The 59858-nt window shown below is 45.5% G+C and overlaps 3 protein-coding genes across 4 annotated transcripts; 1 reads left to right on the forward strand and 2 right to left on the reverse strand.

The window, feature by feature from the left end:
- Positions 1–226: 226 nt before the first annotated feature.
- EMC3 (ER membrane protein complex subunit 3) lies at positions 227–5445 on the forward strand. The gene is made up of 8 exons (XM_009907643.2): positions 227–453; positions 672–729; positions 1463–1556; positions 1823–1927; positions 2678–2759; positions 2911–2990; positions 3544–3626; positions 5206–5445. The coding sequence occupies exons 1-8, from the start codon at positions 299–301 to the stop codon at positions 5332–5334; spliced, it is 786 nt and encodes a 261-aa protein (XP_009905945.2). The 5' UTR covers positions 227–298; the 3' UTR covers positions 5335–5445.
- Positions 5446–7479: 2034 nt separating this feature from the next.
- Positions 7480–52414, reverse strand: USP4 (ubiquitin specific peptidase 4). Of its 2 annotated transcripts, XM_054166982.1 has the most exons (22): positions 52302–52414; positions 52052–52179; positions 51646–51776; positions 47020–47146; positions 45750–45895; positions 45484–45545; positions 35347–35490; positions 34581–34698; positions 33267–33440; positions 30933–31091; positions 27908–28132; positions 27451–27534; positions 26614–26708; positions 15752–15943; positions 14923–15011; positions 13820–14035; positions 13668–13738; positions 13086–13201; positions 12229–12378; positions 11448–11551; positions 10114–10202; positions 7480–10002 (listed from the first exon to the last, which is right to left on the reverse strand). In XM_054166982.1, exons 1-22 carry the CDS (start codon positions 52403–52405, stop codon positions 9901–9903), a joined length of 2826 nt encoding a protein of 941 aa, XP_054022957.1. In that variant the 5' UTR covers positions 52406–52414; the 3' UTR covers positions 7480–9900. The 2 variants fall into 2 exon arrangements, 1 of the variants encoding a protein (XP_054022957.1); XR_008462537.1 differs by lacking the exons at positions 7480–10002; positions 10114–10202; positions 11448–11551; ... (3 more) ...; positions 13820–14035; positions 14923–15011 and adding an exon at positions 19865–19996 and having other exon boundaries at positions 15836–15943.
- Positions 52415–56425: 4011 nt separating this feature from the next.
- Positions 56426–57410, reverse strand: GPX1 (glutathione peroxidase 1). The gene is made up of 2 exons (XM_009907670.2): positions 57159–57410; positions 56426–57049 (listed from the first exon to the last, which is right to left on the reverse strand). The coding sequence occupies exons 1-2, from the start codon at positions 57387–57389 to the stop codon at positions 56687–56689; spliced, it is 594 nt and encodes a 197-aa protein (XP_009905972.2). The 5' UTR covers positions 57390–57410; the 3' UTR covers positions 56426–56686.
- Between the last annotated feature and the right edge of the window lie 2448 nt (positions 57411–59858).

Genomic DNA, 59858 nt, shown 5'->3' on the forward strand with positions numbered 1-59858 from the left:
GTTCGCTCGTCCGCCGAGGGGCCCTCACCTGGGTTGTATGAGACACGGGAGCCTCAGCCGACGGCCTTCTCCTTCAAGCCGCTGCCGCCTCGGCGGAGCAGGGGAAGGGGCCCAGAAGCAGACCCGCCGTAGAGCCCACCGTGAGGCGACAGCGGCGCCGCTCGAGCTTCCCGCCACTGGCGCGCAGGGACGTGCTTCCGCCGCCGGCGGAAGGGCTGGGCCCGGAAGCGGAAGTGTAGCCGGGGCCTGAGGCGGCCCGGTGGCGGCCGGAGCCGGGGCCGGGAGTGGTACCGCCACGATGAGCGAGCCCGAGCTGCTGCTGGACTCCAACATCCGCCTATGGGTGGTGCTGCCCATCGTCTTCATCACCTTCTTCGTGGGCATGATCCGGCACTACGTCTCCATCCTCCTTCAGAGCGACAAGAGGCTCACACAGGAGCAGGTGTCCGACAGGTCAGGTCCGCCAACGGCCCCCTCAGCTCAGGCCTCCCTCAGCCCGAGCCCCGCCTCGGCTCGGGCTCCCGCCACGGCCGTGGAGCCGCCGCCTCTCCTCTACCTTCCCCTCGGCCCTCTCCCGGCTGGGCTCGCTCCCGCCCGCCGGCCGGGGTGGGCAGGGGCAGGCCCGCTCCCGCCGGAGGCCGTGCCGCTAACGCGACGTTTCTCTTTTCCAGCCAAGTGCTGATTCGGAGCAGAGTCCTTCGGGAGAATGGAAAATACATTCCAAAGCAGGTACGGGGCTGCGCGAATTGCTTTATGCTTTTCGAAGAGGAACAAGCACAAAGCAAGTTGGAGTGTGGACTGGTGTAGCGAGAGGCGTGCTCAGCTGTCGGGCAGTCTGCACCAGCGCCTCACGGGGTCAGACAGCCTGACTGGGTCTCCCGCGGCCCAGAACAATTGTCTAGAAGTGAACTCGGTAGCAGATGCTTAGGAAACCTGGATACAGGACCACTGTACATGTTTATTCCCTGATGTTATCTTGCACCACTTGGTGTTTTACCCACATAGTATGATGAAATCTGAGTTCAAACCATCGTGTTTAGTGTCTGTGAACAAATACACAGGGATTGAATGAGAGCTTGGGATGAGGAGGTAATCATACGATGTCAGCTGTAATGTTTGCTAAAAATCAGTTGCCTGTATTGGCTTAGTTGCTGCCAAATCTGTGTATCATAAAATCCAGAAGTCAGCTGGGAGTCTCGCTGGCATCTTGCTGGCATCAGCAAACTCTTTGCACAAAGTGCCAGAAGCAGTTTAATCAGTGTGGATTCTGCTTCAGAGAATTCTTAAGAGCTATTTTAAGCATTTTAGAAAGCCCAGAAGCTGCTTCTCAGGATCCAGGGAAACAGAACAGTGAGGAGCTTCAGAGCAGATGGTCACTGAAGTACCTCCAAGTAAGCATGTGTTGCAGAAACTTTTGTCCTCTCATTTCTTACGGTGTTGTCTTTGGCTGTTTTTGTTTCAGTCTTTCCTGACCCGGAAATATTTTTTTAATAACCCAGAGGATGGATTTTTTAAGAAAACAAAAAGAAAGGTAGTGCCTCCTTCACCAATGACAGGTATGTTAAGGTACCAGAAATGCAGACAGGGTGGGGGAAGAAATTTTCTGCCAAAGTAGGACAATGAATCGACTTCAAAACCAGCTCAGTGAATGTGAGTAGGGGGCGGGATGTCACAGCTTGATAGTGGGGAGGAGAGAGGAGTGAGGTAGTGCAGTAGGACTGTTACTGCTCATTCAGTTGCTTATTTAAAACAGCTACTGAAGTAATCTTGTTTCCTTTTATTGTCATACACTGCTACTTCACATCAAATCTATGATTTGCAGATCCTACCATGTTGACAGATATGATGAAAGGGAATGTAACCAATGTTCTGCCTATGATCCTCATCGGTGGTTGGATCAACATGACATTTTCAGGGTTTGTCACAAGTAAGTGTCTAGAATAACACAGCCCCCCAGGTCTGGCCATGTTTTTGCTGATGACCTCGAGGGTCTGGGCTGCATTAGAGATTGCCCCTCTGCCTGGGAGCAGTCAAGGGGGAAGCAGCCTGAATTTGGCTTGTGGCACTGCTGCTGTGCACGCTGAACTGCAGCGATTTGCTTGCCCCAGAGCAAAGGAGAGAAGATTGTTTTCAGAATAACAGCCCCAGTTACAGAGAAAATGGCTGATATATTTAGGAACAACTGTAGTGGAGAAACCAATAACTAAATGTATGGAAACCACATCGACTTCAAGTTGATACAGGGGATTTTCCTCTGAACTTGTCCAGAGAGTTGGTTTCTGGGTAATGCGGAGTGCACACAGCAAAAATGCTTCCTTAAACTCACAGGTCTGTTTTTTGCTGGGATTTTTTGGTTGGTTGGGCTTTGTTTGTTTGTTTGTGTGTGTGTTTTGTTTCATTTATGTTTCCTTAACAAAAGACATCCCCCTTTGCAGTCACTGAAACAACACCCATGATGGTTTGGCCACCTGATTAAGGTTTCAAAAAGTCTTTCCCTGTTCCAGTAAATACAGACCTACAGCTTCTACCTAACTACAAAGACTGTTAACTTGTCCTTGTATGTGTTGCATGCAGACCACATTAGATTTGATAGAATTACCTACTGGCTTTGCCATTTGCTTTGCAATTAGGTAGTTGTCACCTTGTGAAACTGGGCTTTTTTTCCATTACCCTGCAGCGAAGGTCCCCTTTCCTCTGACGCTGCGTTTTAAACCAATGCTGCAGCAGGGAATCGAACTGCTCACCTTGGATGCGTCCTGGTAAGCCTCTGTCTTCAGCAAGCAAGGTCCAATGTTCACTTGGAAATTTTTGAATGTGTTAATAACCCTTGAAGGGTCTGTGGGTGCTTGTGACATGACATCACCAGGCAGCTGTGAACTGAAATCAGCCATGCTTGTTCTGATTTATCAGGGTGAGCTCTGCTTCCTGGTACTTCTTGAATGTGTTTGGACTCAGAAGCATTTATACTCTCATCCTGGGCCAAGATAATGGTAAGACACTGTCATCTCGGTAAAAGAGCTGGCTTCTCCTTCTATGGACTGACTTCTGAGGGAAGCTGGGGAAGGATTTCTCAATCTTTAAAGCCTCCTCACTTCTGTGTGGTTACTCCCCCCTGGCCAAGTTTGACATCACCTGCAGCAAGTACCTCAATCTGCACCAGCCCTTGGCTAGCTGATTGTAAACCTGCATGATGATTAACCAATGCTTTCCTTCCCCTCACCTTGCCATGCAGAAATAATTGCTCTCAGGGTTGCTTTTATTTCTGGCAAGTACAATTGGGTACTAAATGTGGGTCAGGAGAGGTAAGGTGGGGGAGGTAGTGGGAATGCAGAAAATGGGATTTTCCTCAATTTGTCTGCATACTATATGTAAATTTAGCTAAGATGCAGGGGATAGGAACAAGCTGTTTTGTGAGTAGTCTTTCTGGTACATTAGTATTGCACTGTGGGTGTTTCTGCAACGTTATGGCCTGTGGCACTGTGCTCTAAGAAATGCTGTTTAAATGACACAGAAAAATATAAACCTCTCATTTCTCTTTTCCAGCTGCAGATCAGTCTAGGGTGATGCAAGAACAAATGACAGGGGCAGCAATGGCCATGCCAGCAGACACTAACAAAGCATTTAAGGTACAGTATTTCTACCTGCAGTCCTGGTGGCTGTAAACTTACAGGATTGCAGGCTGTCTGTAACTCTGCCTCTCCTTGTGTCAAGTCTGGGAATTGCTCTGGATTCCTGGTCCTAAAATTAGAGCTGACAACTAATGAAAGAGTTGGAATTTGCCCTGGGCCTGGCAGAGCCCTAATATCCTGAAGTAAACTTGGTTAGTTAGTTATTCCTGATGCAGAAGCTGAATTCCTGAGCCATCTTCTCCATTTGCAGAGGAAGACTTTTTTTCTTTGACATCTAGTTCCCAAGCAGAACCTTGCTCCCAAAAAGTTGTGTTAAAAATGCAGGTAAGCACAAGTCCAGCAGGCACATGAGGGAACTTAGGTAAGAAAATCAAGTAAGAAAGTTAGCTCAATGGAAGATCTCTCAGAGTGTGACTGTCTTGAAGTTCTTCTAAGCAGTCTCCACAGGCATTTTCACAACGCTTGTTTATTGCATGAAGGGAAGGTCCTCATTTCAGATTGTATGTATGATAGCAGAGATTACCCAGAGACACTGTGCTGCCTGGGCAGTCAAGACTCACTAACCTTTCTGCTTAAAAAGAGGCTTAGCCAGGGAAGAGGGTGGCTGCAGTTTACAGCTGGAGCAGTGACTGTTGTCACAAACTGCCAGTGCTGAGGTGCAATTCCAACCAGTACCATATGCTCTCCTGGCTCGTGTCCTGCTTCCTTTGCACTACTTCCTGTCCCAAGCAGTTTTGCTGTTCAGTCCTGTAGGAACCTAAACTCACTCCAAAGATGATGCAAGGGCTGGAACACCTCTGCTATGAGGATAGGCTGAGGGAGCGGAGCTGGGGTTGTTCAGCCTAGAGAAGACTTTGGGGAGACCTTAGAGCTGCCTTCCACTACCTGAAGGGATCCTACAGGAAGGCTGGAGAGGATCTTTTCATAAGGGTGTCTTGCAATGGACAGGACAAGGGGGAATGGTTTTAAGCTGGGGGAAGAGTAGGTTTAAGCTGGGTTTTAGAAAGAAGTTCCTCAGTACAAGGGTGGTGGGAATCTGAAATAGGCTGACCACAGAGGTTGTGGATGTCTCCTCCCCTACAGTGTTCAAGGCCAGGTTAGGAGAGGCCTTGAGCAGCTGAATCTAGTTGGTGTCCCTGCCCACAGCAGGAAGGTTGGAGTAGATGATGGCTGAGGTGTAGTGAGGCACATCAGGGCGCTGGTTAGTTGCAAACTCTTTGATCTAACTTTTTATCGCATCTCTTGAGTTGAAGAAGTAACCAAGCACAAAGCACCTGACACACACACATCCCTCTAACAGAACTGAGGTGTCTCTAGAGACAGCTGATGTAGAATAAACAGACTGTTCGAGGTTAGAGAGTTTGCAGAGAGTAGACAATGTCATTTTTCTGATGTCTATGATACTGACCAACTAATACCCAGTGAAGGGTCTAACACTGACTTCAGAGTTGGCAGGATTGCCAGGTATTTCATAGAACTTGGGGCTTGGTTTCCAAAGCAAGCACTGCTTTGTGTCGCTCCTGTCCAGTTAACACTGTGTTGCTTCCCTTTCTCTGCCTCTTTATCCTCACTGCAGACGGAATGGGAAGCTTTAGAACTGACTGATCATCAGTGGGCCTTAGAAGATGTAGAAGAGGAGCTTATGGCAAAAGACCTCCATTTTGAAGGCATGTTTAAGGAAGAACTTCAGACCTCCATCTTCTGAATCTGAGAATAAGCTTTTGTCTCATCTTGTAAAAGTAATTTGAAATCTGTTAAAACTATATAATGTATTTTGGCAAGGCTGAGAATAAAAGACAGACACTGTTCAGAGCTGCAGTTCCTACCTTTTTTGATTTGAGCCCTAGGGCCAAGGATATTGTGTTTCAACAAAAGGCTCTTGGTGTGAATCTCTGTTGTTTCTCTTCCTGGGAAACATGCTGGAGAAAAGACCTAAAAGTTCTAGTCCTAGTACACAGAGCAAGCTTTCCTAAGGAACTTGAAACTCCATGAGACTGAAAATGTACAAGTAGTGTCTCTGTTTCTGGTTTTATCCTTCAAAAAAAAAAGTATTTATGTTTGAACAACTAAGATAACATCACCATGTTAGCAATTCAGAACTGACTTAGTGACAAAGTATCTTAAGAGATTCCATTTCTGAAAGGGGTGGTTGTCCTTCCTCTTCATACTTGTTTTCCTGTTGGAAGCTTTATCAGAACATAAAAGCAAGAGGGAGATACTCACCACTTGCCCATGACACAACATGGGACAACTTACCTTCCTCTCACATCCAAGCCTGCACAAAGGCTCTCCAGTGCTGCCACATCTCATCTGCTTTCTTCTCTGCTCAACCTGCTGGTGGACACGCCAATAGTCATGGGGGCAATGTCTGCCCCACTCTGTGCTGCTGCTTTTCCTGGTCAAAGCAATCTCGGAGGTCTCTGCACAACAGCCAGCCAGATATGACATGTTGATGTGGAGACAGTAGTCACACAGACTGTTTCCCATTTAAAACTTCCCAAGTCCATGTGTATAAGTACCTCAGACTGCCCCCAGAGCCTCTCCTGCCTGCCACTCAGCAAGATGTACAAGCCAGCAAGGGTTCCTTGCTGTTCCCTGTAGTCCCCATTTAGGTGACAGGTAGGGAAAATAAATACTTTGGTTCAAGACTCCTGCTGACCATCTTCTTTGCACTGTAGAGAAGAGGGAACAACTCTTCCTGGCTGGTCCTGCAGGAGCTCCTCAGGTTTCTTCTCCAGGGAAAACAGCCCTAAGCTGGGAAGATGCTTCTTCCATACTCTGTGGCTGTTATTTCCCTCCTTTATTCTCAGCCCTTCCTGGGTGGGGTGAAATTGCACACCCTTCAAAGCAGGAGGTGACTCAGAACAGAAGAGCCTGTTCTCTGCTACTGCCAAAAGCATCTCCCCTCTGAAGAGGAGTCTTAGAGATGTCCGCCTCAGAGACCTCTTCCCTGCATGCTAACAGCACGTGCTTCCCTGCATGCTAACAGCGTGAAGCACAACTTGCGCTTCAGGTTATTTTTACCTCTCTCACAATGGGGAATTTAATTTTACTTCATGCCTTTGCTGTTCCTGTAGAAGCTGTTCCTGCCAGCCTGTGTGGTCACAAATACCCAAACACCTCCCCCACTGAAAAGCTGCTCCTTCGCTCTCCCTTCTTCCCATGATACCTGCTCTTCTACCTTAAGGTTCTTCTAACCCTCTTTAAAGCTCCGTCTAAGATCAAACTGTTCCACTATTACACCATAATCACAACATGAAGACTTCAAGCATTCTTACTGGGGTTTCACAGCCTGCCTTGACCTCCAAGACTTTGACAATCCTCCAGATTCCCTGCTCATACACCAAAGCTGAATGAACACAAGCTTCCTCGGTCTTCTCTAGCCCGCTCTCATATACACTCTCAGGTTGCCTTGAGCAGGAAATTGCAGCAACTGCAGGACAACTATTTCAGTGGTACAGCCACAAGCAGCCCTGATAGCCCTGCAGAAAATGGACAGAATGCAGGCCAGGACCCACCCTAAGATCCACAGAGGAAGCAGAATAATGAGGAAGCCATAGGTAAAGCTGCCCAGTGCCACAGAAAGGCAGGGACAGGCTTTGCTACAGCAGCCAGTATCAGCAACTCATCTCTGCAGCAGATTAAAAGGCAACCCTGGAGCAAGCACAAAGCCTCAGACGTACAGAGCAGGGCAGGCAACAGCTGCTTCTCTCTCAAATCCCTACAGACAGTGCAGGGAGGGCTTGGCCCTCTCCCAGCCAGAAGAACTCCTGGAGCACCAGGAATTCCCACAACCAGGAGTCTCAAGTCATGTAATGAAAGCAGAAAACACACCAAAACCCAGTTTCAGTGCAAACCACTCTTTAATTTTCCTCTTTGTACAACAGAGCCAGCCACTTACAAAGTGCTAGTCTAAAAAACAGGTCTGATTTTACAGTACACACACACACCAGCTCAAGCCCATCAGCTCAGAGGCAGCACAGAAAGTAAGAGCTGGGCCACTTTTTCTGCAGTACAGCCAAGTCTGTTCAGCATCTGAGTATTAGAGATTTAGCCCCACTGCTGTGTTTCTCAGTGCCAGCACAGGAAGTGTGGGGGGAGGAAACAAATCTATTTCAGGTTGACTTTTCTTTTAAACCTGTCTTTTACTCCCTCCTACCTTTCCTTTCCTCCCTATTTTGGAATGCCCACATGATTTTCTTCCCGAGTAAAACAAACTTAATGCAAAATGCTGATCAGAATAATTCAGTGCAGTGCTACAGCTTAAAAACTGCTTTTTGGATGCTCCCCTCAGTAACAAGGTAAAAATCAGAAACACAGTATTAAGAGTTTAAAAAATCCCAAACAGCCCCAAAACAGCAGAAGCATTTAAGCAATTCTGATCTCAAAATTCCTATTTCAATGCCTAAAAAGCAAAACTCTGCAGGAGAGGATCACAGCACTAGTGTGACAGCTAGAAGCAGCCCTCCCTCCTCTTCCTCCAAGCACCTCCCAGTGCCCTGGTGAAGGAGCTGGGTGGTGCTGCCCACCCTTCCCACTGCTCAGAGTAGAAGACAGCAAGTAGATGGCTGGGATTTTGCTCAGCTGCAGCACAGCAGAGGTGCAGGGACAGGCACACAAGCATTTGTTACAGAGCTTGTCGCCAAGCACTGTGGAAAGGGACCCAGAGCTGGCATATTTGGAGTTAAATTGATGACTGTTGCCACACTGACCATCAGACGGGGACATGGTCAACAATGAAGCCACAGGGACTGTACAAAGAGAACTGAGTGGCTGTAAGCAATACATTTTGGAGGGAAGAAAAGTGGGGCAGTAGCCTGTCTTAGTTTTTTGTTGCCAATGCACCTGGCCCCAGCCCTCCTGTTTGGTTCATCACCTCGATCTAGATCTTTCCCTTAAAAAGATTAAGGCTCTAGATTTTTTCCCACTTCTCACACAGATGACCAGTTCTCTACTGAGGACTGACCTGATCTAGTGCTCACAGGAGTCCTCATCCAAGAAGAAAGCTGGACTTAATTAAGTCTTACAAGGAACACAGAAAGTAAAGGAGGAGATAGAGAAAAGCCTTTGCCAGTTGTGCAGAAAGGATGAAGCAGAACTACCGAACAGCTAAGGCAAAGAAAGACTTTGAAGAGGACTGTCACACCTGCTGCCTCACAGATGACAAGGTTGGGGATGTAAAGGGCAGTGCTCAAGGGAGGGAAAAGGCTGAAAGAGTAGTCAAAAAAGCAGTCACAAGAGAAAAGGCTGAAAACTCAAAAGCCCATTGCATTGGGCTGCCATCATTACAGGTTACAGCTCTGGGGATGCAGTCCTGATTTTTGCCCAAGAAAAAGCTCTAAGGAGTTACATAAATGAGGAAAAAAAGGGTAAAAATGCTGCCACTGCACAAACCATAGGAGAAATGATGGAGGCAGAAAAAGTGCTTACAGGGCAGCCTGGAAGTGAGAAGTACAGGAGATGGATGGAGAGGACAAGAAATTGCCAACCTATGAATGGTATTTTCTCTGCAGAAGAATGGGAGCCAGAGCAGCTGTGTCCCGCACTGCTGTGTGGATCAGCCTGTACATGTGCCACACCACAGGCAGGTATGATTCACTGCTAGTGAAGTCTCCTACATTAGAGAATTCAGCATTCACACGAGAAAGGCTGAGTCAGAACTGCCCAGGAAAGCCTCAGTGAAAGGATAAAAGGGAAACGCTTGCTGCTTAGCAAGGGGACCAAGGTAGCACGGCAGAGACTTCAACAGACAGGCCTCATGTACAAAGATTTGCAGTGAGCTTCCAGAAAGGGTGCAGCAAGCCTCCCTGACACAGGCAGGGCCCAACAGCAACACTGGGGGGTTGGTAGGAAGCCCCCTGCCGATTCACAGAATCATACCCATCAGAGTCCTCCACAGGTGTCTGCAAGGCTCAGCTGTGACCTGGCCTCTAGCTCAGGCTGTACTCTCCCAATCTCAGCTAAAACCCTCAGACCAAACCCCACAGCCCCAGCCCAGCTCAGCCCCGACCCTGCCTCTAGCCACACAGCTCAACCAGGTTTTCGAATGAACTTTATTGAAGCTCCAACATGTTATTTTGGCCTCTAGGATCCCAAGTGTCAGCATCTATTCCTGTCTCTCCAGTGCTATTCTGCAACCTCCAGCACTGAATCTTCCAGCGCTAGATTTTCTGCTTTGAATCCTACAAAGTGAAGAAAAATTTTCTGATGCCTCAGGCATGGCTTTAGAAGAACAACCGCTGAGACGGTGGCCAGGTGCTGGCGGCGGTGTTTAGTTGGTATCCATGCCGTCACACTCTTCTTGGGAAGGAGACGGGGCAGTACGCTCCTCACTGTTTCGGCGCTGATAGAACAGCACGTACGCAGCTTTTGTCTACCAAACAAAGAGAAAACCACCTGAAACCACCCACACAGCTTGGCTGGAAGTGTGACACCCAAAGCAGGGAACCACACTTTCAGCATTAGCCTCAGGCCAAATACTCACCACTATTTGGTCTTCTGAAGCCACTGATACGCTGCTGTCATCAAAGCAGTACCACTTGTCATTGACTTTGTTCTTTGCGTAGGCAGCGTCTGTCAGGAGAGGTAACCACAGCTCAGCTCTCCAGGGAAGACACACAGGTAACACCACGCCAGCTGTGCTGCACTAGTGATGCTCAAGACTCAAACTGAGCACATGGAGGGCAGGAGCTAACCTTTTGACATTAACCACTCCAAATTTTGTTCACCAACATACACAGCTTCCAGAACATACAAGGTGGTCCAGCTTGTCCCACGTACCAGACATACCAAGAGGTATGTCAGATAGCCAAGACACAGGATAAAAAAAATAATTAGGAAAAACATTACAGTCTTTTGTTCCCTCCCCTGGAGCCACAGCTTTCCCAAACACACAGTTTAGGACTCAGCATTTTCACAGGGAAGAGAAGTTTTCGGCTGCTGACGGAGTTGCAAACGAAGTGAGCCTTCTATGAGTTCTCCTTGCTAGGCAGCATGGCTGCAGGGTGCTGATCTTCAGCAAAGAGATTCATCATCAGCAACAGAGCAGCAGATGAGCCCAGTATCAATTTTCCCTGGATGGGAACTGGGAAACTCTCCCCTGAGCAGGGACACCTTTCAGTGCCAAGAAATCATTACTTGTTTAGCTTAAATAAGCAAGTTTTAAATAAAATGACTGTCTTTGGCTGCTATGTCATACTCATGGGTTAAAGCAGCAAGTTTGTAGTCAAGCTGCATACAATCAGAAAGGTGCTTGTACCCACAACTTCCTTTGCTCACTCTGCTCCTTTATGAGTTTTCCAGAGGAGTTCTTGGACCAGCTACAGCTAAGGTCTTTACCTCCCTTTGGAGTTCACACCAAACCGCTGCTGGTGTCGTTAAGGGGGTTGAGTGCCTCTGTGACAGACGGATCTCATCTACTGCTTGTGAGCTTCCTCACTCAAGAATGAAGTTGGACTAAAGTCCTGAAAAGTCTCTTCCAACTAACACTTCTGTGACTATGACCTCCAGTCTCAAAGCTTGCCTCCACTCATAAATTCCTAATTCTACATACTCTAATGACTACCAACCAAGGTCCCACAGGCATCAGTCAGACCTTGGGCAACTGCAAGCTACAAAAACTGCCCAGCTGCTCTGCAAGTCCTAACAGGAAGGACGTTACCTTCCAACATGGTGTTCACCTGCATACACAACACAGGTAAGGTTCACACTGGACACCCTTGGTAAGGGCTGCTGCAGGTCTCCCAACACACAGCGCCCTCCAATGTGCCCTCTGCTTACATTTCCTTGCACAAACAGGACACAGAAGCAGTTACTCACAGTGGCCTCCTCCCATGCCTCCATAGTGATTGGAAACCGCAATGAGGTCATACACATATGAGCCTGCTCTTGGGTCACAGACAAACTCGGACATGTTTAAACCCCTGGAAGGAAATCCACGAGGATTAGAGGCCCAGTAACCAGCACCTTCTAAAAACTTGTGCATGATACCAGTGAAAGTCTGCAGGCAGGCAGCACTGGTGGAAAAGCACTGCACTCTGCTGCTCAGTGGCCAGCTGTTATTACTCTCAAGACCAGATGTGTTACCTCTCCCACACAGGCAAGTCCTGGCAAACACAAGTGCTGCCAAAAGATTTAGAGGGAAGGGTTGAGTAAGAGAGTATCCCTGTGCAGGCATGAAAAGTGACACAGGCTTAGTAAGGAATATGTTTCATCCTGCAGAGGGTGCTGACAAGCAGAAACAGAGGAAGGAGGTTTTCATCTTGTGCAATCCTCAGTACTACACATGCAGCTCTGCCCAAAGAATTTGCTCAATTTGCTCTAGAAGTTCTCTTGGTTCGGCAGAATCACATGGGTTTAACCCAATTTCAGAAGAAACAGTACCTGCTAATAACTAGTGTTATTTGAGACACACAGAACTGATTAAGAGCAACAAACAAAACCCACCAACTCCACTCACACTCACTGTCTTACAGTTCAAACCCAGAAACAGAGCTGTTCCAGTTACAACTTTAAAAAGTGCACCCAACAGTAATACCAAAAGTAGATTTCTCTTGACCAGCTTCTTCAAGCTCTTCCAAGCTTGAGAGAAGAATCCTACCTGATAGGGAATTCCACAACAGTGTCAAGTTTATCCCTCCAGTATCTGCTGTATGAGAAACGCTTTAAATGCACAACCAAAATCCGGGGCAAAGACCACAAGTCAAACTTCTTTGTGGCCTGTTGATGTTTCTTACAGTTAGGGCAGTACCTGATGAAGAGAGTAACAAACAAGGAAGTGAGCAACAATGATGAAGAAAAGCTTCTGGCCTTCCATTAAGCAATGCCTCTGTAGCACAGTACAGGCCCTGCCTTACAGAAGGCATTCTGGTTGTAAAATATGCAGGTGAGCACACTTCCTCTGAGGTTTCCAAACTGCAACTTGCTTCCACTTTATAGCCAAAATGTTCCATAGCATCTAATCAGAAATTAATAATAATCATCTACTGCACTACAGATTTTCTAACACAGCTAACAACCACCTCTGGTCACACAGCAATCATATCTTACTCATTTAGGATCTGTTGTACCTAGACCCCCTCCAAACTAGGGATTTTTTGGTAGAGTTAGGAGGCAGTCTAAGGTAGCCATATGCTTTCACTCTTTTTTTTAGCACACCTGCTTCCTCCAAAACTGTTTGGAGAGAGAAATATGCTGGGGGGTTAAAACCAGCCTGATCTTTGGAAGCTACATGCCCACTGCCACTTTCATTCTTTTAAATAAAGGCAGGAAACTCACATTTTCTGTTAACCCACATCTGCAGCCTGTTGAGTCAACAACTAACAGAACTGACAGACTTCAGGCTGCAGATTAAGACAAAAGGACAGACCTGGGAAATCATCAGAATCCTAGGACAAACGACGTGAACTCCAACAGTTACAGCGTTTGACAACAAACGTGGCAGGCAGGGGCTCTTACCATGGGTCATGTTCTCCAAGTGTTTCCATAGTTGTGAAGAGCTCTATACAGTCTCTCAGGGCCACCACAGCCGCCTTCTTTTGGGTTTGCAACATGCTTTCATGTTTTTCAAATGCCTAGTGAAGGAGATGCATGGCTTTATTATGTCCCACATCCTTGACATCACAAAAAGGGTCATGCTCACCTCCATCATGCTGCCCGTTTCTACCCCCTCCTTCCCCACCTCGACAATCATCTCATGCTTCCAGCCACTCCTCTCTTGTGTTAGAGAGTCAGTAACAGAAAGGACATTTGTCCTTACTTTCTACTTGGGTTTAGAAATTTAGTTTCAGGTTTCTTTGGAGTTTTGTTTGGGGATTTGTTTGTTGAGTAGACGAAGAACTAGACTACTCAGCTTTGAAATTAAAGCATCTGTTTTTCAGAACACATTGGAAACAGATGAGCAACTGCTGATCTACAGATCTTATTCATAACAGACTGAGTAAATACATCTCACCCTGGTGACTCCAGCACCATTTGCTGTGATCTTTTAAGTACCATGAAAGTCTACAAAGATTACTTATAAAAAATACACATCACAACCTGTGCCTCCTGTACATCAAAAAGTAGCCTCCGTGTGTTGGAATCCCAGTCGACGGCAAGAGCAGAGAAAGCTACAAGAAAGAAGAAATGTTTATGGCAAAGGTGCAAGGAGAAGGAAGGAAAAAACAAATTAAAAGTAAGAAAATAATTACCATTCAGTTTTAGGACTTTTCCTTCTACAATGGAGCTTATCTCAGAAGTCCCAGAGGAATTCACCAGGCTAAAGGTAAAATGTTGCTTCTTGCAAGGCTGCATCTCTCTTACTGACTCAATCTGCATACAACCCTCAGAGTGGCAGGGATCAACTTCAGTCACCTTTTCCCTGCCTTCCTGCACACCATCCTGATGCTCCATCTCTTCAATGTCACCTTGAAAAATTTAAAAGAAGCACAATAACAGAGAGCTTCAGAGAAAGTCTAGACTGATGCCTCACATGGACAGCTGTTTGCATGAGCCTGTAATGACACACAGCGATTGCTCAGAAAGTAACGAAAAGGCATGCAGGAAAAACCAATCTGTGCCCGCTAACTGTTACAGCTGAAGGCGGAGTTTCACCAGGTAATGTGCAGGGTTTTATCAGACATGACAGAGATGTTAACAATCACACCAAGAGAGAATCAGCAGGGTTGCAGTTGGGAATCTGTAAGCCTCCAGGAACATCACTCCCATTCTTTGGGGAAAATGGGCAGACCTTCCCCCCATTTAAAATCTCCAATTTCACTTGCTCCAGTTGTTACTCTCACAGCAGCACAAGTGAATCATTTCCAAGAGGAAAGCGAAATATGCACTTGCCATCAGCACTAAAAGCCTCCTTGAAGCATCCAACCTAGGAATGTGATGCTAAGGTGCATGAACAGAAAAACACCCTTTTCGCTTTATTTCCCCAGAACTTGTTTTTGTGACCCACCAGGCCAGTTTCCAATGCCAAAAAGGCGTATTAGGAAAGGAGATGCCTCTGGATGGAAGCACCTGAACATCTAACAGGGAAACAAGAATTTCAAAACTAATCAAGACAAATGCACACCACACCCTGCTCTACTGCTGCTACTTAGGCACTTCTGATTTCCTTTCCCTGATCTCCCTTGGAAAGGAAATGGTTCACTAGAATTCTCACCACACCATGCAGTAGTGTAACTTCGTGACTGTGAAAGAACAATCTGCTAGACCTTAAGCCAAATACACATGGCACAAATCAAATGCTAATAAAAAGCTTTAAGTGCTGAAAAGCTTCCAGCAGATTTCGAGAGGACTTTACCTTCAACCACACCACTGGAGCCATTGCAGGTTCCTTTGTCTTGGCAGGGTGTAGAGGATTCTTCTGCCAAAGGGAGTTTCACATAGCGGCTAGCAAGAGGGGAGATGTTTATCACACAGTCATACTGCAGCCATACACCAACACGACAGCGCTCCGCACCATCAGCAGCTCTTTCTGTCCCAACTCCCTCAGCAAACCACAGCCCATCCTGCACAGCACCAGCTACAGGCCAGGAGCTCTCCGAATGAGACAAACAACAACAATTTGTCAAGTCTCTGTTTTTCTGCGCTCGTTCCAGGTTTCATTGCCAGCAGATATAAAATGCAAAAATAAATAATGGTGGTCCCACCTGAGAGCCCTGAAAACACAGCCTGAGTTTGGTTCTGCTGCACAACACCAAGCACACTGCTTCCCCCATGACTGCCACTTACCACACAGCCCGCTTTTGCGGAGCCCCAAAAGCCAAGACCTTGGTATGTCTCTCGGGCCTCTCGACACTTCATGCAACAAATCCTGGCTTACACTGGGGGATGCACCCTCAGGTGGGGTTTGGGGTCTTTCTGGGTTTACTTTGGTTCCTTCCTTGTCACTATGTTTCCTTTTGTGCACACTCACTGTTCTCTATTTAAACTCTCCACTACTTTTGCAATCAGTTTGTCTGAGTCGTTATTTCTGCGCGTGGTGGGGAGGGGGTTTGCCCCAACCCATTACACCCACACGACGCAGAAGTTCCTCCTGCTCACAAGGATGCAGCAATCCCACTACAGTAAATCTGAGTAAGCAGCCACTGGGACTTTGCATAGACTACAGAGGTACAGACACAACTCACCTGATCTGCTCCAAAACCACACTGTACAAGTGCTCCACGGTGAGTTTGTGTTTGGGCACAGATATCAAGAGTGGTTGACCGAAGAGGACAGTGCCTGCGGTGTTGCTGTATTGCCTCACTGTCTTTTCCCGGAAGTAAACACAGAGAGTCACATCCTCTGAGCCATCCTCTCTTGTCTTGCGAACTTCATACCTGTTTGAAAGACAGGTGTTTCCACAGGTTATTTCCACTGCCAAGAAGCACAGCAGCTAGAACCATTATGAGCTCAGTCCAACAAGTCTCTCCACCAGGTCCTCAGAAGGACAAAAAGGGTTGTACTCTGTCTTCACGCTACAGAGTGGTTTTCTGAACGTGTCCCATGGCTCACAATGTACCATCTGCCAAGCTAAGGAAAAGCAAAATGGCACAGGATACATCCCTACTGCCACTCACCTCTCAAGATACTACCCTGACAACTATGTGTTGCTTCAATCAGATCACAGCATCAGTGAAAAATTACTAAACACACTTTGAAATCCCTCTGACAGCGTTTGTTTCCTCTGGAGAAAAATTCTCTTGATACCTTGGGTCTTGGATTCTCCCAACCTCCTGTACAGTTAATAGCCATCACTCTTATCAGCCAATGTTTCAGAAAACCAAGAGTTTGGAAACATCTGCTTCACAGAAATATCCAAAGACAGTAAAAAAAAGAAACCACATTCTGGAAAAAAAGAAATCAAACAGCTCTGGAGAACAGTGAGGAGAATGAGACAGCTTGTGCTACTGGATGAAACAGCAAATGAGGTATTTGCAGATGTCAGAGTCCAACACGACTACATTGTTTGCTCCAGGACTATTCATTACAGAAGATTCATTTTCAGGAATATCAAGTCACACTGCTCTGTAATTTGGTGAGCCAACTGTCCCAGACTTATCTTAAAACTGAAAGATTTTTTTCAAAAGATGCCACTATGCATAACAATGAGGACCACAAACTTCTCTTGCATGAGAAAGACACTGCCCTTCTCTCAAGGGCCATGAAACTTTTCATCATTCCTGTGTTCAAAATGCCCTTGCAGAGCAGGAAAGAAAACCAATTTCAGAATTGCATTTCTCCTCCATCTTACTTAAGCCAAAAGGGACTCCAGCTTGGGATTTGCACTGAATCAGTAGCATACATGAGAAAAATTATCCTTCCAAAATCCCAGCCCAGCCCACCAAGAATGTGAGAGAACAGTTAGCATAACACAGTCCAATGCAAATGGCTGTTGAGGTTTTCTAAGCTGTCAGTGCTATTCAGCTGGACATCAGCACTGGCTACAGTCCACACCTTCAAGTTTCCTGAGAAACAGCACCACAGAGAGGTGAATTATTTCACTTCACACTGCATAAATAACCAATGACCACATGCAGTTACAGAATAACATCTACACTTATCTCTAGGTCACATAAGACCCCTTTTAGCTGGCCTCATACAACACAGATCAGTTCATGACATGCACGTGTTCCTCCACATTCTTTGACAGTCTCTCAGACCACCTGCCCTGTGCTCTGCCAGCAGCAGTTAATGCAACCCCACTGTGGTGGTGAGAGAAAGTTCAGTTCTCCCCCCCACATAAAGAAACCACAGCTAACTCAGTCGGAGAAGCAGTAAATGGATAAGCTATATTTACAAGCAGGATGAGATGCAGTGAATATATACACAATATACAGTGTTTACAATATATACAGAAATATACAGCAAAGAACATAAACACTGAAAACCTTTCCCTCCTCCAAGGAGTGGGGTTCTCCCCCCAACTATACCCCTTTCTGCCCCCTCCTCCCTTTTTTCCCAAAAAGGGTTAGAGAGAGAAAAGGTAATTATTAAGGAGGAAATTCTGTTAGCTCAAAGCACATGCAAGAATTAGTTTCTTGTCTGGTTAGCTCAGTTAGTTCAAGGTCAGCTCCGTCCAGCACAGAGGAAAGACAGCAGCTGCTCAGGCAGACTGGAACAGAGAGACAGACTGAACTGACTGAGATTCAAACTGAAGTAAAGCTAAAATTTAAAGTTGCATTCTACCAATCTACCAATGAAATTCGTTTAGACTTATCTTTGTTTTCATTATTACACCAAAACATTCAGCCAGAGTGCTCCAGTAACTGTCTGTTTCTTACAGGCACAGCCTCAAATGGTCACACCCATTTACACTCCACCTGTAGTCCTGCCTATGCGACGGAACAGATAGGACAGAAAGAAAAAGCTTAGCACTACTCTCACACAAGTGAAAAAAGCTCAGTACTATTCATGCACAAATGTCATTCATCACTAACAGCCAGCATGTTGCACCCCCTGTAAGACTGCAAAAGAATGTCTCACACACTGCTCACTGAGATATAACCAATTTGTGCCCCTCTACTCACTCCACCTCAGAACAGCTTTTGCATGCTAGTATTAGAGGAAGACATCGCAAAATGAAGAGGTCTCGTTTTCTGAATCCCTTGAGCACCAGCCATCCCCCATTACCAAAAAACAAACCCCAAACCACACACACAAAACCCCACAAACAACAAAATAGAACCAAGCAAAGAACAAAAAGAACCACAAAACAAAATTCAATTAAAACCAAAAGATAAAATACTTTTTGGTCTAAGGAAGGCTACAGAGCCAATACTGCAATTCCGCATCTTACAACTTCACCAAAAATAACAGAAAATAAAGATGATGCTACACCAGACAACATAGTTTTAGAAGTCAGAGTCATTAGCTCAGCTGCTTCCACACTGCTGAATACTGGCTGGTTGCCTTTACAATTCACAACACTGAAATTTGTCTGAAACTTGGTAAGCAAAAGGCTAGGACTTGACCAGTCTTCATCAGCGTCACGAAGGCTTCAGGTGTGTGCTTGTAATTCAGAGAGGAGGCAGTGAACAATGAATTAGGTAGCTTTTGTTCCCTTGCAAACTAAATTTGAACAAGTGCACAGGAGCACGAGCAGCTACAGAAAGACAAGGCAAAGCTATGTGAAAGGGCACTGAAAGCAAAACCTACTCTGAGATAAAGACCAAGCTAATAGCCTTGTTGTACATTATTGAAACTTTCCCTCCCAAGTGCTGGGATGAATGGTCTTAATTCCAGCTCAAAAACACTGTGCAGATCACAAGCCAGTCTACAGCAACAACCAAGAAAAGAAGTACATTTTCTAAGAGAACAGAAGGGTAAAAAAAAAAAATGCTATTGCAGAAGCTGACAAACAGATCCACTTGAACAGGATTAGTACTGCACACCAACCCACAGATGCTGCTGTCAAATTATCATCGGTGCAGACGCTGACAGTAAGAACGGAGGACTGCAAAAGACCTGGGTGAAAATGCTGCACACATTCTGATCTCTTGTAAAAAGTGGAAATATTCCTGATCTGTTTGCTTACCAGAACACAAACAAGCAAACTAGGAGATGGGAAACTGCAAATAAAACTTTTTCACGTTAACAGCTCTTTTGCCCTACAGAAGCTGGTCATGGGAATTCACCAGTCTTACAGAGCAGCAAGATTGAAATGGATGAGGGAATTCAATCAGCAAGATTTTTAGAGAGCTTAAAAAAAACAGAAGCTCATTTTAGCAGGAGCACAAGCCCTCATTTCAAACAAGAAAACACAAGTTTCAGCAAGTGAGAAGAAACTTCCTCATCAGTCTGCTACAAGGTCTTATGCATCTCAAACATTCCCTACGAAACTACTGGACTAGCTAGTTTGCTAACCTAACTCACTCAGGAACTGTTGTAGTCACATCAACAAAGCTGACATTCCTGCAGCCAGTCATGGTTTTTCAAAACCATGAACTCATCTAAGTGTAAGACACAGCATGCTGTAAGAGAAGGCAGAAAACACAGTACATAGGGCAAACTAAACGTATTTTTCTCAGATACGCACACTTTTATAGGTTAAAGGTGACCTGCAAATCAATTTGTGAAACTTTTATCAAGGTAAACAATACATATTATATTTTATGCCCCATTAGCCAGGCTAAGAGAACAGGGGTATCTAGTTTATCCATCAAAAGCTTTTTCTTCTTAGGCCTTAAGAACTAAGAAGAAATACTAAGAGTGATACCCTTGAAATGGGCTGTGGAATTTGTTTTTCAAGTAGTACTTACCTGACCCCTTGTAGGCCGGCTCCAAGCTCCAGCAGGATCCCTGAATGATGTGATATCACCTATATGGTGCATGTGTGGGTGTTACATTGGAGCGGGAGCCGGAGGTCCTAGTGGGGCTGGACTTCACAGAACCTAAGAAAGAGAAATAGTAAGCATTTTGGTTATGTGCTGAATGCTGTCCTCTGCTTAGCCTGGAGAATGAGAGCATTCAGCACAAACACTGAACCAACGTTGCCAAATTGATTTGCAGACCACCTTTACATAAGGACCTTCTGATCAGCTTGCCACAGATCTCCCTGTCCTTTCACAGAAACAACATGCCTCGAGGGAAACGTTTACAACACTGTGAGAAGCAGGCTTAGTCCCGCTGTTCTTTGGCTGCACATCGTGCTAGAGACCTTGTTCAAGCCTTATCCCAAATTCTTCTATTTCTGTAAGCATCAAACCTCTGACACTAAAAATTCACAAATGCTGTATCAGGACTGCACTAGTTCCCAAGCCTGTCCTGATGAGGAAGAGATGAGTGCAAAGCTTTGTGAAAGAACAGGCTTGGGAGAATTCCAGCCCCAAATTCCCCTCCCCTTTCAGGTGACCTGGAGAAGAAAAGGTATAGTTCTATCCTGTTACACAAAAAGGAGCCAGGTTCATTTTGGGATGCATCTGAGTTACTTAAAACTCACATAAATACCAAGAAGCCCGGGAACATTCACATTTCTTCTTTTTGAAGGTTTACTGTGACAGGGCACAACTGGAAAGAAAAGAACCAATGAGCCAGAAACCAAGCTGCTGACAGGGACAATATATCTTAGCTATCCAGGGCAAATTTTATTATTTTTTCCAAATGGCTGTCCAATCAGCTTAAATTCCAAACACCTCCCAAGAGCCAGCATCACCCACCACTTTAGTGGGACATGAAAATTCACAACACATGTCTTTAGATGTCACAGTATCACAGTATAACTAAGGTTGGAAGAGACCCAAAGGATCATCAAGTCCAACCTGTCCCAACAGACCTCCAAGGTGTCCTGCAAAAATCACAGAAGGCTGAACATGTCTTCCCTCCTGATGATGAAAGCAAGAAAATAGTATCACTTTTCCGATCACTGAAATCAAGTTCAATACTGTATCCATCTTGTGTACTGCACTTTCATCAACAGTACAGCCTGAGCTACAGTATCTGTGCCCACAGACTGTGTCCTCTGTCAAGCAAATGTGAGAGAAACAATAAAGCACATTCCAGCTACACTACTCCTACTGCCACATAGTCTGGGAGTTTCTGCTCACTGGCATTTACAGCTAGAGAGAGCATTTAATGGAAATCAATATTCTGCTCAGCAACCAACCAATACAGAGGCCTAAATCTAAAGCTGAGACTTAACAGACATCGGTGTCAAAGGCAAGACAACCATACAAGAAGTACAAGTGGGTTTGAGTTTGGGGTCTGTTTGGGTTTTTTGTTTGTTTAAATCACATCCCTGATGGAGCAGAGATCTCCTACAGACAGTATTAGAGCCTTCCTTGAACTTTGAGGTGAGACTTGTGTTGCTAGCTGGCTCGCACAGAGTCCTCTAAAACCACAAGTATGTCAAACCAACAGGGGCACTGCTGTCACAGGCACACCTAGGTTTGGCTGCAGCTTCCAGCAAACAAGCCTGAAGAAACACTGCAAGAGACTGACCATTTGAATTTTTCAGTCCTGAGACAACTTAAGCTGATGCTAAGAAACGTCCAAAGGTAAGAACTGCCAGTTTCAGGTAACACAAGATGCCAAAGCTTCAGAATCAATGAACTAACTGATTTCTGTTACAGAAGATACCCAGGTGATCACAGGCAGGAAATCTGCTGGACTCTCAGCAAAGTCCTGTTTAGAAGGAAGCAGTGAGATCAAGGAACGAACAAACAATTTGAGGGCAGCTGCTCATGAAATCAGAGCCCAGGGGCTTTGTAGCTCCCCCTGTCACTGAACAGGCATTCTTTGCATTCTCAGGCTTTAGCAACCAACCACAGACAATCACTAACACAACCTTTATTAGCTTCTGCCAGTGGAAGGGAGGAGTACTTTTAAAGTGAGAAAACTGTCACACCAATAAAATGATTTAAGTTCTAGCATGAGGCATGGAAGGCTGATGTCTTCAGTTTAGCACGGCTTCCCTCATAACGCTTGCAGTGTAACTATCAAGAAAGAACAAATGAAAAGACTGTGAACATCCTCAAGTTCAAAGACGAGGCAGCAAAATCCTTCAGGAAAACAGCTCAAAAAATCAACAGGACCCACTGGCAGCTTTGCAATTTTCAAATGCACATTTGGGAGATGTGCAGATGAGAAAACTATTTCTGAATATGCTGTACTGATCCAGCTTTAGTTTTAATTGCTTACGTCTTTGCACTTTGTTTTCTAACCAGTGGAAGAGCCTTTGCATGTACCTCCAGTCACTTATAACAAATAATGAGATGTACACATGACAATTTACCAACAAGGAAGTCTCGTCACTAGGCATTACTGGTGAAGTAAGAACAAATGAGCAATACATAAAAGGGGCTGAATCAATAAAATGTGAATTAGGAAAGAGTTCAAACATGTGAGACAGTGAGTATCATGCTAAATTAAATACAAGAGATACGAATTCCAGTAAACAGCCCTCACTAAATACAATTAACTGATGGTGTCTTCAGTCGTACCCTAGGTTGTGTATTACATGACAACTTTAAATACATCTAAGTTAACATTTTGTACCTAAAAAACATCCTACAAAAGGCACCATGACTACTAAACACCCAGCTCCTGTTTGTTTTACCACCTGGTAACTGACATTTCTCACTTAGCTTTGCTGCACTGCGAGCACACCATCCTGACAAGAGGCAGCTGTCCTATTTGATTTGTAATATAAGTAATGCTATTAAAAACCTCATATTCTCTCTCTTTTTTTTTTTTTTAAAGAATAGAATAGAATTAACCAAGTTGGAAAAGACCTACAAGATCATCAAGTCCAACCCAACACCATCTAATCAAATAAACCATGGCACCAAGTGCCTAATCCAGGCCTCTCAAACACCTCCAGTGATGGCGACTCCACCACCTCCCCGGGCAGCACATTCCAATGGCCAATCTCTCTTTCTGAGAAGAACTTCTTCCTAACATCCAGCCTAAACCTCCCCTGGCACAGCTTGAGACTGTGTCCTCCTGTTCTGTTGGTGGTTGCCTGGCAAAAGAGACCAATCCCCACCTGGCTACAACCTCCCTTCATCTTTTCTGTAGCTTCTGTTCTCCTAGAGTTAAAACTGGTATGGTTTAGTCTTAGTACACAAAGCAATTCACACAAATCTCAGTAAAAATTACATTTGCACACACGGCAGGCAAGCAGCTTCCAGGCAGCTTCTTCCTTTCTCACAAACCAACTGCTATCTTGTCAACCCAACTTAAAGCTTTAGAAAGCCTACTTGGAAGTTTATTTTGTGGCAATATCCAGCATAAATGTAGTGCAAATAAACTTTCGATCAGTTAGCACCATTTATTGAATCTGATTTAGGTCGTTATTGACTTCAGCTGTGACTTAGGGGTGAAAATACTGTCACTGTAAAACATCACAGTTACACTGTCTAATAAAAGGCAGCTGTTCCCCTTCATCAATCAATACAAAGATACTTTTCTTTCCAGAACAGAAGAGAGAAACATTACTCAATGTAACCACTGACAGATCCCACAACTACATCAGCAGTCAGAACAAGCAGATCTTTTCCAAGCAGAACATTTTTGCAGATTATGCAGGCACAGGGAGACAACCTTCCCAGTCATAAGATGCAAGTATTTTCCTGTCACTTCCATCAAGATTTGGCCTTAATGTAAAACTGAAAGGACAAAATGCTTTAGTGAGCACCGACGTCTTCATTGACTCTGGGAACATGAGCAGTTTCTCAACTGCACAGTATTTCAGTTCCATGTTTTTAGTATCAACTGGAAGTTTATTCTTTAAAGACAAAAGATTCTGAAGTGCTCAAATTATTTTTTAGAAATGTTTTCTATTCCTCCATTTAACAAATAGCAAACTATCTGCCTAGAATCTAAGGAGGTAAATTATTTCCTGGAGTATCAGAAACTCTTGAAGCTACCAGCAGCAGCAATCTTAACATACGACCACAAGCTTGTCACATTCTCCAGCATGCATCACACAGCATCTTCAGGAAGCCCTCATCTGTTATCTGTTGATAACTTCTGCCAGAAATGTACCAGCTTCAGGAGCACTTGAGGAGCTTCAGTTTAATCTGCCCCTGCCCCATCCTTGAGCCACTCTCATACACATACCAGGGCAGCTGCATGCAGAGTAACACTACACTCCACCCCAGATAATAGAACTTGTTTTAACACTGCCCTGTATCCTGACCAAAGTTATTATCTAGCTCCACAGTTAAATCAACCCAGCCAAGGCACAGGAACAAATGCTGAGCGCAACTCAACCAGTGCTGAGGATGAGACAAGCTATGTTTTCATGCCCAAACCATAAAAAAGCAGGAAACTAGTTAGGCTAAAAGGAACAAGTTAACCAGAGAGCACAGGAAGAGTCAACAGGGCTGCTCCTGCTCTAGTTTGGGAGAAGAGACTGGAAAAGAAAGCATGCAAAGAAATCAGTTTATCCCTAATGCTGCCAGTTTGCAAGAGTCCATTGAAGCACAAGCCTAACATGGCCAGTCTTAAATCCAAGTTACTGACAATCTTCCAAGTTTCTGCCAGTGCCTGCTGGCACTCACAGCCTGCTCACTTCAGGCTCTACAAAAGGGTAAAAATCTCTAAAGAATCACTCAAACCAACAGTCCAGAAATCCCAAGTAGAAGACACACTCTAGCTGCTTCCCCCTTGTATCAATCTTAATACAGAATTGATGCACTGTCAATCCCTCATTTCATAGCCTCTTCAGCAGCTACAAGAACTCAATAGATGGAAACAGAATTTAAGAGCCTTCATGCTACAACTACCATTTCTTGAATTTTTGCATCAAACCTCAGAACATCTAAGAACAGACTTTTTATAATGCAACAAGGTAAGCTGATTGTCCATGACAGAATTATGCACTTGCCTTTAAATCAGAAGTTTTGCACTTTATGAACAAGTGTTTCTCTGTTGATTTTTGAGAATAACCCTGCTTTCAATAAGAGAACACTGTTTTTTAGCTGTAGGTTAGAACAGTACTTCACAAGTAATTTTCCTGGAAGCATTACCTATGAAAAAGAGCTCCTGTAAGCAGCTTTCTACTAATTCTTGCCCTGGTGCCTGGCTACTTGCTCATGTCCCACAGTGCTGGGAACAGCTTAGAGGGTGTACATGGAAAAACAGGATTAGCAAAACTTCCTCCTGTTACATCTCCTCTTCCTTGGAGGGTTATTTTTAACCCAGGACACTTCACTCATTATGACTGTGACTCACAACATCACCTCATTTACAGTTGTGCCTGCACATAAAAGGAAGTGGTGACTACAGAGGAAAAGAGCTCAAGTTCAGCTAATGCTTGCCTCCACCCTGGAGCAGAGCTGATTCACAGCTGTTTTCTGGGGTGGGATATGCAACATGTTATGCCTGCAGGAAAACAGGGGTTTATTGTAATTACCACTGCAGCATCACGCTTCTTGTTTGTCCAATGTTCTACTAGCTTTGGAGACAGAAAGACAGACTTACGAACTAGCCCTTTACAATACCCTCACAAAACAGATTTCACAGAAGCCAAACGTCCCTCCTAGACATCCTAAGTGGCCACACCTTCAGCCATGATTGAAGAAAACAAGACGATGACAAGAACTTTCAGAAAAACTCAGACATTACATCTCAGCAATAGGGTCACAACTGACAGCATGACAGAAGAGCCCCAGGCCTTGTCACAGCATCCCACTCAGTGAAAGGTACAGTAGCAGGGGTAAGCACAGGACCTCACGCTGGCACAGCTATTTTATAGAAGTGACATCCTTGCTCCGGAACATTCGCACACAAGGAAGACAGGCCTTGTGATGAAGGGCTGAATTTGACCTCATAAGACCCAGGTTTGCAAGCCTCCAAGTTTGTTTTCACACTTCATTTGCAGTAATTTTCATTTCCCAGCTGTAGCAGAGCAACACTATTTTTGCTTGCCTCACCAGATCTCACAAGTGACTGGAGACACCTCTTCCACCAAGCACACAGAAAGTATCAAGCACAATCAAATCCTCTGCTTTGAAGAAGTCCCTCACAATCACAATTAAGATCCAAATAGTGTAATTGCCAGTCAAGAGTCTCACAAGAACCACCACCCAGGGTTAGCTGGGTGCCATTACAACCACGTCAGGTGTGAGGAGCGGCAGAGTACAGCACCTTAGACTTCACACTATCACCAAAACCAGCTCCAAAGTATTGTGCCGATTTGGAACAGTAACCTTGTGCTCGCCTACAAATGCCAGCGAAAGTGCAGCTACAATCCAGACACCTAGAAGGTTTGTAGAAAGTTCCAAACTGCAGAACACAGACCAAACAGAAAGCTCATTATTACCCAGAGCCACGACATCCTTTGCGTTAGGAAAACACCTACACCGCACCGTGCTGATCTGCTACTGAAGTGCAGCATTACCACTCAGTCATGCAAAAGGGTTTACAGGAAGGTTTAGCTTTCCAGAAAGGGAAATTAAAAAACAAACAAACAAACAACAAAAAACACCCCAGGTTTTAAATCCTGAAACCAAAGAGGATGTTTGGCAGCACTCTTCGCGCCATGGCACCTTCCCGCTTTACTCACACAAAGATGTCGTCTTTTGGCATGATAAGATTTAAACCTTCATCCACTTGGAAAATTTTGTGGAACCGATGATTGTACACGTCTGTCACCACCATCTAGAACAGCAAGTGATATTTGCAAAGAGATTATAATAAAAGCTTACATAGATTCAGGCAAACTCAATTCAAGCAACATTTTCTTCCTAGTCTTTTCTGAATCGCAATTTGCAACACACCAACACTCAGCAGCATGGTTTTCTAGAGCAGCACCCTCTCAGCAGCTGATCACAGGTATTTGTTAAGATGGATGCAAAAACCAAAGCAAAATAACATCTGATTTTACAGATACTGAGGTGATGCAATTCCAACAGCTGCACATCACCCTGGTGGAAACAACCAGCACAGATCCCAACATCAGTGGCAACAGACTATGATTTCAGGCATGGATCACTCACATCTATAAATAACTGAAATGAATTCAAGTGCTACATTGGCATCCTGAAGATACCCCCCACTAACTACAAAAACATTCCCTCTGAAAAGCTCACTTGATCCCTTTGTTATTAAAAGGATGTCCAAGAAGAGAATGACCCAAAACAGACACTGAGCCATCTCTCAGTACTGAAAAACTACACTATTGAGGGGTGGAGACTTTCTGCTCCCTCTCTACTGCAGTGGAAATGTTGGAATAAACGTACATTGTTTGATGCACTTTTGTAACCAAAGAACAGCACTCAAACTCCTTAGGCTTTTGTCACTACTCCATCAAATTCAGCTTATTATCCATCTAAAAGCTAAGCCAGCAAAATGCTTCAAGAACAGACATTTATCCAAATCACTGTGCTGCATTTATCCTTACATTCTCTGCAGGAACACCGGAGAGCTTGGAGAGTGATTCACACAGATCTGAGACGGTCCCCATCATCGGCACCACAACCCGGTACTAGAAACAAAGACAACATCCAAGTCATTTTGCATCAAGAGGGGTTGTTGTTTTTTGCTGCTTGAAATCCAGAGGTCTCACCCATTCAAGGTATGTTTCACCTTTACATTTTCCAAGGTAAGAGGAGAGAAACATGCCAGAGCAAACACATTACTTCTTTCAGGGAGCAACACATCACACGGGTAATCTCATCACAGGTAAGCCAGTTCCAAATGACCCATGACCTCAGTCTCACAAATCAAGATTTCACATGTTAATTCAAGTTTTACATTAAAAACCCCTTTCCACTTCATAAATGTTCTTGAGAGTTCCAACTTTAAAAATTAAGAGAAAGGCTCAGATGACTTAAATCTGCATCTTCAAGATGCCTTACCTGGACGGGTCTGCGCTGTGGGTCTGCATACACCAGAGTAACTTCCATAAGACGATCCCTCCTCAAGGGCAGTGGAAGGGTTAAGTAACAGAAAGGATCAAAGGTCACAGATACTTTGGAGCATTTAGGACAAACAAGTGTAGATTTGAAAAGGCCATGAAAAATGTCCACAATGATAGAATCATTTCTCAGCCTATGATTCTCCCAGGCCTCTTTTGCCACCTCCTATATAAAGGAAGGAAAAAAGAGTTAAATGTTATTTCTTGCAAACACTGTCATAGCACAGCAAGCATGGGGATCAAAGACACCTCTGAAACTGAGAGTAACACTCCCCAGCATAACACACTGGGATTTTTTCTTAGTGAAACTAAGACCTTATGTCAGGTCTTAATCCATCTGTTTTAGCTGAGTCATTTGGTCAGGAATTCCTTGGTGCACACAAGAAGCATGAACAGAGCCAAGGGGACAATGACAAGGCTACAGGCTGCACTTCAGGACAGCAAGATATGCTCCATTCTCCTCCATGAATAGAATAGACCAGACCAGGTTGGAAGAGACCTTCAAGATCATCGCCTCCAACCCACCAACCAATCCAACACCACCTAAACAACTAACCCATGGCACCAAGCACCCCATCAAGTCTCCTCCTGAACACCTCCAATGATGGTGACTCCACCACCTCCCCAGGCAGCACATTCCAATGGGCAATCACTCTGTCTGTGTAGAACTTCTTCCTAACATCCAGCCCAAACCTCCCCTGGCACAGCTTGAGACTGTGTCCTCTTGTTCTGGTGCTGGCTGCCTGGGAGAAGAGACCAACCTCCACCTGTCTACAACCTCCCTTCAGGTAGTTGTAGAGAGCAATAAGGTCACCCCTGAGTCTCCAGACTGCGGCCCTCTGCTTTTGAAAGACAACTGCAGTTAACAGGTCTGGAGAAGAACAAAAAAAGATGATTCTTCTTGGAAAATGATGGACCATGTCTCACAAAGAAAGTACCAAAGATGGACCATGTCTCACAAAGAAAGTACCAAAGGAGACAAATTACAATGCCTTGAAGACTTTCACAGAACAATTGATAAAATCCTTGCAACTAAGGGCATCCAGTAACTGGCATGTGTTTATTTCAATCCAACCAGAGGCTCTCCTTAGTAGGCCACTTTTAATTTGGGATACAATACCACATGTATAAAACCTATCTCAAGTGAAGCAAGTGCTATAGACACATCCACTGCAATGCTACTGTTGCTACCCAGGATGCTGAGACGGGAACAGATAATAAAGTCTGACAGTATGGATGCAAGGCAGAAACATCTGCACCTCCTACATCAATGGATAGAAGTACCTATAGAAAATTAAGGCATGTTGGGCATTTTTTACATCCCACAATTATCAGCATTTCTTGGAGAAAAAAAAAAAGTATTAAATATATTACTTGTTGTGGTGTTGCCACATGCATTGCACTATGCATGAAAAAGCAAAAGATATGAAGTTATTGACATTTAAGAGCAAAACCAACCAGTCACATATAAATGATTACAACATCTGGCCTTTAAGGTCTGCTAGAGCATTTTTCTACCTACTTACTACATTCCCTCTGTACTCTGCATTTGCTAGTATGTTGTAGCTGTTTATACTGTGACAGGAGGTAAAAGCCTAATCAGCAGACTGCAAGTTCATTTAGGTAAAGGTATTTCACTATCACATGTCTGAGTTTAATGAGAGCATGGAGTTTGCCAGAAGTGGCAAACTCTGCAGGGGGCTCACTTATCAGTGCTGACTGGAAACAAGAGGACACAAAAGGCAGGAACTACAATGAACAGAATAGACTTTTCTGGTCTCTGTCAGGAAAATGGCACAGAATAATTACTCTTCTCTATTTAGGGAGAATGGGTAACTGGAGCCCAAGGGTGTTTAAACTAAAACTGAAATTAAATAAAATGTAAAGTTGCTTTAATATCAGAGTACCCCTTTCCACTGCTCCAGAAATCAGGAAACTCAAAGTAAGTTAAGGAGATACTCCTAGTTCACCAAACACTATAAATTCCTCAAGATCCAATGTCACAGCCAATTCACCTTTACCAGCACCAGAACAAGAGGACACAGTCTCAAGCTGCACCAGGGATTAAGGTGAGGAGAAAGTTCTTCACAGAAAAAGTAATTTGCCATTGGGATGTGCTGCACAGGGAGGTGATGGAGTCACCGTCCCTGGAGGTGTTCAAAAAAGGATTGAATGTGGCACTTGGAGCCATGGTTTAGTTGTCATGAGGTGTTAGGTAATAGGTTGGACTTGATGATCTCCAAGGTCTTGTCCAATCTGGTTGATTCTATGTTTCTACTTAAGTTTTCTCCTTGTCTTGACCAGTACACACTCTATTCAGCCTGGTTTCAGACCTAGCTCATGCATTACATTTGTCTAAAGGCCGTAAGGGAGCATGTATAAGAAGTATGGCCTAAAAGCTGATGTCATTTGACACTGATATCTACCAGTGGGACACTGGAATGGCTGCTTACAACCCTATGCCCAGGGCCCACATTCAGACCCCAATTTGTGGGGCACATCCACGTGAGAATACCCCGTCCCACTCAAATCCACACACATGCACGATACCCCTCAAACCGATGCCAAGAGCAGCTGCTCAATCTACATGAAGGAAGAAAATGGGCCTGAGTAGTCAAAAGGTTATGGTAGCAACTACAGCCTACTTTTAGGTATGTCATGTCACAAGATCAACTTCCCTTCCTCTGCAGACCCACTTAAGTATGGTATCACAAGCACAGCGTGCTGCACGCCAGTACAAGAACAGACATCCTGCTGTACGGCAGAGCAACTGCAATATGCTACAAAGTGTCACGAAGGGTCAGCTGGGCCATAAAGCATGACAGGGATCTCCCCTCCCTGGTACATGATTCGTAGGGAGGATATTTGTGTGGCCTGTGAGCAGAAAGGCCAGGAAGCATCACAAAACCCAATCAAACGCCCTGGGAAGCACTACCTGCCCTACCCTCAAGTAAAGGGCACCATACCGAATCAGGTCTGCCATTGGCATCCTTCAGCTCCAAGTAGGGCTTCTTCTTCACTCTGTTCAAATCCTCATGCAAGCCATCTAGAAGAAAAGCCAAGAGCTCCTGCGAATCTTGCTGCTGGTATCCTGAAAACTGAGGAGCAAATCGGCCAACTTGAGTCTGCAACAGAAAAGGCAGGAGGAGTCAGAGGGGAATGAGCTTAACCTATGTGTAAGAGACAGGAATAAAAACACTCACAGCCTGGCTCTTGCAGAGATCAACTCTGTGCTACCTTATTTTAGCAGCAGACCACAATGAACTGGATGCTAATGCAGTTAAGGGTGCCAGAATAATTTCCTCAACTGTACTTTATTTTTTCCTCCTAGTGTTGAGAGGGAAGAATACATTTAGTGCTGTGACATTAGAAATCAAAGTTATCAAAGTCAATTTAGAAACCTACAAACAACCAATACACAAAACCTACCTGCCTGATGCAGATTTCATTTTAATTTCTCCTTCAGAAACCTGCAGTTCCCATAGTGCAGACTTGCTATGAGGTAGCATATTGAAGAAAGCAGACCATAAGACTGAAGATGCTTGCAGAAGATACTCATGGACTAACAAAGATAGGCAGGGACTAACAAAACTGGCTTGGAATTAAGATGGCAATCCTTGCCACAGCAATCTCTAGCTATTCTACTAACTGTGACATAAAAGTCAGAAACATTAGTCTGAGTTAGCAAAAGCCAGAAACAGCACACCCATATGCAGCCTGATGAGTGCTTAGTTCTTCAGTGCTATTTCACACCACCATCATTTAGTGTCCCTGCCTCAAACAAAAGAAAAAGGAAAAACAGAACCAACGACAACCAAAAGCCAAACCAACCCACACAAAGGTTACAGAAAGAGGTCCCACAGCAAAACCTTGCTGTTTCAGAACTACCTAGAGAGGACAGCTTTCTGTAGTCCACAAGGTTTTTTCACACATAGAATACATAGAGTAAACCAGGTTGGAAGAGACCTTCAAGATCATCGCGTCCAACCCATCAACCAATCCAACACCACCCAAACAACTAACCCATGGCACCAAGCACCCCATCAAGTCTTCTCCTGAAAACCTCCAGTGATGGCGACTCCACCACCTCCTCAGGCAGCCCATTCCAACGGGCAATCACTCTTTCTGTATAGAACTTCTTCCTGACATCCAACCTAAACCTCCCCTGGCGCAGCCTGAGACTGTGTCCTCTTGTTCTGGTACTGGCTGCCTGGGAGAAGAGACCAACCTCTGCCTCACTACAACCTCCCTTCAGGTAGTTGTAGAGAGTAATAAGGTCACCCCTGAGTCTCCTCTTCTCCAGGCTAAGCAACCCCAGCTCCCTCAGCCTCTCCTCACAGGGCTGTGTTCCAAACCCCTCACCAACTTTGTTGCCCTTCTCTGGACTCGTTCCAGCAAGTCAACCTCCTTCCTAAAATGAGGGGCCCAGAACTGGACACAGGACTCGAGGTGCGGCCTAACCAGTGCAGTGTACAGGGGCAGAATGACCTCCCTGCTCCTGCTGGCCACACTGTTCCTGATGCAGGCCAGGATGCCATTGGCCCTCTTGGTTGCCTGGGCACACTGCTGGCTCGTGTTCAGCCTACCATCGACCAGCACCCCTAGGTCTCAAATAGACTCAACTTCTAGCCTGTACCATGCAAAACCAAAACAGGATGTACATTTACAGAGATAGCAGGTCATTGATTATTTCATGTGTTTGGGATGTTAGTCTCCCTCAATATACTGAGACTTCAACACAGAAGCAAACTTTCAGAGGTTCCTGGATGCTTTAATTACATTGTTCTGTACTGGAGCACCTCTACAGCATATGTAAAAAATTAAAAGAAAAAAGACAGCCACAAGTTTTCTAGGGGTTCATAAACAACTGCAACATTGCAGTACTTCAGCTGAAAGCAGCTCTTTACACTGAAGCACTGGGAACACTGCATCACTAAATACCATTATAGTCACAGGGCCGCATTTTGCTCTTCGCTTTACAATCAGAGTTCTCAAATGTATAAATTGCACTTTTTCTCACCCACTCAAGTTCACAGCTGGCAATTCACATCACCTTGCCTAGTTTTGTAGCCAAGGCATCTGTAAACAGCTCTCGGGATGGAAGGTCATTTACCAAGCAATTACACTCATTGGCAAGTTCCTCCCTGTACCCTGAAAGGTGAAACACCCACAAAAGGTGAAACAACACTGAAGCCATTCTGTCACTGCTGCTTTCAGAACACCAAAATACATGGAAGGTGTATTAGCTTTTCCATTGCCTTCTGTCAAAAAGCTGTGCTACAAGAACAAGGAGTGCTTACTTTAAACACACGTGGGGCCACATAGGACTGTCTCCCAGACCACATCTGTTTAATGAGGTCCGCATAGGCTTCTGCAATTTCACCTCTCATCCCCAGTGGATTATTCTGATTTATTTCAGCTTCATATTTATCTTCCAGGAAATAGTCCGTCAGTGGAGGGGTATTGCTCAGACACTGAAAAAGCATTAAGGAAATTCATTTACAAGGCAATTAAATTAACCCAGCTTTCACATCAGAAAATGTACTAAGCTATTCACAAACCCAGCAAGACTGAATTTGGGTGTCTATTTCATGCAGGAAAAAGAAACAACAAACAAAACCGCCCATTTGGAGGGTAGGACACTAAGCATGGCAGCTCAAGAGCATAACTGAAATAAATTAGGACTGCCATTAAATAAGCATTCAAGAGCCTAACAGCTTATTTCTGACACATGGTTTCTCTTGGCAGGTGCCACACCAACTTCTCTCCTGTACAATGTATTTGCCCTCAAGTATAAGCCTCCCCTCTGCAGCAGTTTCTTCTGGTTTATCTCACTTAAGGCATAAAGCTGCCTGGTCTGCAGCTCCTTCGTTCTCATTCTGAAATTTCTTTATAACTGACATCACATTTGTCACTTTCTGTTCCTTTGGAGCAGACCAGCTTTAAGCATTCACTGAAAATTATTGTAATTAATAGTTCAGCAAAGCAAAGAGCAAACAACCTTCTGGGAGACAAAAAAAAGCCTGAACTTCTGGCAGGAAGATGTGTGCTCTCAATATAATATCCCTCCACATTAACAAGGGTTTTTTTTTTTCAAATGCACCAAATAAAGCTAGTAATCATTATTAACTTTCCCTGTTACAACCTTAACAGTCCATACAGGGACTCTGAACCCTTCTTGAGACTTTCCATACCCTAATTTTCCAAGAACCTCTAACCACAGACCCTAGAACTGCTCATGTCGCTTACGGAATGGACAAGTCAAAATGTCTTCCACATCAGCCTAATTTTGTCAGAGCCACAGAAGTGGGAACTTACATTACAGTTAGACACCTGCTTGGTATGACTTTCCCCACAGCCTTTTCAGAAGCCAGGTATTTTTCATCCAGTCCTCAATACTACACTATGTGCTGTGGATAAGCTAACCTAAATCACAGAAACACAGAACCATTTGGGTTTTGTTTGGTCTGATGGTTTGGGTTTGTTTCCATTTCCGGTGCAGTCCCCTCATGGAATGGTGTTAAAACACCCTTTTCTCTTCACAGATTTTAATCCACAATCAGCAAGACTGTTGTTTTATTTAAATTCTAAAGAGGGCTCTTTCAAATTCTTACCTGTAATGCAGAATTCATGAAGCAGGTATTTCCAAGATTACTGAGTCCACAGAGTCCAGGCTGTGACAGAGAAGGACTGTCCCTGCTGTTGTAAGAGTTACAGACAAACCCAGATCCTCTGGAGGAAAGACAACACAATGAACTCCACAACGAGTTTACCGAGTCTCAATACTATTTAGGAGTCACATCAAATACATCAGAAAAAGGTTTAGCAGAACTGTTTAACCATTCCACACGTTTCTCCTCCTTCACAGTGCCTAATACTGAATTGCCAGGACGTGAAATGTATGTGCCAACTCTGGAAACATGAATTGTTACATAGTCTAGTATTTATGGCTCAAAACACATGTGTTTCCCTCTGTCTACAAGAACACAGAACATCATCATAATGCATCAAGGGTCTATAGGAGTCTATATCATCTACTGCAAGAGCTAATAAGAAAACTATGATATCTACCTAGGAAGGCTTCTAGCACACAGGCAGATGGAGAAAATAATATAAGCCCTTCCCTTATACTCCAAATCCCTTCAAAATCAAGCAATGCCCTAGTAGTTAGTAAACTCTGGAACATGCCCTACTTTTGCAAGTGAGCAAGGAATTGCAGAGGGCAGTGGTTTCAAAAGCAAAGTTTGATAAACAAGCACACAAGAGTCACAGAACTCCTCATGGGGCACCGTCACACTCCTTTTCTAGGCAGGCAAGGATGCACAGGAGCATTCATTCACATGAAGGATGAAGAAACAAAAAGAACATTCCTGCTCTTACCCCCTGCCCAGGTGGGAGTTGTTCAGTCCATAGGAGTTACTGCTATCACCATTAGTAATGACAGAAGTGGCAGACACTGAAGAATAAGAACTTGCTGATGATTTTGAAGAGGTAGTAAAGTTTCTGCTAGTTGCAGAGCTTGATCTGGGAGAAAGGAAAAAGAAGTAGAAACAGTGCTGCTACTTTTTTCACCTCCAGCCCCATCGCCCACAAAATTCCAAGGCCTTGCCACGCTACAGTTAATTCCCACACACAGAATTTACTGTTTTGATCTGGGTGATCATGCTTCCAAACACTTGTCTGCAACAGAAAACCTCAGAAAAAAAGTACCAGAAACAACTATTATTGCTTCAAGCAAAACCTGGGTCCCAGACTGAAACAAGTAGGCAACTTGGATGGCATGAGCAACAGGGAAGCAAGACTGAAGTTTTTGAGTAAACCCACCTTGAAACAAGCAAGCAAAATAATCTCAGTCTTAAAACTTGCCCCATGTTAAAAAGCAAGTCAATCCTTCCCTACCTGAAACCCAAATCACCTTCTCAGACAGAATACTAATTAGTAAGAAGATAACCAGAGTGGGCACAACAGTTTCTTACTGAGCCCAGCGGATACAACTACATTGTTATGCAACTACAACATGGAGGTAAGACACACTGCTATGTACAGGCAGTGCACACAGTGATTCTCAGCATTCTGAGACTGGAGATAACAATTTTAAAGGTTCACAAGCCTCAAGTCTCTCCAGTGATGAATACCAGACTATTTCACACACCACTCCCCTGGTCCTGAAAAGAACCAGAACACAGTGCTACAGAGGACCAACACGGAACTAAAATTCAACAGTGTTGTGTCACAGAGAGCTTTGGCTCCCTAACAAAACCACAAAACCACAGGATAGTACTACATAAGTAAGCATAAATAAATTATTTTGATGGTAATTTCTCAACAGCAAGAGCTAGCTGGGAAATATCCTATTCTCCCAAGCTTTGCCCAAATAAACATGCAAAACTGAATGCCAAAAGCAGGACATCAATGGCCATGCAGTAGTGGCTATTGCAGCCACATTTGACTCCAGTAAAAGAACAGATTAAGGCACTCAGAAAATAATATGAAGAAAATCTAATAGGGAGCAAAGGAGGGCAACCTCTTCAGGGATTTCAAAATTTCCAACAGTCTCCAGCAGTATAGACGGAGACAAAGAAAGCATTCAGTAACTCCACCTCCTTTGTATCCTCTGTCACCAAGACAGCCACCTCATTCAGCAGCGGGCCTACATCTTATCTAGTGTTAGTTTTTCCTGCAATGTGTTTGAAGAAGGCCCTTCTGTTGTCCTTGACCTCACTTGCAAGGCTGCATTCCAAGGAGGCCTTAGCTTTCCTAGTTGTGTCCCTGCATCCTCTGACAGCAGTCTTGCATTCCTCCCAAGTGGCCAGCCCCTCCTTCCATGACCTGCAGAGCCTCTTCTTCCACTTGAGTTTGCCCAGCAGTTCGCTACTTAACCATGTAGGTCTTCTGGCTCACTTTCTCAATTTCCTACTCATTGCAATGCTCTCATCTTCAGCTTGGAAGAAGTGGTCCTTGAATATTAACCAACTATCTTGGAACCCTTTACCTTCTAGTACCCCGTACCATGAGATTTCCCCTAGCAACTGCTTGAAAAGGCCAAAGTTGGCCCTGTTGAAGTCCAAGGTTGTGATCCTGCTTGGTATTCTGTTCCTACCACACAAGATCCTGAACTCCACCATCTCATGATCACTGCAGCCAAGGCTGCCTTCAACCTTCACCACTCTAACCAGACCTTCCTTGTTAGTATCAGGTCCAGTTGCTGAAAAGGTGCTCCGAAATAATCAGCACACATGGACCCGTGAGAAGCATACTAGTTTTAAACATGAAAGGGCATTTAATTACAGTATTCTGTACCTGCAAAACACATGCCAACCACCAAGCTCTTAAACCCTGTACAAGTAATTTCTGGCACGTGCTGTCACTGAATCGCGTTGTGCCAGGTTGAACAGATGCCTAAAGCGTAACAGAGTAGCTGAAAAAAGCCACCTATGTTACAAGGTTGGGTGAACTAAGAGACAGCTCAACATTTTTACTGAGCAAAATAGGGGCAGGGAGGTGGGGGGGGGAGGGGGAGACCTCCACAGAGTACACAAAGCCATCAGTATACAGAGGAGTGTGAACACCTGATGGAAAAAAGGGCTGGTTTTATAGATCTGACCCAATTTCTTGTTTGCATGTGCCAAGAACATTATATTTAGGATAAAAAAAACTCTATGCTGGGAACTCTGCTAGCTCAGGATTTTATCATGGGACTCTAGTCCTCTCTTATTGTTACTTACAAAAATCCACAGTCATTGATATAATCTCCCTTTAGGAATTCCAGAATTGGAGGCTTACTTGTTTTCTGGAGTAAGTATAATCCATTCCCTCTTCTGAAACCTTGTCTAACAGTTAAAAGCTGTTTTGAACTACAAGAATAAAGTAGTTTGCTGCTCCCTGGAGAACAAAACAACAAGCACAAGTGGCCAGGCATACTCTGAATACACCGAACAAGGAACACTCTAGAGTTTAAGACCATTCCTCTATAAAATGTCAGCCAGCTTGATGGCTGGGGAAACACAAGGAAGGCTGCCTCATGTGCAAAGGTGTCTTCCCCTGCTAGGGGCCAGGGCCTCTGACAAGCAGCAAATGGTAGGGGGGGAAACACAATAAGGGAACCCACACACCCCACAGTCATATTCTGTCAGCAGTTAATGACACAAACTCCCAGCTTTCAAAGGCCTCTCTTGGCACATCAGCAGAAGTGCAGATGCTCTCCATTTTCTGCCAACAGCAGGGAGCTCTAGATCCCATTGGTTTATGCCATCAAAACTTTCTCATCAGGTTTTAGTGCAAAGGTGGTGCAGCTCAAAGAAAGATCTCCAAATATAAGGTTGGTCTCGGATAAACAGCTTCACCAGATAAGAAACAGAACATTGGAACAAATTCATTGATTTGAGATAGGATTAAAATTTGGAGTTACTCAACTCTCATCCCAACCGTGCCTCAGCACAGAGCATTTACAGTTCCTGCTGTAACTACATGCAGCTAGAGGCACTCAGATTCTTCAGAACTTCAAAAATTCAAGGTTATTTTTGTAGTATAACAACTTATCAACGTTACAGTCTTATCAACAGTCTTGCTTAGCCTCACAAAAGAACAGAAAAGGTCTTCAGGGTTATAGTTTCACTTCTTCTTAGCTGTGCTGTTAATGTAGCCCTCAACTCACTCCTGATAGCAGCTTTGGCTTCCAAAAAAATCCACTTCTTCCCCACAAACATCTTTTACAACAGAATTAGTTTCTGCAATATTAACACAGTATAACCTACCCTGAACACCTCATCAGTGCACAGGATAAGATGCTCACAGTATCACAGTATCACAGTATCACAGTAACTAAGGTTGGAAGAGACCCCAAGGATCATCAAGTCCAACCTGTTCCAACAGACCTCACAACTAGATCATAGCACCAAGTGCCACGTCCAATCTCCCCTTGAACACCTCCAGGGACGGTGACTCCACCACCTCCCTGGGCAGCACATTCCAATGACGAACGACTCGCTCAGTGAAGAACTTTTTCCTCACCTCGAGTCTAAACCTCCCCTGGCACAGCTTGAGACTGTGTCCCCTTGTTCTGGTGCTGGTTGCCTGGGAGAAGAGACCAACCCCCTCCTGTCTACAACCACCCTTCAGGTAGTTGTAGAGGGCAATGAGGTCGCCTCTGATCCTTCTCTTCTCCAGGCTAAACAATCCCAGCTCCCTCAGCCTCTCCTCATAGGGCTGTGCTCAAGGCCTCTCACCAGCCTTGTTGCCCTTCTCTGGACACGTTCAAGTGTCTTGATGTCCTTCCTAAACTGAGGGGCCCAGAACTGGACACAGTACTCAAGGTGTGGCCTAACCAATGCAGAGTACAGGGGCACAATGACCTCCCTGCTCCTGCTGGCCACACTATTCCTAATACAGGCCAGGATGCCATTGGCCTTCTTGGCCACCTGGGCACACTGCTGGCTCATGTTTAGGCGGGTGTCAATCAGCACCCCCAGGTCCCTCTCCGTTTGGCAGCTCTCCAGCCACTCTGACCCCAGCCTGTAGCTCTGCATGGGGTTGCCGTGGCCAAAGTGCAGCACCCGGCACTTAGACTTATTAAATGCCATCCCATTGGACTCTGCCCATCTGTCCAGTCGGTCAAGGTCCCTCTGCAGAGCCTTTCTACCCTCTAACTGACTAACATCTGTTCCCAACTTGGTGTCATCTGCAAACTTGCTGATGACTGACTCAACCCCCTCATCCAGATCATCAATGAAGATGTTAAGATGCTCACACTTCTCTGGACTGGCCAGTCTTCCCCTCTTTGTGTCTCACCAGTTCTGCCTGGTTCAATGACCCACCAGTCACCCACAGATTTTATACATGTTGAGTCTGTGTGAGTTTGTACTTTACCTACTAATCCAGAGTCCAAAACACATGATACTGATTTAACGCAACACATCTGTGTGCACACATCCACGCAAAAGCAAACCATGCCCCAGACCTGTAACTGGATTTCAGCCCTGATAGGAGTCTCTTACAAGCCCACAGAACAGTTAAAATGCTGGCAACGTTTCACTGCAGTACAGAGATCTAATCTTGCCAGAACAAGACATTTTAAACAGATCAACTCAGAACACGCTCCAAATCATAGAGTATGCTTTCACTTTAGGTTTGTCTGCTGAGATATATAGAAACTGAAACATGCTTAAAATAAAGCAACTTCTTTTGTTTAATTATATAGAAGGGGTTTATTAATGATTTTATGTATTGAATTCCTACTTTCAAAGTGGGGGGTGTGTGGGGGGGAAATCATGCTGCTCCAAGATTAACTTATGAAAAAGGCTCAGCCTAAGATTAGGAAGAAATCTTTGCACTGTGTTTTGCTATATTTCAGCTTCCCAGGGAAGCAGAATTTAGGCAGTGTATTTAGAACTAAATTAAATATGACACCACCCTCAAAAAGAGTATCCTGGAAAAAGTAAAGATTCTCAATAAAACATGAGAACTAGCTAGAGAATATTCAAACATCAAATTGCAAACTACAGAGTATTAAGTATTTACACATTTACATGAAGATATGCTAAAAAAGGGAAGGAAACCAAGCAAACATCAGAACCCATTATGACTGATATGAAAGGAAGCACAGAGCAATCTTAAATGCATTAATATGGAGCAATGCCAACGAGTTAAGAAAGGGAAGTTGAACTGAGCTTATTCACTAAGAAAATATCAAGTAACAACAACAACAACAAAAAAAGCTTCATTATTTCTTTTTTAGACATAAATCCTCTAAGATAGGCCAAAAGCTTTGTGAAATAGCTCTTCAAAGAGCAGCAGAAAGAAAATACATCCAAATGATCCGGTCTAGACTGCCAGCAGCCCAGTCTGCAAGGGTAATGACATGCAACAGAGGAAGCACCAAAAAGCAGAAGAAAAGTTCCCCTGAAGCACCAACATATATGGACACAAGTATCTAGACTCAGGTGTCTCAGGAAGATTCTGAGCCACAGGCTACCAGAAGACAGGAGTGCACCACGGCAGACCCACTGTTAACTACACCCTCTCCTTACACAGAACTTGTTTTACTCCTACATGCATCTGCTACTGCCCACACCAAAAGGCAGGCTACTGGACACACCTGCACAGATGCAGCACAACCTTCCTCTTTACTTTCAATAGTATGAGTACACTTCATACCCATTCCAGGGTTCATCAAGACAACTGCTGGATAATGTAAGTAGCTTGCAGCCATAAAATGCCATATAAAACATCACTGAACCTAATGGGAAAATACTGACTGCCCATCATCTCTCATTATGATTATGTCCGTGGAAGAAGGAGCTCTCAACTTTTTCCTCCTTCCATTTCAAACACAGAAACTAGTTTAAAGTCCAGTCTTTCTACCTGACTTGCCATACAGGACAAAGTCACCTTTGGCAAAGGAAGGCATAAAGTTAGTCCACCAGGACTTGGTACAACCCAGAGATGTTAAAGCAAGCGTTTTTTTCTGAGAGACCTGAGCCTTCTCCCCAGCCACTTAAAAAGGTCCTTCTAATCTGATCAGCAGTTTGTGTGCTGACCACCATGCACCAACACCCATCCTAAAGAAAAGCGGCAGTCCTGTTTCCCCTTCCCCTCTCTGGCTTCCCTAACAGTGTTTTGAACAGTTACCATGCAGTTAACCTAAGCAGGAGCCAGAGAGCAGAACTTGCTAAACCAACACACCCAAGCATGTAAGGAAGATGTTATGTAGACATACATGATTAGTTTCTTAACTGAGATAGAATAGAATAGAATAAACCAGGTTGGAAGAGACCTTCGAGATCATCATGTCCAACCTATCATCCAACACCACCCAATCAACTAAACCATGGCACCAAGCATCCTGTCAAGCCTCCTCCTGAACACCCCCAGTGATGGCGACCCCACTACCTCCTCAGGCAGCCCATTCCAGTGGGCAATCACTCTCTCTGTGTAAAACTTCCTCCTAACCTCCAGCCTAAACTTCCCCTGACGCAGCCTGAGACTGTGTCCTCTTGTTCTGGTACTGGTTGCCTGGGAGAAGAGACCAACCTCTGCCTCACTACAACCTCCCTTCAGGTAGTTGTAGAGAGCAATAAGGTCACCCCTCAGTCTCCTCTTCTCCAGACTAAGCAACCCCAGCTCCCTCAGCCTCTCCTCACAGGGCTGTGCTCCAAGCCCCTCACCAACCTTGTTGCCCTTCTCTGGACTCGTTCCAGCAAGTCAACCTCCTTCCTAAACTGAGGGGCCCAGAACTGGACACAGTACTCAAGGTGTGGCCTAACCAGTGCAGCGTACAGGGGCACAATGACCTCCCTGCTCCTGCTGGCCACACTGTTCCTGATGCAGGCCAGGATGCCACTGGCCCTCTTGGCTGCCTGGGCACACTGCAGGCTCATGTTCAGCCTACCATCAATCAGCACCCCCAGGTCCCTTTCCACCTGATTGCTCTCCAGCCACTCTGACCCCAGCCTGTAGCTCTGCATGGGGAATAAGATAAGTGCAAAAGAAAGAACTAGGTAAGACAAAGCACAAAGGAACAGATAATCCCAGGTGTATGACTTAATGCTGATAATCATGTTTGAAAGAATTGCACTAAGTCAAACAATTTCCCAGTTCTACATTACAAGAAGCAAATCTTTATTTCTACATCATTAGAAAAATATTCATCTGCATACTAGTAACCACTTCCATTCACATATCACTAGAGATTAATCATCAGTCTTTACCTGTCAGACTAGCTGCTCAGAGAGACAAAAGACCAAGGCCTGTGAATGCTGCAAGGCTCCTCCTTAGCTTTGCTTCACATAGAAACAAAAGGTTATGAACTGCTTTTCGCATGGCTGCCTCCTTAATGCTGTCAACCCTTACTTGAGATGAACATTTAGGTGCTCTGGGTTAGGCTGAGATGAAGGCAGTTCTCCAGAGTATCTTTCCTGGTGCTGTGATGTAGCTGGGCACTGATAACACAGCAGTGTTTTGGCTGCTGCTGAGCCAAGCACCAACACTGTGCCTTTCCCAACATTTTCCCCCCAGCAGTCATGGGCAACATCTTGGGAGGGGACATGGACAAGACAGCTGACCAAAGGGGTATTCCATGCCACCAGCTCAGATATAAAAGCTAAGGGACAGAAGGAAGTGTAGGACCCCCCTCATTAACGAAGTTTGTCCTCCAGAGTAACCACTACGCATACTGGAGCCCTGCTTCCCAGGAAGTGACCAAACATCATCTGTTGATCAGAAGTAGAGAACACTTTGCTCCTGCTTCCACGTGTGGCTTTTGCATCTCATCCCATTAAATTGATTCTATCTTGACTCATGGGCTATTGGTTCTGTTTTCTCTCTACCCTGTCCATCTAAGAAGAGGAGCAATAGGGCAGCTTTGCTGGGCATCTGGCCCCCAGCCAAGGCCAAACCACCAGAGTCCTTTTTGGTGCATTGGCTGGGAAAGTTAGGTAACTGCAGTTTTGCTTTAAGCCTCCTATATTTAAGTTTGAAGCTCCTTTTCAGGTCATGGAGCCTGCCAGCTGCATTGCTTTGTTTTGCAACACTTGCTTCATTTAGGAACACATCAAAACAGGTAATGGCTGTGTGTCTTCTTCGGGCCTTTGTAGCCCTGCTGTGCTGGGGGAGCTATCATCTCTTTCTTCCTACTGGAGATAGATGTAGAGTGTTTTATTATGCAGGCTCCCAATGTTCTTGTTCACCCTTGTGTGAGCTGCTGATCAATATTATTGGCATATTGCGGGCTTTGTGGAACCTGGTCTCGTGACGGCATGGAAGGAGACAGCTTCTGGGAAAGGAGATACTGAAATGTGCCCTGAAGCAGCAGGTCACTGGATGGCAGGGTGTGTGGAAGGATTTGAGCAGATTCCAAGGATGGCTATCACCTCACAGGGCCTGGGACTTTACCCCAGAAGAGGCAGGTAACCCCAATAATGTGACACACCACCTGATGGAAGGGCGCCTTGCCAACTCCAATTAAAACCAACAGCTTCCAGCACTGTACTGGGGTCTGGCCTGTGCTTATCAAGCCACAGTTCACTACTCTCAAAGGACTGTGGTTGAGGTAGGCACCCAAACGTCATCTGAGGATACCATGGTTGACATGGGGACCCAAAGAGCAACTGCAGTGACTGCCCCAGTAGTGAAGAAGAAACAGTGGACGGTCAGCAAGTCCATATAACTGATTAATAAGGGAGTTCTCTCCTGCTCCAGTCAGAGGGAAGTGGAGCCCCAGGTGCGTGCCATGCAGAGCACTCTTGTTTTTTCCTGCACGGAGGAGGATGTAAGGAAGTAGGATGGCGAACCTAGATCTCAACTGGAAGCTCAAGTGCATGAACTGAGAGGGAAGACAGTCGTTAAGAAGGGGTCACCTAAGAAATCAGGCAGTGTAGCTGCCATGGAGACTCAAGAAGGCAATCAATGATCTTGCAGGCAGAGGAGAGCTGAGGTTACATTGAGGCTACGTCCCCTGATCCTGATGAGGGGACCTCTGGTCTGCTTCTGTCTCAACTCACGGGCTTTTAGTTATATTTTCTCTCCTCCCTGTTCATCTAAGTTGGCAAGCGATAGAGTGGCTTTGGAGGGCATCTGGCCCCCAGCCAGGGCCAAACAACCACAAAAGGTCATAATCCTATGAACATTCTCCTGACCCATCTACCCAGTATTAGAGCTCAGAAATACTCAAGTGTTTCAAAACAGGTTTCACTGATCAACTTGATTAATTCTTCAGGTTTAACACCAGTAACATCCTGATCTCAAGTGAGCTCACTTGGCAGCCAGCTCCACAAGTTAACTGTATTGTACAAAAAAAATTCTGGGGGCTTTTTCTCAGTATGGAGTATGATGGCTCACTCACAGGAAAGTCAGTGACTACTGAAATAAGGAGATTTCACTCTTTGTAGTGTGACTGGTTAAGACTAGTTCCTCATTGCAAGTAACCTCAATTCTACACCATTCATTCTATGCATGCAATATTTCATCAGCCCCCACCTCACTGATCTCTTCTCTAAATTAGAGTTTAGAGCCATAAAATCCCTGTAGTATTAACAGGCTTCTAATTGTCTTGGGTAGCAATGGGTTTGTTAAGCTACCTCTATAGCCTTTTTAAGGATGAATTGACACAACTCTCTGAGTATTCACTAGTGACAGCTTTGGAAATACACTCCAAGATCTTTTGTTGCACAATGGTAGAAGTAGAAAACATTTATTTTTCCACTGTGCAGTCTGCAGAGGTAGCTTTTTATACAGCCTGGCTCAACATAAAGAGCCCTTTCATCTCCTAAGCACTCTAGGTACCTAAGCTTACACAACCTATTTGAAATGGGCTTTCAATCAGAAGACTGCTGCTAGAACAAGAAACTAGCAGCAGAACCACTAAAGAATATTTATATTCAAGATTTTACCTCCTCCTTCAGAACACCCAAAACAAAGAAACCCACAACAGCCAGTAATAAACAGGCCTTCACAGAGAACACATGGTCACTAAAAACAAGTGAACAAGCCTGACAATTAGAACATGCTTGCTTGCTTGCTTACTCTGCCAGAAAATGCCGTTCAGGCCATGTGCCATCTTCATTTTTCACTTCCATGAGAATAACCTGAAAGAGAGATCAGGTAATAAAGAAAGATACCTGCAAAACTGGTACACATTTTGCAAAATGATTAAAAAAAATCACATTTCCAGTGTTTGTCAAAGCACACAAAAACCCTGTGAATCAGAGAAAGTGCTACATGAGAATATGTGGTGGCTAACCAAAATAAACACATGATCAAGAATAAACAAAGGAAGTGAAGCCCCTTACCTGACCCTGATGGAGCGCTTCATCTTGCACTGTGCTATCCAGCTTGCTGAGCTGCTGGTAAGTGTTACCCCTATACCTGTTCCATAACCTAGTTTCCCTCTCAGCTGGGAGATTAAATAGTTTCCTCATTTCTTTCTCGATGGTAGCTGTTCAGGAGGGGGGAAAAAAAAAAAAAGGCACCAAAATTCCTTAAACTTGAGTGCTCTGGAAAACACAAAACTGACAAGATAGACATTCAGCAAGGAGATACAGCACTGATCCTTCAGGATCCTTTGAGTAGATGATATATCATAGAAGCTAAAACAGCTCATACAACTTGTCTAATATTTAAGTCTGGAAGAAGGAAAATGTCTGGTTTCAGTTGTGCAGTTGCCTGTCAGGCTCTCAAACCAATAATGTTCAGAACCCATGGAGAAGTTTCTGTCCAAAGACCCATTGCTGTCATCATTTGAAAACACAGGTTCAAGGAGGAGATTCTTTCAGTTACTAATGTCAGGCCACACATCAGAAAACAAGCATCTTTATGGACATAAATGACAACTGACATGCAGCATTTTCACATGGGACAATTTACCAACGATACAGAGAGAAAGACAGGCCAAATATCAGGAAGAACAGAACTGTAGGAAGAGACGTTAAGATGTCCAAAACACTCACACCCTAAGAAGAAACAATTGGAGGAGAACCAGAGACAGAACTGCTTTACACGAATGACATGAATGTTTCTTAAGGCCACAAGTTAGTAAGTAAAGTGCTTTTCAAACCTCTTAACTACAGCTCCCTGTGCTGCAAACTGAAACACTGTGGATGGAAGAAACTCAGAAGGTTCCAAGTACAACTACTCAAAGCAGGATCAAAAATGAATTCAGACCAGGCTGCTCAGACTTAGCCAACCAAGCATTCAAAACTTGTCCTTTGGGCCCTGATAAAATGTCCAGCTGTCCTAACAGGGAAAATGTTTTCATTACATTCAGTAGGAATCTGTCCTGTTTCAGTTTATGATTGCTGTCTTGTTTTCTTGCTTTGTGACTCAGAAAATAGCCTGACTCCATGTTCTCAGTAAACTCCTCATAGCTACTACAAGGTACCCCCCAAAACCTTCTCTACTCCAGACTGAACACAGCTCCCTCAGCTTCTTACACGCCAACTCCAGCTGTCCTATTGGTACCCACTGGACTTGATCCAGTATGTCAACACTGCTGTTATTCTGGAGGGCACAAAATCTCTCACGGTAGCATCAGAGTACAACTTCACATAGAGAACTACTTACCAATTGTATCTGCTTTGCTAAAGTGGCAGCTAATTAAATTCCTAGGATCACTGTTCTCACACAGCTTCAGCTCAAGAAGATAAACTTCCACTTTACAGTGCTTCACAAACAGACCATATTCCACTACCTGCAAAGAGAAGGCAGATGTGGTAAATCACTGAGGTTCCAACTGTGAGCAGTCCTTTGCAAGAGACACTTGCCTAATTATTTTAAGTCTCCAGGGGTCTTGCAAGTCATGCCATCAACTGAGTATTGACTTGCTGTCAGGTTCAGATGCAGTCACAACCTCTGTCAGCTTGTCCTGGAGGGTTTGTTTTGCTTTTAAAATGTAAAAAATCTCTATGCTTTCCATCCACAGTCCAAAATTCCATAGGTCCATCATCACAACTGAACTGATAGTGCCAGCTAATCACCTATGAAAAACAGCTGAACACACAGAGCATTCTAGAGGAAAAACAAAAATTATCTTCTGCCCCTAGTCTGTGACTAAAGTTTACATTCAAAATAAAAAAAAAAAAAAGCCTGAAACAATTGAGCAAAATCATTTCTATTGGAAGACAATAAGCAAAGCATTAATTATTTTCCTGCATGGTATACAGAATCTGCCTCATCACTCTCTCCTTGCAAAACAGACAGATATATCAGAACTCATTTGGATGGCACTGCTTTATGTCGGAGTCATTTTCCAATCAATTTCACATTTGAGAGACTAGCCCAGTGTTGCAGTTTGAGCTGGGTGCACCCTGATGTGTTCACTTCCTGTGTCCAGAAGTCCAGCCCAGAGGGATGGACACAGGAAATTGTGTGTATTTCCTACCATAATTCTTTGCACCACTATAAGATCCAGTGTGGGGTCTGGCACTTTCTCTTTGCTTCCTCCTCCGTCAGCCGGTAACTGGGGGAGATGTCTGCTGGCTTTGGGCCTGGCTAGGCCCAAGGCCACAGGGGGATGGGCAGTCTCAGGCCTGGCCAGCTGAGACTAGCCCAGCAGAGGGAGGGGGAAGAGGGAGCCCTGAGGGTCTCAGGTGTACCCTCAGGTGGGAATGGGATGCCTCTGGGTTTGCTTTGGGATCTTTCTTTGTCACTGCGCTTTGGGTTTTCTGTAACATTCACTGCTTTCTATTTAAACTTTCATCACTTTTGCAATCCGTTTGTCTGAGTGTTTTATTCCTGCCCGTGGTGGGGAGAGGGGGCTGCCTCAACCCAGCACACCCAGTAGGTACACCTACCCATCCACCAGTTTCCGGCGTGTTTTTAGAAAGCTATTCTCTAAAACTAGACACTACTCTTCACCTACACATTATAAAACACATGGTGCCATAAAGAAAAAGCCTATCTCAGATGCCACTTAGGAGACAACTGTGATGTAACAGGGGGAGGGAAGCAAAAAAACCCAAAAAGGCAAAGAAACAAACCAAACAAAACACCCACACCTCAAGTCTCTCCACAGTGCTTTGCAATTATAAAGCCTGTGAAACTGACATCTTATTCACCGAACCAGCAGGTATAATTTTTAAGAGTAACAGTGTGCAAGAGACCTTTGGACACTGAAGTGGTCAGGCAGTTGGATGAGATGATTGCAGTAGATACGTGCCAACTAGAGTAACCTTGCTATTCATATACTCTGCAGCATTTAACAGGAAAAAGAAAACAAACAAAAAAATATTCACCCAGCTTTGGGAAGAAACAAATAAAGAATTACTGTGAGAATCTGGCTAAATTATGTTTCCCTCTTCTAAGCTTTTATATTGTATTAGATGTATGAGGTGCTTTAAAGGTACATAATTATATTTGGAAAGATGTTCAGTATTTTGCTGTTGCAACAGAAAGAAAAAGTAAGAAGCTGTCTAAACAGGGAGTTTCAACAGGCAAGTTAAGGATTTTTTTTTTAATATTATTATCTTAAGAATACAAAGGAACTGATTCACATGTTCTCCAGCTCTTTTTCAGAAGGATTTCATTCAATGGGACTTCCCGTCCCTTCAAGATTCTATAGTTAGAAACAAATAAATACAAACTGGCATCAGAAGTAGCACAAGTTTTCCCAAGGAGTTTCTCATCAGATCACCACGTCCATTAGGACAGATGAATGGCAAGAAAAGTCTCTAATAACCTGCAGATGCCTTTTAAACAGTGTCTGATCAGCCAGCTTATTCTGTGCCAAAACAAAACTCAGGTCATCCTGTTGGACAGCAATCTGAGCACAAAACATATTCAGCCGCTGCAGAATCGTGCTCTTCCTTATTCTGCACATTAATGCGCTTCACACTGAGACTCTGCAGAGAACTGACTGACTGTAAGGCTCAAAAGAAACCTGAACCACAAATAAATCTAATCTAATCCTCCTGAAATTCTCTGACCGTCAGACACACAGAGAGGGACAAAAGACCAGCTTGTAGAATTACAAACATGCCTGAAAATTGCTTTCCAAATCCTATTTTTATGGGTATTTTCAAGTGAATGAATTACAGTTGCTCCAGCCTTAGGAAAAGGATTAAATCATTCAAGGACCATAAGTTCAAGTGCTTTACTTCAAACACTATCTGGAAAATGCTGTGGCCAAATATCACCTACTTTCTACTGAGATGCAGTAGTACTTTCTACAGTTTGTGTTCCGCTGACCTTTCACGTTATGTCTTTTGTAAGAGGCTGCAACATCCTACAAACCTACTACTCTGCTGTATTTCAACTTCTAAAAATAAAAATCCACTTCAGTTACCAAATTAACAACAAACAACAGAGGCTGAGGCGCTCATAGCAACTCAAAATTAAAACATTGACTTCTAGCTGGACAACAATAACTTATGTCTATAAAACAGCTCCAAGCTCTAGCCCTCAGTACTTCATGTTGAAGAGTGGCATCTGATGCTATCTGAAGATAGGAGGCTCCTACGGTTAAGTCCATCACCCAAGCGTTTCCCCAGTATCTTCAAACCTTGTCCAACTTCCCAATTTTTCAGGAAAGGAAGTGCCTAATAACATGTAAGGGTAGTCAAAGTGGTTACCCAGTTTATGAACTAAAGCTTCCTCACTCAGAGAGGCATCAATCAATTAATCGATACAGTTTTCCTCTTCAATATTGCTCAAGAAATTACCTGTTTCTACTAAAACTGCATCTCCTTTCTATGCTGTATTTCTTTATCACTTCCCCCACTTCAGGCTCATATGAGAGTTCTGTCTATTCAATAGTGAACACTGAGTCATCTCATGAACCTGTAATCATTTAAACTTTCTAAAAATGTCAGAATTTCTTGTTACAATTTCTAGCCCACAACCAATGGCAACATTCCAGCACCACTGAGCAGCATCAATGGGCCTGCAAGAGGGAGCTCTTTTAGCATTCTGGTCCTGCACACCCTGAAGCAACCCTTACTAGAACCCTTACTTAAATTTGTAGAATCATAGAATGCATTGGGTTGGAAGGGACCTTTAAAGGTCAACTAGTCCAACCCCCCCTACAGTAAGCAGGGGCATCCCCCATAAGATCAGATTGCTCAGATCCCCATTAAGTCTCACCTTCAATGTCTCCAGAGATGGGGCCTCTACCACCTTTCCCTGGGCAACCTGTTCCAGTGTTCTGCCACTCTCATAGTCAAGAACTTCTTCCTAGCATCCAATCTAAACCTACCCTTCTCTCGGTCCTAAAGCTACAAGTCCTTGTAAACAGTCCTTGCCCAGCATTCTTGTAGCCCTCCTTTAGGTGCTGGAAGGCTGCTATAAGGCCTCCCCAGAGCCTTCTCTTCTCCAGGATGAAGAATCCCAGCTCTCTCAGTCTGTCTTTGTACAAAAGGTGTTTCAGCCCTCTGATCGTTTTTGTGGCCCTCCCCTAGACTCGCTCCATCAGTTCCATGCCCTTTTTACGTTGAGGGCCCCAGACTTCAGCAATATTAACTACATACAGTATATCAGCAAGATTCATTTGGTGTGGTGATCAGGCTTTATGAACCCCCCCAGACTGGCACTGCTCAGTTTAGTGGGTGCAAAACCCTAAGGCTAAATAAAAAAACCAAACATAAACAGTTGCCTGACACATTTCCAAAGAAACCATTTGTGAACTTCACCCTCCAGAGGACGTTATATACTCAGCGTTTGTGAATGCATTTGCCAAACAAAAAGACTTACAGAACAAAACCACAAATACATATCTTCTAAGAATTTCAGAATCACAGAGTTTTGGAATAGAAAACAAAAAAATCACCTTGAACTCCAGAGGAAGTACCCAAGTCATCTGTACCGAAAGACAGTTTATTCCAAAGCCACATTCTGTTGCAGAAGATCTGACAGGCTTGACTTACATTTTCCAACAAAGTACAAACCATACCATGTTAACATGAAAGCGTGGCACCACTCCAAACAATCATCGTGGAAAAAGCTAACCAGAACAAGGTTCAAGATTCTCACCCCATATAACCCATGAAATGATAATCACTTAGGAGTCAGGCATTTTAACTGTAACACTAGAAGGTCATTCTTTCAAACAAGGCAAAAAGACTTCATGTTCTTATCTCCAAAGAGCTGCTGAGGACCCTGTCTTAACTCACATTTGGCAAAATAAGTAACATGCAAGTTTGGTAAAGACTAAGTAATGAAACCGGGTTTAAGAGAACTTGATTCACCTATACTTACTTTTCTGGCAATAGGCTGCTGTCCATCTATGCAGCCGTACCACGTTACTAGTTTATCCCAGGCTTCGGTGGGAACCAATACATAATCCAGCTCATCAATGAGGTGCTCTTTCAAACGCTGAGTTTCAGGATCTAAAAGGCAGACAGATATAAGGTGGCATGGCATCAAACACAACAGTTTCTTCTCAATACCTATACATATACTACCACAACCCAAAGAAATATCAGTTCTTCCACGGGTGGGCAGAAACCGTACCAAACTCCTCACTTACAAAACCGTGACAGCCACCAGATCCTCCCAGAACACAGTTTCAAAAGTGAAAGCGGCACAAGAGGACGACTGCTCTGAGGAGTCACTTACCCGCGGCCGGGCTGCGACCCGAGGCCCCCATCGCCCAGGCACTTACCGGCGAACAGACCCGAATTGTCGATAGGGCCAGGGAAGAGGCTGGGATCGCCCGCATCGAACATGTCCCACCTGTCGATGCCCACATACTTCTTCCACTGTTTGAACCAGCGGATGTCCACCAGGTACCTGCAACACACGGCACCGGACGGCGCGGCCCCCTCAGCAACGGCACGGCGCGGCCCGCTCCGACAGGCCCCGCCACCCTGAGGGGAAGGGGACGGAGAAGAGAGCCGGCTGACTGCGCTCACCAGAAGTCCCCCGGCCTGAGGGCCGTGGCCAGCAGCGGCTCCAGCTCGGCCCGCTGCACCACCGTGTCCGGCGGCGCCCCGCCGCCGCCTTCGGCCGCTGCCATAGCCGTTGGCAAGCCCCGGCGCGGACGGATGTCGGCCCGCGTGCGCATGCGCACTGGGTGGGCCTGCCGTGCGCGCCCCGTCACGCCCGCGCGCCCTCTGACGCGATGGCCAGGGCCGCGCGCAGGGGCAAGGCTTACGGCGGGGTTGTCATGGCGACTGCCACCAGCTTGCAGTCGCAGTCTGTGGACCTGCGCGGCCCCGCCCCTCCCCGGGCGGCTGCGGCCGAGGGCCAGGGCGTTGGCTAGGGAAGGAGGCTTCAAATGAGCAGGAGCGCGGATCTGGGGAGCTGTCTGGGGAGCGCGCCGGAGTTTGCTCTGGAAAGCGCCTCTTAAGTGGTGTGGACGCTTCTCTCTTACGTAGCATGTCCTGTGTTGTTCAGGGAGCCTTTCCTTGAGGAGTGGGAAAATTGGAAAGTATTCGGATGGCGATTCAGAGCCTTAGAAACCTACTTTGAAGTGACACACAAAATAAATCCTTTTACCTGATAGAAGAAAATAGAGGGAGTTGTGTGCTGGGAGCATGACTATCCTGTGCAGCGGAGCACTCTTTTGGCGACACAGCGGGCAGATGACCTCCTGACAGCCTGGCCTGGCTGTGCTGCAGCAATCCAGGGTAAAACGCCGGAAAACTTTGAGGTTCCTTGTTGTCGTCCAGTTAAGTATGTCCAGGGAACACTACAAAAGGCCCTTTTCGCAAAGAAGAGGGAGAGCCTCTTTTGGGCTTCAAGAAACTAACAGCCTGTTACGGCAAGCCTGGGTGTGTTTTTAAAATGAGTCAGCTCTTCCAAGATGATGCTTACGTGGCTGACCTCGCTCTGCTAAGTAATTGCCTACTTCTAATAGAAAGTGCAGTAAAAACATTAAAATAGTTTCATTCAATACTAGGAAATTACAGTTTTACCACAGATAGGGATGTCTGTGATTTGTCCCCTCAAGGGCTTTCCTTTCAGCCATTCAGCTTCCTGCCCTTGTCTCCAGCTGAATATGATGGCTGCTCGGTGTGAGACTGGTACTGGCAGGAACAAAGCCCTTTCAGGTGTCACCCAGTTGGAGGCAGGTTTTTCCTACCTGCCTTACCATAGCAATGATTAGAACCCATGACTAAAGGCTATCTTAAAAGCAGTTAGCAGGTGCAACAAAGCTCAGGAGGAAGGATTTTAAGTAGCTGAAAGAACATTTAATAGGCTGAGTAAAAGAGGTCTTGGGCTCCACTTGACAACATTTCCATCGAGCAGACACTTCTGAATACTATGCATCATCAGTCACAATTTCAGGAGATGTGCAAGGATCTGAAGGACAGAACACTAGGGAATCTGGAAAGGGATATAGGGTCAGGAAGGATAATTTCCTTTGCAGCTAATTAACACTTGTGACAGCTTCAAATATCTGAACTTGTTTCAAGATTTATGATGTCGATGGCAATTATTAGCAGCTAAGGCACAGAGGCAATCATTGGGAGGGAGAAGCAGGAACAAACTTTTTCTAGAAGGGAGACTCTTATATGTAGAATAAGCAAATAGAGTGAACACTAACAAAGGGCTTAGCTGTTTGAATTAAATTGTAGAAGAAAAAATGGAGTGTGGGAGCGTAGATGTGACAGACATGAGATATTGAGAGGACAATGTTCTCAAGCATCCAAGGCTATTAAAGTAGTAGTATTGATTTGACTGTTGAGTCAGTCTTTTTCTCTGAAAGTACAGAAATAGAACTGGGCCATTTTATAATCCTTAAGGAATCCCTAAGGAATCACCTGGGATTCTTCCCCCAGCATAGAGCCACTACCTGCAGTGAAACATCTCTGTCTGCTCTGATCACACCAACAAATAAGGTTTAGGTGTGAGTGCCCACATGGAGGCTGTGTTCTTCTGCTAGCCTCCCAGACACTAAAGGTTTCCAGCTTGCTTCACCCCAGAAGGCAGCTGCTTTGGGGAGTGCTCAGAGGAGACCAGCAATTATAAACTGGGAAGCTTTTATCTATGCTGCAGAGTTCCTGCTAGTGTACTTACACTGAGATCATTCATTTTCCTGCTGGCATGGATAATTTTCATCCTGTACTCATATCACTGTACTTCTGCTGGCATGGCTGTATCTGTTTCTGGAGCTGATACTTTGTTTTTCTGCTGCACAGCCCCAGCAACTGGAAGCTAAGTAAGTCCCTTGGCCATCAGCACTGCAAAACCAAGATGGAAGGTGCCCTTGGCTTGGCAAGAGTTCCTTTCAGACAGGGGTGAGGGACTCCTAGTGTTGGAGTCTTCCCCCTGTGGTGGCAGGGCTCAGTGTGGGCCCCAGGCTGATGAGGAACAGGCAAAGCAAGGGGGGGCGGGGGGTCCCTTGCAAACAGCTCAGGTTTGGCGAGTCAGGAATGAGGAAGTGCCACAGCTCGTGTCGATAAAGACTTGTCAGTGCAGGAATGATCCCCTGCATTTTCCCTATATTTCAGAATCCTGCATTCATGAGGCAAGTAGATTTAACTGAAAAAAATAATTCCCCACATTAAGCAACTTCTGCTCCAAAAATGAAATAGCTACTGAAAACATCCCCTTGGTTTTTTTTTCCTGTGAAGCTGTACTGGAAGTTAAGAAATAGTCCATTGAGGATTGTGCAATCCGAGTTCAAAGCTCGATGACTCAGGGGCCACAGCAAACAGGGTGGATCCCGCTATAGGTTCTGCCACAGGGTCTCTCCTCAGCCTGGAGCAGACTTTGAATGTAGGTACAGTAGCAAAGCAACCAGTGAATGGTGAGATGAGAAACTATGAACAGGAAAAATAAATCCCTAATACCTCAAGTCCTAAATGTCTTTAATTAACAGTGCACTGCTGCTTGAAATACTGTGCCTTCCCCTTAAAAGCCCAAGATTCTAGTGTGTGTTAGTACCCTTAGTCCAACACTGAGTGCTGTGAGGCCTTATGAGGAGTGGGTTGTGATGAAAATGTGCTTGCAGAACCATGTAAGGAGTAAAAATTTACCTGCAGAAGGACCTGAGCCATTGGGCAGAAGGATGGCAGGTGAAATTTGGCACAGGCCCAGGGTAAACCATTCCTATTTCCAGCCATTCAGCAATAGCCTATAAACCCAGGAAGACCATGCAGGAATTTGTCAGGACTATTGTTAAGAACTCCATTAAATACCTGTCAGTTCTGTGGTTGGCAGAAGTCGAAAGAGTGTTAGAGAAGGAATAAAAAGATGTACATACTGCCTGAACTCTGGTGTATTTGCATTTTCTCACATGCGATTCCTACACCCGATGGGCAACAAAGACATTCTGAGGCAAAGCACAGTTTCCATAGGAGAAGTGGTTGAACAGGCTGGTTTCTGCTCTGGGAACCAAATGGAACTGGCTCTTTATGAGATTCCCTGCATGGCAAAGCACTAGGGTTGCACAAAAGTGATACAGGCTTAATGTAGACTGGGTATGTGGAGATCTGTGTTAGGCTGCCACCAGGGCAAAATAGGACAGAGCCAGTGAGGGGACAGTTCCTGCTCTAGGTGCCCTCAGGCAACTGCTGGCAGAGGTCAGGTAACAAGGTGGGTTTTGGCCAATGGGCTCTTCTCCAAGCCTTCTGCCAGCATGATCACAGCAGTGCAGGCTGCAGAATCACCCACCCATCTACCTGCCCGAACGGTTATTAACATGTTGCAGCCTGTTGTTGGTAGCCAAGTTGGAAGTTTATCAGCCAGTGCAAATTCACACCCTGGCCATGTGCCACCCTGTCTTTCCTCCGCAGGAAAGCCTCAAAGTGAAGCTGACAAGGTGTTCCTGCTTTGTGCTGCCCTCCTGCTCTGCTCCTCCTGCTCATTACACATCAGGTAAGACATGGCACTGATTAACAGTTTGCAGAGCATGGAAATGCTCTTTGCCCATTGCACTACCCTAGGTCAGCATTTATACTTCAGCCTCACTGCACCATGCCTGAGTGGTGCCAGTCAGCCCCTTGACCACCCATATCAGCTGAGGAATGGGTAACGTAGCCACCATGTTTCACCCAACTCACCCCATTTATCAAGCCAGACACTTAAAGAAAGTATACATTGTTTTTATTCAGAGAATCACAGTAAGCTACTGAGCCTCACGGCTGCTTTCCCCAGCTTAGTATCCCAAACATTCACATGCAACTTTTGAGAACATCAGGTGTGCTTCAAGAATTTGGAAGACACACCATCATAAGCAAAATCTGCACAAGACATTGGGATTTCTGCCAGAGTAGCAGCCTCCTGCAAGAGCACGGCAAGCTGAGCAGGAAGCAAAGGCACTCAGCAGTGAGTGCTGCAGCACCCCACTTTATTGGGAGGCACTCTTGGAGCCCTGCAGAAGCAATTCAATATCATCCTGTATCTTGATGGTTTCAAAATTCCGGCTGTAGCGCTTGAAGGGCACGCCGTCGGGGCCGATGAGGAACTTCTCGAAGTTCCAGGAGATGTCGTTGCGGCAGACCGGGGACCAGATGATGTACTGCGGGTTGGTCATCAGAGAGGAGGGGTCGTCGTGCGGGAAGGGCAGCGCTTCTTTCAGGAAGGTGAAGAGGGGGTGAGCATTCTTCCCGTTCACCTCGCACTTCTCGAGCATGATGAAATTGGGTTTGTACCCCTTGCCAGGACGAACATGCTCCAGCGACAGCAGGATCTCCTCGTTCTTAGCATTTTCCTAGGGAAACAAAGACAAAGCCGACCCCGAGCAGAGCCCGTCAGCACCAAGCCGGGACGGGCGGCTCCTCCCGCGCCCCCGGGCCCTGCAGCCGTGCCGCCCGCCCTACCTGGTGCCCGAACTGGTTGCAGGGGAAGCCGAGGACCTGGAAGCCGCGGGGCCCGTAGCGCTGCTGCAGCTCGTTGAGCTGCAGGAAGTCGCGCGTGGTGGTGCCTCAGAGCGACGCCACGTTGACCACCAGCAGCACCTTGCCCCGCAGCGAGGCCAGCTGCAGCGGCTCCGCTGCGCCCAGCCGCTGCACCGTCAGACCCCACAAGGCCGCTGCTCCTCTCGCCGCCATGGCCAACACTGCTGGGCGGGCCGGGGCTGTTCGCGCTCCCCGCCGCCGCGCCCCGCCTCGCCGCCCCTAGCCGCGCCTCTGCTGCCCCCCCGCCTCCTCTGCCCTCACCTCTCCCTCGCTGCCGGCCTCCCTGCTCCCGCCCGCCGCATCGACCCTGGGAGCCTCTCCCCCGCCTCCTTTGGGGGCAGGAAGGTTCCGTCCGGGGGCCATGCTCAGCGGCGTCACGGCCTGTTTCTCAATCCTCACGAAAAGGCTCCTAACAGTTAAAGCTCGGAGTCGGGGAGTGTGTACATCCACGGGCAAAGGTCACCGGTTCTCAGACCTCCTGGAGAAAATCAGCTAAGTGGTCCCAGGAGCTGAAACCTTGGAGTACAGAGGTGGCGCAAGACAGCACCGGGGCTGCAGCATCCTCCTGGGATACCACTGCCACTGGGACTGGCTTTTAGGAAACACTTGGAGTTTGTCACCTTGTTGAAGCTAGTAAAGCCTCCCTTTACTGCAGTGGTTGCTTTTCTTCATCCCTGACTTTTCCATTTCTTGTCTTGCTTTGGTCTGGCTTAGGGAGTTTTAAATCACTCACTAGCAACTGCTCTTCTCCTCGTGGATCCCAGGACAGACCTATCTAGGCAACACTGACTGCTGCCTGTATCCACTCCAGACAGCATGGCCCAGCCGCTCCCCCACGGGTCTTTGTGCTGTAACATCACTGTCCTCCAGAGCATGCTCTGAGGCAGGACTAGCCCTTCAGGTGGTGTCCATGGGTAGGACCAACAGGGCCTGTTGGGCAGCATAGCTCGGCAGGGACCTAGGGGGCCTCAGTTTCAGCACACTCCCCAGGGAAGCAGGGAGCCCCTGTGAAGGTTCCAGCTAATGTCTGTGTGAAGTGAGATCTATTCACAACAGCCCCAAGGTCAGACAGCTGCTTATCAGTGCTGGCTCCCAGCCAAAGCAGCCTGGGCCTCTGAGAGGGGGGATGTGCTCAAGGCCCCATTTACTGCTGTTCTCTTTCATCAGTAGGGACTTACCACAAACACGATCTGTCACTGACAGGCTGCATCTCTGCTCTAGGGTCCCAGGTGACTGCAGGATCTAGGGGGTTTACTTTGGGCCAGTTTTGGCACCTTGCCCTGTGACTGGGCCCTGGATAGTTCTTGATTCTGATATGTTGCATCAGGAGCCATGAGAAGTGTCCTGAGACAGATCAGAGCAGGTGGGAAATGGCTGACAGGATGAACAGAGGCATGTGACCCATGTTTACTTTTCAGTAAACTGACAATTATAGTCCACACAGACTGTTCACCTGCTTCTTGGTCACAGGGGAAGAAGAATTTCTCTTCAGGGGTGACCTCTAGGGCAGTACCACAGAGGCATCTCGCTGCTGCTGCTGCTGAAGATATTTGCTCAGACTGGCACCTTTAATCCTCAGTCTGGACCTGGGGGAAGCAGGGGGTTTCTTTTGGTTCCTTGTGCTTTTCAGACAGGCACAGGTTAGGGCTTTCCTTGATGAGTGACTTTTAAGGAAACCGAGTTCAACTTCCTTGTATGCTCAGAGCTACACCCTGTGCCTGGACACGTTCTGTGGAGCCAGCTGAACTTGGATCCAATGGAGTGCCCAGCACTCCTGAAGGACAAGATGGACTTGCAGGACCCCTTTTGAGATGTGACAAGTGACAGTAGTCCTAGGAGGTCAGAAGGTTGCTACTTACTAGCAGCAGTAATTGCAAGGGTTGCAAAACACACCTTCTGGCTTCCTGTTCACATCTTCTCCCCACTCCTGGTATCAAACTCCTTCCCCTGGCCAGGAGGTTGGCACTTGGCTCTTAGCTTTTCCCCTGCCTCTTCTATGGCTCCTTGCCTGAGAGGATCATTCTCCACAAGTGCCAAGCACCTATTTCCCAAGTCTGGTCTGGCTGTCTGTGTCCCCAGTTGAATCCAGAACTAAGAAGGCTTCCAGAGATGACAGATGTGACAGAAATCCAAAGAGAGCCAGGTTGTCAGCTCTCAAAGGGAGGAAGACCAAGGACTGATAACTTCACGATGCGCTCCTAAGCAGGGTTCTGCTCTGATGGCAGTGGTGCAAAGGACGGGGGAGGAGCTGGAGCTTCTGGTCATACACAGGAGACTTAGCTACACATCTGAACTTGGAGAAAGGCAGGCCAGGAATGCAAACCTAATACCAACTGGTGGACAAAACAGAGAAGGGGAGGTGGTGCTGGAAGTTTTCAACAGCTTAGATTAAAATTTGGATAACAAATGAATCACTTCTAGAAGTGTATCAGCAGATAGAGAACCCATGAGCTGGGTCTGAGAAACAGTGTGGCCAGCAGGAGCAGGGAGGTCATTCTGCCCCTGTACACTGCACTGGTTAGGCCGCACCTCGAGTACTGTGTCCAGTTCTGGGCCCCTCAGTTTAGGAAGGATGTTGACTTGCTGGAACGAGTCCAGAGAAGAGCAACAAAGTTGGTGAGG

Source organism: Dryobates pubescens, chromosome 1 (genome assembly GCF_014839835.1).
Source record: "Dryobates pubescens isolate bDryPub1 chromosome 1, bDryPub1.pri, whole genome shotgun sequence".
Taxonomy (NCBI): domain Eukaryota; kingdom Metazoa; phylum Chordata; class Aves; order Piciformes; family Picidae; genus Dryobates; species Dryobates pubescens.

Bases quoted from the DNA above. Each gene is read 5' to 3' on its own strand.
- EMC3 (XM_009907643.2), top strand. From the start codon at position 299: ATGAGCGAGCCCGAGCTGCTGCTGGACTCCAACATCCGCCTATGGGTG. The intron at 1,928-2,677 runs GTAAGTGTCTAG...ATTACCCTGCAG, and splicing joins ATTTTCAGGGTTTGTCACAA to CGAAGGTCCCCTTTCCTCTG. The intron at 3,627-5,205 runs GTACAGTATTTC...TCCTCACTGCAG, and splicing joins ACACTAACAAAGCATTTAAG to ACGGAATGGGAAGCTTTAGA.
- USP4 (XM_054166982.1), bottom strand. From the start codon at position 52,405: ATGGCAGCGGCCGAAGGCGGCGGCGGGGCGCCGCCGGACACGGTGGTG. The intron at 51,777-52,051 runs GTAAGTGCCTGG...TCTGCCTTTTAG, and splicing joins CAATTCGGGTCTGTTCGCCG to ATCCTGAAACTCAGCGTTTG. The intron at 12,379-13,085 runs GTAAGAGCCCCT...TCTCTTCATCAG, and splicing joins CTTGGAGAACATGACCCATG to GTACTGCCCTAACTGTAAGA.